At 37.7% G+C, this 72089-nt stretch overlaps 5 protein-coding genes and 1 long non-coding RNA gene across 7 annotated transcripts in view; 4 read left to right on the forward strand and 2 right to left on the reverse strand.

Annotated features, from left to right (window-relative positions):
• Positions 1 to 3274: 3274 nt before the first annotated feature.
• On the reverse strand, positions 3275 to 17863 carry pxylp1 (2-phosphoxylose phosphatase 1). 2 transcript variants are annotated; one of them, XM_026934594.3, is made up of 6 exons: positions 17741 to 17863; positions 16058 to 16199; positions 10499 to 10660; positions 10185 to 10311; positions 7593 to 7732; positions 3275 to 6819 (listed from the first exon to the last, which is right to left on the reverse strand). In XM_026934594.3, exons 2-6 carry the CDS (start codon positions 16134 to 16136, stop codon positions 5840 to 5842), a joined length of 1488 nt encoding a protein of 495 aa, XP_026790395.2. In that variant the 5' UTR covers positions 16137 to 16199; positions 17741 to 17863; the 3' UTR covers positions 3275 to 5839. The 2 variants fall into 2 exon arrangements, with proteins under 2 accessions (XP_026790395.2, XP_026790397.2); XM_026934596.3 differs by lacking the exons at positions 16058 to 16199; positions 17741 to 17863 and adding an exon at positions 12356 to 12621.
• An 8693-nt stretch (positions 17864 to 26556) lies between these two features.
• LOC113539046 (solute carrier family 25 member 36-A) lies at positions 26557 to 50143 on the forward strand. The gene is made up of 7 exons (XM_026934597.3): positions 26557 to 27397; positions 35604 to 35768; positions 38941 to 39018; positions 43908 to 44008; positions 45857 to 45923; positions 46060 to 46349; positions 48093 to 50143. The coding sequence occupies exons 1-7, from the start codon at positions 27357 to 27359 to the stop codon at positions 48284 to 48286; spliced, it is 936 nt and encodes a 311-aa protein (XP_026790398.1). The 5' UTR covers positions 26557 to 27356; the 3' UTR covers positions 48287 to 50143.
• A 693-nt stretch (positions 50144 to 50836) lies between these two features.
• On the forward strand, positions 50837 to 57511 carry LOC113539044 (tripartite motif-containing protein 16). The gene is made up of 7 exons (XM_026934593.3): positions 50837 to 51638; positions 52139 to 52770; positions 53515 to 53610; positions 53959 to 54192; positions 54275 to 54428; positions 55196 to 55255; positions 55376 to 57511. Exons 2-7 carry the CDS (start codon positions 52198 to 52200, stop codon positions 55912 to 55914), a joined length of 1656 nt encoding a protein of 551 aa, XP_026790394.3. The 5' UTR covers positions 50837 to 51638; positions 52139 to 52197; the 3' UTR covers positions 55915 to 57511.
• A 2189-nt stretch (positions 57512 to 59700) lies between these two features.
• LOC113539043 (tripartite motif-containing protein 16) lies at positions 59701 to 69606 on the forward strand. Its single transcript, XM_026934592.3, has 7 exons — positions 59701 to 60023; positions 61548 to 62183; positions 64512 to 64607; positions 65138 to 65371; positions 65465 to 65612; positions 67102 to 67161; positions 68247 to 69606. The coding sequence occupies exons 2-7, from the start codon at positions 61593 to 61595 to the stop codon at positions 68771 to 68773; spliced, it is 1656 nt and encodes a 551-aa protein (XP_026790393.3). The 5' UTR covers positions 59701 to 60023; positions 61548 to 61592; the 3' UTR covers positions 68774 to 69606.
• A 1973-nt stretch (positions 69607 to 71579) lies between these two features.
• The window catches only part of spsb4b (splA/ryanodine receptor domain and SOCS box containing 4b), a 16979-nt gene continuing 16469 nt past the window's right edge, over positions 71580 to 72089 (forward strand). The window contains exon 1 of the mRNA XM_026935058.3: positions 71580 to 71707. The gene's annotated coding sequence lies outside the window, so the exon portion shown is untranslated. The remainder of the gene's footprint in view (positions 71708 to 72089) is intronic.
• LOC128320021 (uncharacterized) overlaps positions 71716 to 72089 on the reverse strand; it is a 10954-nt gene continuing 10580 nt past the window's right edge. Inside the window, exon 3 of the long non-coding RNA XR_008303473.1 lies at positions 71716 to 72089. This exon is cut by the window's right edge and continues 1374 nt beyond it. This is a non-coding gene — a long non-coding RNA (uncharacterized LOC128320021).

Raw genomic sequence — 72089 nt, forward strand, 5'->3', positions numbered from 1 at the left:
CTGAATGTTTAATAAGGAATAAATATGTTGTTATAGGAAAATAATCAAGAACAATTTATAGTTGTTGATTATGCAAATCCCAATGTTTTATTTCTCTTATACCACAGCAATTTGTGAACAATTACATGCTTTAAATAATTATATTATAATAATAAAAATTGCACATCTTGCTTTTTATCAGTTTATAGTTACATTTGTTGCTGCTAACAAGCTAGTTCCTGTTACCACATGCTATTTTTTTCCTCTCTATTAAAGTTAATAAGACAAAAAATGTAGCTTGGCACATTACCAAGAAATGAGAAAGCACAAAGTCTTCAATCCTGAAGTCTCCCCTGTGGCAGAAAACAGTGACTGTAACAAAGCTCTGACACTGGAGACTCCTTGCAAAAATGTTAAATAAATCACCTTACAGAAAAAAAAATGTCTCCATATCAACAGTTAGACAATTTTCTTTGTTAAATACTAACACATTTTGAAACAGTTTAGACTTAAATTATGTTGAGCGTCTATCATACCAACCCCTGTGTAAATTGTTACTAGAAGCAATAACATTAGAATGAGCACACTACCCTCAGAGCTGCTGTTATAGAAAATTAATCGACACCTTCTGACCAATGAGAATTCAACGGCACTGCTATAATAAGCAATAACGTTTGTAAAACTTCATTTAGATTTTCCAGTGTAGTGCCTCTGCAGTCAACAAACCATCTATAGACCATTAACAACTTTATCGGATGATCATCATCAACCAGACTATCAACTCATTTTAAACAATATAAAATAAGTTTATGGTTGTCAATGATATTTACATAAAAATGTACTCAATGTTACTCAGTCACACACTGCTCATTGTGCAGCATCCATCGAACAGCGAAACATGGTTAGGGTCTCATTAATGGTCTACAAATATAAGAAGGTACTGTATATGGTTGAGTGTGAGAGAGTAAAACAGTGGATTGCTGTTATATTGAATTACTTTAAATGCTACTTAAGAGAAATGTTTCTGTCAGAGAAATACGAATGTGTGGTTGAAATTTGAATGTGCAGCAAACAATATGTGTTTAACTACAATAACTTTTATGTCATTACTGTTTGACTTACTCATAGCAGCCAGTAAAATAACTGAATTCTTCAAAAATGTAAACAAAATGCATGCAGGGCACTGCGCAGTATTATTATTAGTAACTAGGAATGTACTTTTTATGAGAAAAAAAATTTCAAAAACACAAATTTACAGAAAACACACTCAGGACCAGATGTATTTGAGGAGGCTCAGTGTATTTGAGGAGGCACTTGTGCAGTTATTTTGCATATGCACTCCTTCACAAACACACACATACTCATGGGCCAAAGTCAGAATGAGTGTGAGGCTCCTGGTTAAAGGAGTTTTGTCCCCACAATATCTTTCATCCCCGTGAGGTAAGATTGGTGTGTGAACAGTCCCCACGCTTCCCCTATGAGACAGACACACACACACACACATAGTCCGAGGCTACATGGTTCTAACAAAGGGAGCTACAGGGACCCACAAGCAGCCTGACAGCACTTCAGGAAATGACGTGGATGTTACATTTGGTATGTTTATGTGAGTGTTAGTCATTGTCACTCATACACATCAGTACAAAAACATGGATGGTCTTTAAGCTGCTCGTCATCATAAACACTTTGTTCTATCCATGTCTTCTCGCTTTTTTTCCCTTTTTCTGCAGAACCACGGCTCTCCCCAGAGACAGACGCCTGACCCATTTAAACAGAAAGCGAGAAAGGCAGAAAGAGAGAATAAGAGAGAGTGAGATACACACACACACACACAGTGTACACACACACACACACACACATGTTAATGATTAAAACTGAATTCCATCTGCTCCATCTTTGTATTTGGAAAAGACTGAAAAATGACCAGTGCGCATATCATTTGTTGAAAACACACACACATACGTACACTCACACACTCAGACAATATAAATGCTTTAATCATCCTCTATAGTGCACTCACACTCACACAAACTTTAATGAAGATCGATTTCTGCGTCTGACTCACTAAATGAATGATCTTTTCTTTGGCTCTTAAGCGAGGTTCATTAAAATCGTCTTATGCTGAGTGCTGGCCCTCTAGCTCTTTCACTCTTTCTCTCTCTGTCTCTCTCTCTCTCAACGCCTCTCTACTGACACACAAACACACACGCACACACACACAAAGGCTCCTGACACACATTTGGCCATCGTCAGCTTCAAATCTGCACTGATCTAGATCACACAATCTCCTGTTTAGGATATCCTAAGAAAAAGATTCCCAGTGGAGAACAATACCCCAGTGTGTGTCCTGTGTGTGTCCTGTGTGTTTTGACATGGACCTGGGCGAAATCTGCTGACTCTTCGTCATGACTTTTTAAATGAGTGCAGCATTGCTGCCACCTAGTGTCACTGATCTCAAAGTGGGGACCACAATGTACAACCAAGGGGTCTGTGATTATTTATTCGTTTATGTATTTCAGGTACATTATGGTATTGGACTTTCCAACTGTTATATCTATTTGGGTATTATAATTAGAATCCCAAATGACCGATTATTTAAATTAAATGAGTTGAATCTTGAGCTCAATAACTTAAAATCAGGTATAAGTAACATCAGCTGTATAATAATGAAAGAAAAAGACTGGAAATGTGAAAAATATGTTTTAAATGTATATGTATACAATTGTCAATGGTTTGGGTCCTCAGATTCCAGGACTTATTTAGCAGCATTATCTGTACCTGCCAAAATTAACAGTTCAGTGGTACTTATTACTGTACCTAATACCTCTTATACCACAGCACCGTTGAATTCTCAATTCTGATTGGTCAGAAGGTGTTAATTAACTTTCCGATTACAGCACCTCTGATCTTGTTTAATCTAAAGGATAAATGATAAATCTAAAATCTAAAGGAGTCTCCAGTATCATTGCATTGGAACAGTCATGGAGAGCTTGTCTTAGCCAGTCAGCATTGGAAAACTGCTGTTGTTGAGCAATAAAACACTTTAGGACACACTGTTTTTGGAAAACTAATCAACTTCAGGGTGGTTACAGTAACTCCACTTCACGTTGGGCCGCTTCACTTCACCTAGTCATTGACTATATTCCTATAAAAGCATGCACCCAAGTTTTTATTCCTTACATATTCCCCGTTTAATGTAATCTGTTTTGTTAGTGTTGATTGTGTACCTATTACTTTCTACATATACATACATATGATATATTGTCAAGAAATCACAACACAGGAAAACACAAAATCCATTTGGAATGTGACTTTATTGCAAAATGTGCTTTGATATTAAGGAATGTGCTAGAACACGATAATATTAATAATAAAAATAGCAATCACAATACAAAATCCTTCAACATTCCCTACACCAGACTTTTAATCCTCCTGGTTTTCTCCATTTTAAGAAAACGGATGTGACATTATTCCATGTTAAGTGTATGAAAATAATTTTGCAATTATTTAAACAAAGTTAAACACAAATCTACTGTATAACCTTGAATCTCAGTGTATCTAAAAATCCTCGTCACTGCATGAAGATGGAAATAAAGTGGCTGTGTGCGCCAAAATCTCCAAACTTACAAACTTTTAAAAACCGCACATCGTACAAAAACTAGTCTGCAGACATAACGGATAAACGTTTATCATCAAAATCTTTCCTACATATGAATCAGTGTGATTGTCCTCAGGACTGTGCTGGTAATCAGTGCTTGATTTGCAAGTGTTGTTAAAATGCTTTTAAATGAAAGCTGACAGGCTGCATATCAAACCTCATTGTGTTCTTTCAAACGCAGACGCACAGTAAATCAAAGTGCTACTGTCCAGTACTTACTCAGTTCACTGTCACAAATACACTCTAAGATTTTTCAACCCTGGGCTTATTGTTTCATTCATACAAGATGATTTTTTTATGTACTGTAAGTCAGTTAAATCTAATGTATCGCTGAAAAACATCCTGACCGACCCTAAATATAGATTTGGGATAATTTATTGCTTGACGTCTGTGCTAGCTTTAACCTTCGCTCACTCTGACATTTTGTTTAAGACAAATTTTGTGGCTTTCAGATGATTTTTGAAGTCGGTGTGGGCAGCTTAACTGCAGATATGCAGATTCATAGAACAGGAATAAAATAATGTGCAAAACTGGAAAGCAGGCTTGATGCATTTTCCATATCACTTCTTCAAGACAGAATGAGAACGTCAGTATCATTTAAATAAATTAAGCAGCAGTACAAGTGACCCCAAGATAAATACAGATTTCCATGATAGCATGGTTTATGCTGAGCAGGTTGCCATTATATCCAAATTAGCTTGAAGAACAAACCTGATTTGGTGTGTAAATACAAGGTTGGGCAGCAAATGTTTCATTCATTGCCATCTGTCCTTGATAGATATGTGCCAATAATAAACTATACAAGATGGTGATATGTTGCACGCACAATATTGCTATTATTCAGCACAAAGCTGTCCAGGTTTCAAATGCATTTCTTTCTCTGAGAATCCCAGAATCACTTGATTATGTTCACTAGACGAGGGTGAACATGAAAGTTTAAGAAAAAAGATGGAGAACATTATAAAACAGTATTGTGATAATGTCAGAAATCCTTTCTGCATAGTTTTCATCATATTTTTCCTTCTCTGTATATTACAGTCTACAGTTCCTGTACAGATCATGTCCACACTGAGTGGACATTTGTGTGAATGTGGATCACAGGATAGTAGTAGAGGCCCACTCAAAATGAACATGAGACAACTAAATATCACAAAAGTGTGAAATATGCATCACACCTCTTTTACAACTCCTTACAACTAACCTATTGGGAATTTTCACTATCATCCTAAAAAAAAAAAAAGAAAAAAAAAGGCTCTGCAGTAATGGTGAGTTTGTCACACTTCTTCTACTCAAACACATGGGTTTAACCAATTCTTTTAAAACGGCATCAACATCTGTGAATACAGCACAAGTTCACATGCAAATTCTAGTGCTGAACCGTCCACGAACACGACAAATGACAATGATCATGAACTGATCAACCCCTGAGCAGCACTTCACCATGCGTTCACTTTCAGATTCTTATTTTATTACTTCCTATTGAATTAATCAGAGATTTGATTACTGGCTCCATTAAACAAACGCACTCTTTCCTTTAGCTCTGTGTTTATGTAGCCACTTTCACTCTTTATGCTCTGACAGAACAGATGACAGATGCTCAGCTGTCATTTTTTATGACCTTGATGCCAGTGTCAGGAAAAAAGTGGCACACCATTGGAGTGCACCAACGTCAGTCTCCATGTGCTGATGCATTCTACTTGAAATCTTTTCTGAAAAGCACCGTCTGTTGTACAGATCTTAGAACCTTTACTGGCTCCCCCAGACAAATCAAACAATGCTAAATGGAAACTATTTTTCCAAGATTATAGAAATGCAAGTGTTCATTTTAAAATGTCGATAAAAAAATTGCGTTTCGTGTGAACAGCCTTAAGACTTTTGTTGAGAGAAATTGCTGAAGTTGTTGAGGGTGGTTTGGCTGCAGATATGACACTGTATACAGCAGCGATAACTCTACAAATGTGCAAATCAGATGGATCCCCAAGACACTGTGCATCACGTCACATACAAGTGAACTTGTGAGACCAATTTAAAATGTTCTAGACCGCATTTTTAGCACAGCATTAACTGTTAGTGCTATTCAAAAGAAAACACAATCAAACTACTAAATAACTAACAGATAATAAAAACACAAATGAAAAAAAAAAAACAAACATAAATTCAGCTCTTTCTATCTGTCTTACTCTCTGTCCATCTGTCTCACTATTAAAAGTTTTGATGGCAGGCTTGATGGTAGCTGGTGGCGTTCACAATACTGAACATGTCCCTTTTTACAAAGGACAAGAAATTACCCAGAGGGCACAGCGGCTGAGTGGAGTGGCGGTCATGGTCACGGCAGAAGGCAGTTTCAAAGGTCAAGTCCTCTCCGTTATAGAGCACACGCACGTAAGCATTCGCCACACCTCCCCGCATTCCCTTCCCCTTTGTATCTGGACTCTTCCACAGCTCAAACACTAAGCGAGCAGCAAAACGTGGAAACCCTGCCCCCTCCAGGCCCAGGGCACTTAGCACTGGCGCCATGGTGATGTCATGAGCTGAGGCCAGTGCGAAGACGGGCTCGCTGTTGCCACGAGCAGCCTTCTCCATGCGTACCGCTGTCTGGTTCAGGAAAGGATGTGCTGCAAGCACAGCAAAACGCCGGTAAAGCCCCGTCTCCTTCCGCTCCCGCTCATCATCTCTCTGCTGCTGACGAATCACAGCAAAATGCTGCAGTGTTATACACGCCCCCTTCTCGGATGCAGGAAATGAATGTGGGCTGGCACAGGGAAATGGCAGGCCGTGGCAAAAGTGGCACAGCAGCGCGTCTATCGGGTTGGCTGCCCGCATTGTGCGTGTGGCCACACCCAGTGCCTTTGCCATGGTGACATAGGTGTGCTCAAGTTCGGCATTAGAGGCGCGAAGACGGTATTGACGACGCTGCTCCTCATCCAGAAAGTGATTCCGTGCTGGACACTCACACCATGAGCCACAGAACATAGTGCTCCTCTGATGCCGTACCATCACTTTTGACCAATCAAAATTGGGCAGGAAACCATAGAGCAGAGCCATGCCGCTCTGCAAGGTGCGGCTCTTAGCAGTTGTCTCCACCCACAGCTGCTGTGACGACCAATCAGGAGGAAGCAGCTTGTGGTGCTTGAGGTAAGCCTGGCGCAGAAGCTCGCCATTTTTTAAATGCTGGACCACACCTGAGATAGAGAGAGGAGATATATACAAAAAAGATACAGACAGAGTAGAGGTAAACAAAATGATAAACAGAAAGCAAGAGAGTGTGAAGAGAAGGTCAGATAACAAGGAGAGAGAGAGAGAGAGAGAGAGAGAGAGAGAGAGAGGGAAAGAGATGTTGATGATGATGTTGTCTTGTGTGGCACACAATCTTTCACCACCACAAAGAAGGTGACCTACAGTCTGTCAACCATCTTGTAGTACTGTCGGAATTCTTCACTGAAAATCTCATATAATCTCATATAATAAAGGTTAAATCCTGAATCCTTAAAGATGTTTCAGTTTATCCCTCTGGTTTCCCTTTGAATGAAGGTTTCAGATAAAACCCATTTAGGAAGTGAGCAATGCTTAACTATCCAAAGAACACACAAAGACAAACCTTTTTTTCCTAAGAGTGTGTATGCAGTCCACTATAAAAATGCAAATATAAGAAAAAATGTCAAGTGCTGTACAAGTGTCCAAGTGTAAGTATCCACTGCAGGAAGAGAAAACATGTGTGTTGGCATCTGCTGACAAACTATTCAAGTGGACACAAATCATACATTTGCACCTCAGGTCTCTTTGTAAAATAGACATGACTTACATTGGACCAAAAAATTAAAAGTTATTCACAATGGACGTCTGTGACATAGGTTATTAGAGATGTAACTCAGGATGTTTGTGTGTGTGTGTGTGTGTGTGTGTGTGTGTGTGTGTGTGTGTGTGTGTGTGTGTAGGCTGTGCTGTGATTGGCTACCTGTCTGCGTGAGCTCGCCCAGCTCACAGGTGCTGTGATTGGGTACTCGGGCCAGTGAGCCCAGTGATGCATCCCAGTGACCACGCCCACCCTGGGCCATGTGACTGATGAAGGAGGCCAGCAGAGGGTGTGAGGGCTTTCTGAAAAAAAGCAGGAAAAAATAGTGTGAGAATGGGAATGAGAGGGGAAAAAGCTGTAATAGGTTGTCTTCACCACTAGGGGGCATTAAAGCAATATACTGTACATGATGTAAACTCCTGGCACTGGATTAACAAAGTTCAAGTGTGTGTGGGTGTTTCAAGTAAGCTTGTTAGGGATGGAGAGAGCAAAAGCAAAAAAGAGGGTTAGAGAGAGAGACACTGAAAAAGACAAAGATTGTGAGGATTAAATTAAATTAAAAATTATGATTTATGAAGATTAGAATAAATCTGTACCAGCATGGGTATATTATGGGATTAGATTAATAACTCTTCATAGTTCATCTGGCTTCTGAGGACCGTGATTGGTCAGGACACCAGATTGAAACCATGGAAACAAATACTTTCATATTAAAGAGAACGTGTGCAACAAAGCAGTGCGGAGGAGGTGAGAGAATATTACAGTTACAGAGAATGAACTCTAATCTCTGTCACACGAACACACACACACACACTTCCAGTCACAGTTTGTTAGTTTCAGTTCTGCAGCTTTTGAAACTGAGAGAAACACTCAGTGATTATTGCAGTGTCTTAATACATAAGACAAATACAACGGTATTTAATACTATTCAATTTTTTTGTAATGTTTACATATTCAAAGGCAAAAAAATCTACATTCAAATAATTTCATATTCACATTATTTACCTGACATATGAATATATATATTCACCTGACATATACATTCCTAAACTTTCTGACTACCCTTGTGTTGCTTGATGTACAAAACAGCTCTGAAGAAATGGATATCATTTACGGTATATTTTTATTAAAGAGCAAAGTATGTGTCTAAAACCTGATATTACATACAAGTAGTAATTTCACTAATTTCAGTTAACAGGTATTCACTGGAGTCACACTTTTTCTGTAGCTGAATCTCATACTGGTTTATTGAATGTATACTGCACGACATATTGTTTTCAATGCCATTATTTTACATCCTATGTAGGCTTACATACAGTATAGTAAACAGGAAGTTATTTGTGGTTCGGCCTAACTGTGCTACAGCGAGGCTGAAAAATATTCCAATATAAAGAAGAGTTGAATAGACACCCTAGCCAGAAGAAGAAGAAGAAGAAGAAGAAGAGGGTAGAGATAATAATAATGAAAGGTAGAATAGCAATAGGGTGCCCACGCACCTTCAGTGCTTGGCCCCCTAAAAACTCCCAGAAAAACAGGTTTGTGATAAAATTCTGACTGACATTAGTTTTGGATGATCGACTATATTCGAGATATAGTACGGCAAATACGGTTATCATTTCATACTTGTCCAAAATGTTTATAAGGTGTCAACATCACCAGCACATTAAACACACACACACACACACACACACACACGATAATCAAACCTAAACCACATTACACAGACCAAAGAGAAAAGTCTTCTAAAGCAAAGTGAACATTTGATGTGTAAGCTTAAACAAAGCAGCTGCAAGCAAGCAGCTTTTTCTCACTTAGGCATGAAGTGATTTTAATCATTAAACTAACCAGGTGGAAGCTCAGGAGAGAAACAAAAAACAGGGTGGAGAATAGAGTGCAGGTGTAAAAATGAGTGAAAATTAGGAGCTTTACGACACCCTGAAACTGAGATGTCATTATAAGTTTACTATTATTACTATTACTATTATTATTATTATTATTATTATTATAAGAATAAGAATAATAAAAATCTAGTTATTTGGGTACACTAGCTAGTTAGCCGGTACGACTAGACATGCGGCATAACTATTATTATTATTGTTATGGTTACACTGAGCATGAGCCACTTTTTTCATCTCATATCAGCACAAAAAGCACCGGGCAGCACTTTCTCTATACAAAGTAATACAGCCCAAATCTCTAACAACAGGACATCATGCCTGCTGAGTCAATAACACATGTCTGCATCTTTAACTGAACTTCACTGAGATTCCTTTCAGCCACTTTATCTGTCTGTGCTCTCTGTCTCATTCACTGGAAGAATGTTAAACGAGAGGCAGATAACAGGAAAAGAAGAGAGAGAGGTTGGCACTCTATGGTCATATTATGCTGGTGTACAGGCTTCTATCTATGTATACACCAGAAACAAACTAACAAGATATTGTTTCAAACACATATTTGGACTGACAAAATAACTGAGTGAGCTTTGGCTGAAAAAAACATGGAAACACATCTATTCCAGGTCTTTCCTGTTACTACTCCTGGATGCTTTTCCATCATTAATGGTGCCTTATATCTGCGCATATGTGTAAGAATGATGATGAGGCCAGGCGGTTTTTGGGAATGTCTTTCTACTGAGTGAAATCTGAAACTTTCTAATGAGGTGAAAGTTTGCTGTGAGGGCACAATGTGCAAGTCTGACAGTTTCCCCTTTTGGTGTAAAGTGGGCACAGCTAATCTTGTCTATGAGGAACTTGCCTGTGCGGTGACAGTGTGCAGTCAATGGCTGGTCTCTTGGTCTGAGGGATGGTGTAGAGTGGGTAACGGTCGCCATGGCGAATCATCACCTGCACAAACAGCAGCTTGTAGTCTGCCGGACTGTGACCTACACACAAGAAGACACACACATGATAATCAAAGTATGTGTGCAAGTGTGCTTATCATCCTGTCTGAACTCACAATGATGGGCTGAGCTGCAGTTTCGCATATATGCTCTATATATTTATTTGCGTGTGTGTGTGTGTGTGTGTGTGTGTGTGTGTGTGTATGTGTGGGAGGCGTGTATATCTCACCCTCACGTGTGTGTTCTGTGTGATTGGGCAAGTTGCAGTATCGGTACGCATCACTGATCGGGTCAAGCTCTGGTGGCTCTGTATGGACCACTGGGTTTACCCTCTTCCTGTTTTTACTGAGCGTCCCATCTTCTGCCACAGGATCGGTTGATATCAGTTGCACTGGTAGAGAGAGAAAAACAGAGGGCAGAGAAAGAGAGCGAGAGAGAGAGAGAGAGAGAGAGAGAGAGAGAGAGTCAATTTAAATCTGCAGCACACACATCCAAAAAACATAGCCTTAGACAGACTGAAGTCTCAGTGTCCTGAGCTAACATTGCAGCTTTGTGTGAAGAACACTTTAGCATGCCACTCGTTTCTCACACACCCTTTATACTCTCATGCCTTCTTTTTTTAAGACTGTAACCCTTTCTTTCCAAGACCATTTGTACATTGTGTTCTTATTTTAAACTGATGCTGAATCTGGATAGGCATGTTGAATGAAGTTGCTTGTTTACAAAATGAACCCTATGACCTATCGTTTATTTGCTCCGTAACACATTCCACCACACCCATTCACTTTCAAGCCGAGCCAACACCCATGAGTTGACTCATTGTAGATTATAGAGCCAATCAATGCGACTTGTCGCTTTAGCTAATTTGCATAAAAATCTGAAAATCTTTCATAGATCTGTTATGAGTTGCTGTTGTTAGAATTACTCAAAATGGCACACTGCCATCAGAAATGACTGCTCACCTGCTGCTTTATCGTTTGAGAATATAATCGTATGTATTACTTTGCTTAGGAAAACTGCTAGAATATTTTAAAACAAACTTTCTAAGAAGATCACATTTATCCTTCAATAGTTGATGAGAAATATGTAGAAGCACCACTTTCTCTGATTGTCTGTAGGCTCATTCCTAACAGAATAATATTACTTATATTGCTGTATATAATAAACTATTTCAGATTTCCTTATACTAGCAGCAAAACCTTATTAATTAGTAAGGTCTAGACTGTGTTGTTATTTTAAGTGTTTACGCATTTTTATTGTTTGCATTTATTTTTAAATATTCTTTAGTGGCATCAATAATTTTGCCACATACAGTGCTGTACAAACATATTTTTACTACTTTACTTATTACTATAAGAATAATCAAGAAAGAAAGAAAGAAAGAAAATTTCAAATTAAAGCATACAATATTTCTCTAACAAAATGAATACTTTGGAAAATGAATGCTAGAAAATATATGTATATAAAAAAATTTATATAAATCATTTCAGAATACCTAAAACTTTTAGCACAATGCTGTATGTTCTGGAAGGGAAATGCTATTTCTAAATGCTATTTAATAATAGCATGGAGGGGATGCTATTATTTTAAAAAAGAGAGAGACAAATTCTTAAGAGAACAATTTTTTTGTTCTGCCAGTTGTTTGAGTGGAAATTTGAAATCATTAAAAAAATACTATAAATAATAATTGTGGAGTTGATTGTATCGTCTGTCTAACTCCCATTTCCTCCAAAGCACACGCAAAAAAACTGAAATACGCCGACTTCATTTTTAAATTCCTGGCTCCTGTTTCCCAAAAGAAAGTTTCCTACAGTCAGAGTGGACGGAGAAACAGCACGGCATTACACTGAAAGACTAAATAGCTAACAGCCAAGAGTCTGAAAGAATTCAACAGTTGTGCAAATATAGTTCACGTTTCTCATCAATGCAATTCATAGCAAGTATTCCAGACTGAACAAGCCAGACAAAAACACACAAAAAAACCCAACACAACAAAACTATCCAGTTAAACATTGTCTCATGCAGATGTTGAAACCACAGACACACATTAACGCATCACTTTAACATCACATCAGTTCAAACTTACCAACAAACAGGAGAAGTACGAGACGTGTCTGGAAATAGGCCGGCATTTTGGAAGTGCGTTTCTGTGTGTGAGTGTTTTAGTGAGAACATCTGCAAAGCATCTGAATGTGTTTCTGTGTGTGTGTGTGTGTATGTGTGTGTGTTTCCACTTCTCACTGAAGTCTATTCAGAATCAAGCCCTTTTCCTTTGTTCCCACCTGGTTACACACTCTGACCAATCCCGTTACACACACAGAGCCCATAGCAGGTCCCACAGTGCAGGGGCCAGACAAAGAGCTCTTTGTAGCCTGTAGCCTTACCACTGCCTACAAGTAAGTATAGAGGAAAGGAAAGAGATGGAGAAACGGTGACTCCCTCCAGCTACAGGAACCCCTGAAGCTTGTTTTTATACCCTGATTTTTTGTGAGTGTAAGCTCTTATATTACCCTGCAGCATAAAAATTTGATCTTCAAATGGCTGCCTCGTTAGAAAGGAATGCCGATTCCAATCAACTCAGGGCTATATATACACACAATATACAAATACTAAAAACAGGAACATTAAATATGAACTCAGTTTGTGATCTCACATTGAACTTAATATGGTCTGATATGAAAATATTCAAGGATGACAATGTGGTACCAGGTTTAAGCTAACTTAGGTAATGTCAGTGATTGAAGTCACGGTGTTATGGTTCTATTTACTCTGTAATAAAATACAAATTGAAAGTCTGACACTTAAAGCCCATATGTGGCATATGTGGGCTATTTTACCACAGCTGCAGTGCATAAGATGGATTTGTGGGATATAATGAGGATATGGGGTGTTTTCCAAACAACGTGCATGTTCAAGTGTTCTACACAAAGTATTTTTGATGTTGAGCTTATTTTACTCAGCTTAATGTCCAAGATAATTATGTTCATTTGTTAATTCTACTGTCATATTTCATTTATTTACTTATTTGATTTGCCATGTATTGATTTATTATTACTAGAATTGTTCTAGCTTAATTCATTAAGTGGTCATTACTCATTTGTGATCTGGTTTTGATTGGTCTTGCTGCTGCACAGATCTGGCAACCCTGCTCACTACCCACTCATTACTGTGTAGTGGCACGTATAAGCGAGCTCAAAGACAGAGCGACAGAATTTCAAATGAAATTCCGTCCTACATTCAGCCTGCTTTCAGCTCCTGTTTGTAAAGAATGAATAAGTAATGAGCTCACTGTGACTGAGAGAGAGAGAGAGAGAGAAAGATGCAAGAACAAAGGTAACAGAGGGACTCAAGAGAGAAAATATAAGATAAAGGGATGAAAATTCCAATAAACAAAACCACAAATATAGGGAATGTGACGTATCCTGATGTGTTCAAGGCTAACGTAATAAAACCATCAATCAGGAAAATGTCAGAAAATAGTGCCCTCCATAATCTTTCTGTAACAGCTCAAGGACAAACAACCTGTGCTGTTACATGTGCTTTTGTGCTACAACTTTTTATTATCATTTATTGCCATTTCACTGTTATAACAGATATTAGAGATCATATGGAGGCTTAATACTGGAGATTCAGTCAGGGAAAGAATACATGGACTCATCAAGTTAACTAACACACATGTAAACAACCACCCAAGCACACAGTATTCTTACGCCTAATCACGCTTACGCCTAATCACTTCCTAATCGCTATTTGTTTCAACCACAACTGACTCAATGAAGGACTGACTGATCTTTCACTCACCAAAATGCATCCTTACTTCTAAATGTAGACAAAATGTAGCAATATGATAACTAGTAAGCCAAAGCAACTATAAGAAGAAATAATGAAGAAATATACACACATTGACAGTAAAGGTTTTAAACTTCCCTCGGCTGGCTGTCCGGTCCCTTTCAGGGGTCTGGAGCGTTTACTTTGAAAAAATTAGTGTGTTCAAAGTGGGCCATCAAACTCACCTGAATACCCGAGCTAGGAATAATGGAAACGGACTCCGGTTTTATTTTGTGGGTTTTTGGAACCAGGGCCATGATTAAGAGGGACGGCCAGGGGCATTCATATTGTGCCACTAGAGGTGACATTCTTGAACCAGGGAAAGTAAAAGCATTTACCAAGAATGTTCTCATTAATCAAGAACGAAAGTCAGAGGTTTGACGATCAGATACCATCGAGCGTGGGGGAAACCACAAGTTTTTGTTTTATTACAGTTTTATACCACAGCGCTGTTGAATGATAAATTTATATTAATGTGCTCATTCTAATATGTTATTGTTTCTATTGATTCAATCACAGGGACTTATATGGCAGACGCTCCACATAATCTGAGGCTAATAACATTCAGATTAAGTGTTGTTATTTAAAAAAGAAAAATCACCGATATGGTGAAGCTTTCTGTACGGAATAGTTTATATAAGATTTACAGAAGGTGTCCATGCTTTGTAACAGTTTTCCACCAAGGAAAGGTCTTTAGGACAGAGAACATTGCAGTTTCTGGTTTCCTCTGTAGCATGACAAGCTGCATCTTATTCACTTCAAGAGAGAAAAACCGGAGAGGCTGATGAAGGGAATGAGTGTTTATAGCTGATATAACAACATAAGTGGTAACACGCACTAACTTGTTTTGCAGATGTTCCCCAACATTAAATGCAGCTATAAATAGCTGAAGACATGACATGTTGATCATTAACTGTAAATGTGAAAAAAAGGCAATAGTTGGCAAACTGCTGCAGCATAAAAAGAACATAACACTAGGATGTGCTGTTACAGGAGAATAATCCACTTCGGGGGAGTAACAGTAACTCCACTTCATATCTGGCCGATTCACTGATTATTTTCCTATAACAGTACACCCTCAAGAGTATTTCTGGCTTAATCACTATTATTGATAACATACTGATATATCACTGATATATCACTTAAATACACAAAGCTAAAGCTTTGTGGATCATATTATCTGCTCGCTTTCCGATCCTTATGCAACTTTAAATGAGTGCATTATTAAAGGAAGGCATACTTGTAGGGTAAAGCTGTAAATCTTATAGATCAATAATTCTATTGACACAAAGACAGTGCTAGTACTAACTGTAAAGCATATGGATAATAAACCTGAATAATAAATAAAGCAGGTTTGTAAATAATTTTTATTATCTACACCTTTGCCAGCAAGCTATTTTTTAAATATTTATTGCATGTTTTTTTTCCCTAAAACACCAAGATATAATTTCTTGACGTATTCCCAAATTATGATTGGAAGCAGTTAATTTGATGTTAATATTTTGTTAATATTGTGAAATGTTCCTAATTTTTATATAGATATTCATTTTTGCAATGAATATCTATATAAGATATTATGTATTTATAATATCTTATGGTGCTAAATAATTGATTTTTTTAGACATTAAATAAAAGTACAGTAAAAACAATGCAACATTGCTGTTTTGCTGGCAGTTTCTTAGCAAGTCTACACACTGTGATCCTTATTGTGTATTGCAGAAATGGCTTCGAGTACCATGATATGATATTTTTGTCATATCACCCACCCTTATGTCAAATGAACACACAGTCTAAGAGAAATTATTCCCACTGGACATACACTCACACACCCACCAACCCATGGAAACTGCTCTAAACGTCTACAGCATATAAAGACTAAATGACTGTCAGACAGGATGTTGGTCGACACAACCACAAACCACACACCCACACACCCACAAACACACCCACACATACTTACAGTACTGAATGCTGAAGCTTAGCACAGCTAGCACCACACCAACCACCAGCAGCAGGATGAAGCGGTTCCGTGCCAGCATTGTGTTGTGATTGGTCCAGACACTGGTCCATCAGCCATCCATGCACCGCCCACTTTTTGCCACCTGAACACAAAAGAATGATCAATTACATAAAATTCAGCCCTTTAAATATACAATGAACACGGGTAGTCGACTACACACACACACACACACACACACACACACACACACACACACACACCTACCTCAGTAGGTTAACTTCCTACAGGGAGGTGAATGTGCAACATAACACTCACCCATACTTTCTTCAGCCCGTGTGTACAACTACAGAGAGAGGGCCTGTGAAGAACATTCTCTCGCTCTGACTCACATACACGCAACAACCGACCAGCCATTATCACCATCCTGCACTAGAAACATGTCATTATGCTTAAACAGAGACACGATGGTCACAGGAATCACAGCTTCAATCCAAACTCTTCGCTCATTCTTTCCAGAGCCAGTCACTTGTTCATGTTTCAGAGTTTTAAAACAGGCAGTTTTGCACTGTAGTTAGAAAGTTAATGCAGCTAGCATGAGGGAGGTTTATAACCACCAGCTGATGAAAAGTGCATGTCTAAATCATCACACACTCTCCTCAAACCATTCTATGGTTCAAGTATTATCATTTGTATATACATAGATTAAAATAGTAGAGTATGTGTGTGTTAAAATTATAGCAAACAATAAAATAAAATATGGCACAACCCCAGCTCTGCCTAGAGGCAAGCAATGAAGAGGCCAAGAATAACCCTGAAGAAGCTGGAGACATCCACAGCTCAGACGGGAGAAGCTGTTCACAGGACAAGCATAGCCTGTACACTTCAGAAAACTGGTTATTACAGCAGAGTCATATGAAGTCCTGTTTGAAAACACTCAGCACGCATGTTGGATACTCAGCAGCAACCTGGTCTGATGAGCGCAAAACTAAACCAAACAAAGTGCTGCACTTGGCAGAAACCTATCACTGCACATCAGCACAGTGAAGCATGCTGGCGGTAGCATCATGTTGCATGTTACCCGTGGCGTCTTGCCTGCTTCTATGACTAATGACTGATCACTGACTGGTGGATGGCCTCCTTTAGGCAGAGTCGTGGTCTATACAGGTCAATATTAAAGTTCAATACTGAGAATAGAATACTTTAGATTTCAGACTGTTTTAAAGTTGAAGACCTTTGTGTGATTTCTGTTAAATACACTTTCCCATCACTATTGTTCATTATTGCTATATATATTTAAAAAATATATTAAAAGAGTGGTCTCTGACTTTTGCACTTTTGTACATAATACACAACACTTTACCAAAGCTTTATCAAAACACTGATACACTGCAAAACACTGTAATACACAACATAATACTTTACCCACATAGTGACACACACATACACACACAAACACACACAAACACACACAAAACACAAAATACAAAGCCCAGCCCAAACAGTGATGCACTAAACAACACACAGACACAACACGGAGCACATCTGCACAGTATAAACAGCTGCCTGCTTGCACAAATGCACGCGCATGAGTCAGTGTCCACGTTTACAGTCTCAATATCACAAAAAAAGTCACAGTGATATTACAGTCAGCAGGGAAAATACATTCAAAAAATCCAACTTTACCTGCAGATAAACACACTCAGCTCTGCAGACTGCAGAGAACATCAAACCGGAATTAACACCACATAAGCCATAAGAGCAGCTGGAGCTCAGGGTTGCCAGATTGGTAATATATCACTCTCCGCTCTCACTCACGTGCACGTTTCCCAGTGCCAAAATAACAGTTAATGAGTCAGTATGTAAGTACATAAGGAAGTAGGTAAGTGGGTAAGAAAGTGAAGTAAGTAAGCATGTAATTAAGTGTGTAAGTAGGTAAAGTAGGTAAGTACTTAAGTACACAAGTATGTGAGTGAGTAAATGACTAGGTATGTAAGTATGCAAGTAAGTACATAAACATATACATTCAGTATAACCATATTTTATATAAATAATTTAACCATATTTAACAAAATAATAAAAATGCATATTGAATTTTAATCAAATGAGTAAATAAATAAATAAATTTAGCAATAGGTTACAAATACAAATAAAAATTATCAATACACAATAAATCTATTTAATTAAAAAAAATACAAATAGATAGATAGATAGATAGATAGATAGATAGATATTTGTTCAAATAAATTCTTAGGATGTGCCTTATAATATTTTTATTAGATCTGTTATTTTTTTTTTTATACATTTAATGTGTTTTTATTACTTTGTTTATCTTTAAACCTTTGCTTTATTTTGTCTGTTTTTAGTGAGGCTGTAATAAAGATGTGTATCAAAATATATAACTTCTGAACACTAGATTCAGAAGTTACCTGAAGTCAAAACACAGTAATTACTGAGTAGATACTGGCTTCTTAAAACATGATTACACTATTATAAGTCTATCAGAATAGATCATTCAATTCATAAATGGAAGACAGAAATCCATTCCAGACGCAGCAATCCCTTACCACAGGTTATATATGGAGATAATTATATTTCTGAGCTTTTTGGGTCAGGAACCACACCAAAGATACCACAGAATAAACAGCACAGAACAGATGCCAAAAAAACAGAAGCCACCACTTAAAGAAAAAAAAAAAAAAACACTCAGAAAATTATAAACTCCAACTGGAAGAACGACAAGGATTGAGTATGTTGAACTAAAAACATGAGTGTGGAATATAAATACAATATTTTCGCAATTGCTCAGTTTAGAAAGGAATAAAAACATATTAGAAGAGGTGGAGAGGTGGAGGGTGTTTGTTGTGTTGAAATTTTGAGATAACAGGAATTTAATTAGGTGGCTTTAAAATTTTGAGAAAGATTACCAAAAAAAACCCTACATAGTGCTTACCTTGCACTTTTGATTTTTTTTCATTATTATTATTATTATTATTATTATTATTATTATTATTTTGACAAACTCTTATTTTGAATCCGCCAGCACGTACATGGTCTAGTGTCATTCAGCACAATCTGGCAACATGTCTGGGTTCCACTCCTTCTTCTGTTTCTTCTATTTGTGGCGAATCAAAGCTAGACGCTCATACTGCCCCCTAGTGGAAAATTCGGTGAAACAGCTGAAATAAAATTCCTGGTTTTCTAATAATACACTTAGCGTCTGGTTAATATAATTTAGATATATAGGTTTTAAGTGAAAACAATCATTTGATGACGTGTTGAATAAAAATTGACAGCTGGTTACAAACATTTGAACAATATAAATATATAGTTGAGTCTGTCTACACAAACACACACACACACACATACACACACACAGAGTGTATCAGGTGCTTCAGAAGCACCATATTTGCACAGCTGATAAATGAACATATGTTTTAATCTCCTTATTTACTTTGTTTGCAGTCAGATCAGATGAAGTGACAGAGCAGGGCCATTTTCATGCTTATTTTTAGGTGATATTTTTAGACCAGTGTCAAATAAATGTGTCCTTTATGTTTGTTTGTTTTGGGCAAAAATGTGGATCATCAGCAAAAAAAAAAAATCTCCCCCTGTGGCCCAGTTACTGTTTACTCTCCAGGTTCACCACAAAAACATGGGCTGTGGATGCAAACCAAGGACTGAAACAAAGGGTGAAAGGTAAAAAGAGTTTGCAGTCAGAGGATATAACAACAGTTTTAAATAATAAAATAATAACTTTTATTGATGCAAAGATACGAAATAGAGAAACTGACCAATGTACAATTGAATTGTTAATAATATAAATTATTTTTATGGTCCAAGAACAACAGACAAAAAGTAGCCACATGTAGAAATTGCTTGGCGGTGTCTAATTCTGATTTCTGTACACATTTTCCAGGTAGCATTGCTAAAAGTGTACCATTTTAGACTTTTTAAGTCTTCTTAAGACATTTTAAGACTTTTTTTAAGAACTTTTTTATACAAAATCAAATTTCAATGGACTAAATTTATGTTCATTAAAATTCCCATTAAAAATAATAATATTTAATGCACATTATTCTTGCAAAAACAAAAAACAATAAAATGTATAGGAAACATCATGTCTAGTATAATGTCTAGTATACAGCAATATTTATTTATTTATTGATTTATTGATTTATTCATCATTGACCCATATTCACTCATTCACCAGTTTTATTACATACACCTTCCATATACACTCATCATCCACGTTAATAGGAACACCTCTACACCTGTACATTCATGCTGTTTTACGGTAGTGACTGAAAAATGTTTTTCCCATCCTCAGCTGTCCAGGTGCCGGTGAGCCTGTGCCCACTGTAGCTTTAGGTTCCTGTTCTTGGCTGACAGGAGTGGAACCAGATGTGGTCTTCTGCTGTTGTAGCCCATCCACCTGAAGGTTGTGCATTTTGAGATGCTTTTCTGCTCACCACGGTTGTAAAGAGCGATTATTTGAATTGACCTCTCTCCACAACAAGGCATTTCTGACACACACTGGATGGTTGTTTTGTTTTCCGCACTATTCTGTGTAAACTCTAGAGTCTGTTGTGCGTTATGTTCTACACATTAGTGTCATACATTGGTGTCTTAACTCTAGGGAAGAACGAAAGAAACAAATTATGGACACCAAACATGTCTTGGCTGATCGAGTACATTTATGATGATGGGAACTTTGTGTAAACAATTTTATTATGAGGTAACTGGGAGAGACATACGGCAGGGAGTGTGTGTATTTTAATATTTCAGTACGTTTGTATTTTTAATAGTATTTTTTTTTTTTTTTGCCATTTATAAAACAGACACTGCCAGCATAAAATATTTTGACATTTCATGCTGAAATTTGTTATTGTGTGTGTGTGTGTGTGTGTGTGTTTGTGAGAGAGATGAGCAATGGTGGTATCCTCATTCTTTCCATATTCAGAAGCAGAACACAGTGTGTGAGGCGTTTAGTGTGTGATTACTAGGTGTGAGAGTTTTGGGTGATGTGTTAAGCCAGACAGTGGAATAATTATATTCATCCAGACTGAAAGATACGCAGATAAACATGAGTCACTACTAAGACTGAACTGCCTCAGCATGCCATACACACACCAGAGGCACATAAGACTTCAGAAATAAGAACTGATTTTCACAGAGAATATGTGGTTGTTGATGCAGAAACACTCAGTGTGTTTATGTTTATGTCTCATGATGCTCACCTCGACATACACATAAACACACAGAGCTGGACGTGACCTGACGGTTCTGTAGATTGCTTTGTTAGTGTTGGTGTTCTTATTATCATGAGTCATAATTCTACCTCATATAGATAGATATATAGATAGATAGATAGATAGATAGATATAGTTTGGCTGTTTCATGGTTAGTGTTTTGTAGCTGTAGAAAGGTAAAATCGAGCTGCATCGAAATGCAAATGCAAATTACGAATTGAATTTAAATCTATTGCAAAGCCTACTGTACATCAGCCAGTGCAGGCTTGAGGGTTGTGGATTGAGTTCCCAGTACTGCAAGAAAAACAAAAAGTTTAACGTAGATAGAAGCTATTGCCAAATAAACATATATGAATATACTGTATATTGATCAGTAATTAGTATGAAGTGTTTTGTAACATAGTCTATAGCTATTTTGTAACCATTTGTAACATATAGCAACAGTACAAGATGAAGAAATAATTCATATAGCAAGCACACAGTAATGCTTCTGCCTGATGATCTACTTCTGCTTGGAGTTTCTGCACTTGTGACTCACTTCCTGCACTTGTGGATTGTTCCACATGGACACCCACTTTGCAAGATTTGCACTTACCAAAAATAGTTTATGCCCAAGTCTCACCCTCGCTTCAGTGTATAAGATGATATGGATTGTGTAGTTTTGTACCTAAGAGCTGCTGCTGTAATAATAAAGACAGTCCTGTGCTCATCCCAGGACTCATTCACAATCTGCTCATCCTGAACATCCTTTCAAAACACTTAGTACTGTTTGTCTTTACTTGATTTATAATCCCACTATCAATTTTTCTATGAAATTGCTTCTATCACTATTTAGCTCATATTTGTCCTTATGCCAAATTCGTACCTAAGCTTTTATTTTATTTTATTTTATTTTCAATTCTGCTGTCTCATTTCAGGTTTATTATGCAAAATCAAAATGCAACGTTGATATAAAAACATGTGGTTGGAAACCCTATTGTTATCACTGGGGTTTTGGAAATATACCTTCAGGTTCAGAGTTTTCTGTGTGAAATGTCAAATTTAGTGTGTAAACAGCTAGAGGGAGGAAAAGAAAACTAGTCTGTCTTGATTTTTCCACCAGCCCTCAAGCTGTGCAGCTCAGTGCACATTAAAAAGGAAAGCAGACATATTTGTCTACCTGTTTCACCCTCTCTGCTAAACAGAGGTGAGCCAGACTGAGGATCACATGATCAGAGAGGGTCTATAGAGAAAATAAAGTCAATAATAGAGGTTTTTGGATTTCAGAGATGTATGAATGCTTATTCTGACAGCAGGGGACTCGGGGCACAAGGCAGGGGACACCCTGGACTGGGTGCCAACCCATTGCAGGGCATAATCACACACAATTTGGAAATGCCAATCAGCCTGCAACACATGTCTTTGGACTGGAGGAGGAAACCCCCAAAACACGGGGAGAACATTTAAACTCCATGCACACAGGGCAGAGCTGGACTCGAACCCCCAACACCGGAGGTACAATCCAACAGTGCTAACCACGCCGTCCTGCGCACCTTTATATTCTAACTTATGCAACTGTTTTCCAAGAGTTGGGCTGCAAAACATATTTGCATGTGTGTGTGTGTGTGTGTGTGTGTGTGTGTGTGTGTGTGTGTGTGTGTGTATGTGTGTGTGTGCCTGTGTGAACCTAATTAATTAATTCATTCATGAGAAACATTGAACAGTTATAAATGTTTACAACCACATAGAAAGAGTAGGTGGGTGAAAATCACAAGAAAATTCATGTCAAAGAAAGAAAGAAAGAAAGAAAGAAAGAAAGAAATGAAACACAAATGCAGAAATGCACACAGTATTAAATGTAGTATCAATGGTGTCATACATCAATAATAGTGAATTCATTAATCATTAATCTTAAGGAAAAGGTGGATGTCATTTTTACAGAGAAGGAAGAACCACGTCCCTTTTTAACCAGGGAATGGCATTTTCTCGATCCCCCCTAAAACTGACCCCTGGTTATCAGGATATGCAAATATTGTCACAGTAGGGCATTGTGTTGTCCAGGACAGAGTGTGCTTGAGGATAGAAACTGACCCTCAGTTTACTAATATGTCAGGACATTTCAGCACGCAACACTGTAATAGGTAATAAAAATAGATAATAAAAATCAACGACATGGCCTAACATCAAGCAGTATTACTGTTACCACCCCAAAGTTGATTATTTTCCATTAACACGATGTCCGGCAATGTTTCATTCCTTTTATACCACAGCAATTTTCCAGTGATTGTTTTTATTTCTTAGAATTATATGTCATACTTTTAAATCATGTATAGCTACTATATTTTGTGGAAAATCTGCAAAACAAGATGTTTCTGTTATTACATACAGCTATAAACAGTTGTTCCCTCACTAACCTTTGTTTTCTCTCTCTCTTAGTTAATAAGTTAATACGATAAAAAAAAAAAAAGTAGTCTTGAAGCTGCTCTACTATCAGAGCTGTTGTTATAGAAAATTAATCAACACCTTCTGACAATCAGATTTGAGAATTTAACAGTGCAATCTAAAATAACAATACTGTATTGATTATGACTCATGCAGTATCAGGTTCACTGGTCAAAGAAACATCCTGTTGTGGTGTGATTTTGGGCAAAACATCCTGTAGAACATCCCATTGTGTTCTGATTTTGGGTAGAACGTCCTGTGGTGTGATTTTTGGTAGAACATCTCATCGTGCCCTAATATTGGGTAGAACATCCTATAGAACATCCCATTGTGTCCTGATTTTGGGTAGAATATCCCATTGTGTCCTGATTTTGGGCAGAACATCCTGTGGTGTGAGTTTGGTTAGACCATCCCATTGTGTCCTGATTTTTGGTTAGAACATCCTGTGTCCTGATTTTGGGTAGAACGTCCTGTGGTGTGATTTTTGGTAGAACATCCTGTGTCCTGATTTTGGGTAGAACGTCCTGTGGTGTGAGTTTGGAAGGAACGTCCTAGTGTGGTGTGAATTTGGGTGGAACATCCTTGTTTGGTATGATTTTGGGTGGAACCTCCTGGTGTGGCATAAACTTGTTGCTACCTGAGATCTATCTGCTAAAGAAATTGTGCATACACATACACACACACACACACACACACACACACACCACATAATCCTGTAGCATGTTGTAGTTTATGTAAGGAATAAATTGTTTTGGGTTGTGCTGTTCTAGGAAAAATGATCACCGGCAGGGTGTTGTGAAGCAGAGTTACTGTTACCACCCCAAAGTTGATTATTTTCCAATAACAGGTTCTTCTGAAGTATTTTATTCCTTTTATATGACAACAATTTTCCACTCACAACGTTCATTTATTAAATAATGATACATCATCATTTTAAACTGTTTATAGTTCTATTTAAACATCTGTGAGATAAGATCATTTTTATCACTTACGTTATAGCAGAAATAAACAGTCTTTCCCTCATCAGTCTCTCTTTTGTCTGTTTCTTGAAGTTAATAAGACAAAAAGATACAACTGCACTACTGTCAGAGCTACTGTTATAGAAAATTAATCAACAGCTTCTTACTAATCAGATTTGAGAATATAAAAGCACTGTTCTACCATTTAAAATAATTGTACTGTACTGATAATTTTAATCCAAGGATGTCTTTAAAGATCTACTTTTGTAATCCATACACCTGGCATATTGGTGTTTGCTTCAAACCCTTTGGACAACACCCTCTCCTTCACCTCACCGTTTTAGGGTCGGAAATTTAATGTTTATTTACTGTGTTCATTTGTCTGGTTCCTCTCAAGGTTTCTTGTTGTGAGTTTTTTGTCTGGCTTGGTCATAGAGCCATTTTTATAATTGAATTCAACAGGGAGTTGTGCCACAAACAGGAGTGTATCTGTGTGGGATGGAGAGGTTGTTCTTGCTTATTTATCCAAAAGTGAACTATTTTCCTAAATACACTTGTTACATTTGCTTCCTGTAAAGCAACTGATGACTTGACCAGATGTCAAGTAAACAAATGGGTTAAGTGTAGGATTCTCCAATGACGGACTGCAAATGAAACACCAAGAACATGTTGGGAAGCACTGAGAAAACATCACAACGTCACTGAGAGAAAACCTACACTATATGGGCAAAAGTATTTGTACACCTGACATCACACTCATATGTGCTTGTTGAACTCTTCTGGGAAAGCTTTCCACTAGATTTAAAGCGTGGCTGTAGGGATTTGTGATCATTCAGCCACAAGAGCATTAGTGAGGTCAGGCACTAAATTCAGGCGAGAAGGTGTGAGGCACCATCATCCCAAAGGTGTTCAGTGGGGTTGAGGTCTGGGTTCTGTGCAGGCCATTTGGGTTCTTCAACACCGGTCTTGGCAAACCATGTCTTCCTGGAGCTCACTTTGCGCACAGGGGCATTGTCATGCTGAAACAGGTTCAGGCTTCTTAGTTCCAGTGAAATTGTAATACTACAACATATAAAGACACTCTATACAATCGTGTGCTTCCTACTTTGTGGCAGCAGGTTGGGGAAGAACCACATATGGGTGTGATGATCAAGTGTGTACATACCTTTGGCCATATAGTGTATGTTGATTTGAACTGACTGACATGATTCAAGAATGGTTTTCAAGAACTGATTCAAGAACTGCTTTTTTTTTTTTGTGCCATTAGTTCAATTCAATTCAATTCAATTTTACTTGTATAGTGCTTTTAACAGTGGATGTTGTCACAAAGCGGACAAATGGCAGAAATAAATAGATTCAAATTAAATTAAACCAAAATAAATTGTAAATATGTGAATTTATCCCTAATGAGCAAACCAGAGGTGACGTGGCAAGGAAAAACTCCCGTTATGTGCTGTGCTTTTCAGATAGTTAGTTAGTTAGTTTATTTATTTATTGGTTTATTTAGTGGTTTATTTAACAGGGACAGTGCACATTAATAAACATTACTGTAAATGCACCAGAGTTTTTCATCTGTAGTCTGCAGAATGTTAAGAGTCACCCTAAAAACAAAATATATAACTAAAATTGAAATTACAAAATTATTAAAATTAAATTATAAACATGCAAAAAAAAAAAAAAAACATTCAAAACACTCTTCAAAGCACTACTGAAACATGCAGAACAGAAGCACAGACATAAAAAGCATGCACACTAAATTAAATATAGTATAAAACCAGCTAACACAGCAGGAGCAAAACCACACATTTCCTCTTCACTGTATCAGTCTCTCTCTGGACTTTGGACTGCTAATCCTATCTGTGTGCTGTGCTTTGTGGAGTCACATCTGTATTTATTCTGTATTGATTTGTCGGCATGCATGGGACAAAAGAGATGTTATTTATAGTCTAGAAACAGTTAGGGTTATCAGGTTTGTTTACGACCCTAGCCACGTTCGAGCTAAAGCTGGAAAACTTAACCTTTTTCACCGTTTCAGGCTAGCTGTGTTCACGCGCAGCACGCATAGCACGTGAAAGAGACGTGCAGAGACGCTGCGACCAATCAGAAGCTCTGTTTTTGCTTCCCCCTGATTGGTCCATGAAACAGCAAAGTGTCACCACAACAACGGCTGGATTTTAAAATAGATATTGCTCCCTATTTTCGTGCACTAGAGGACACTAGTCAACACTGTAAGAGCGTCTCGTACACCCTATGTAGGGCACTTTTATGTTTGTTCAATTTGGTATACATCCTACTAACGAAGAGTGAGTTTGGGTAAAGTCCCTGGTTTGGGGGAAGAGCTGGAAATGTGGAAAGGAGGATCTAAGTTTGTGTGTTACGTATTTATTTGCTAAACGTTATGTAGCTGCAGACTCGGTGTTTATGTTGTGAAAAAGGGGAAAACTGGATATTTTTTGTCCGAGAGCAGGTATGTAGAGTAAGCACGTTTGGCTAGTTAGCTAAGTGAGCTAGCGAGTTTGCATGTCGCGGTTTTGTTCTGCTGCGTGAGCTCCACGCGGCGCTGCTGAAGTTCAGCCAGAGGATCAAGGTCAAGCCACTTCCTCCGCAGTCCCGGTGATCTGCTCAGCTCTCCCCGCTTCCAGCTACCTGCAGTGCGGAATATGTGTGAGGATGAGCCGGAGAGACACCCTGGTTCATCTGTTTGCTGGAGGGTGAGTGGCGTGGCGTGGCATGCTCATAGTGTAGACCTCATACCTGTAGGGTCATCTCTTATACACCACTTCATCATCATCATCATAATAATCTATCTATCTAGCTACCTCTCTTTCTGTCTGTCTGTCTGTCTCTCTCTCTCTCTGTCTCTCTCTCTCTATCTACCTGTCTGTCTATCTATCTGTCTGTCTGTCTATCTATCTCTCTTTCTGTCTATCTGTCTGCCTCTCTCTCTCTCTCTACCTCTGTCTATCTGTCTGTCTATCTATCTATCTATCTATCTATCTATGTTTCTATCTGTCTATCTATGTACCTATCTATCTATTTGGCTGTCTGTATTCAACATGTGTTTATAGAACACACACACACACACACACACACTCCCTGTGACTTGCACTGTAGTGACACCTATTTTAAAAATTTTCTTTCCATAATCAGTGTGAGAATGTAATTGTGATATCTGTGATAAAGAATGAAAACTTTAGCATTTGCAGACATTAACACAATTGATTTGTAAGAAATTAATGAAAACAATGAAATAGTATATTTTAAAAAATATACGTCAATACTTGCCATGATTACGAATGACTTTTGCCATTCTTTATCTTGAAAAATTTCTTTCGGATTTTTTTTAGGAACTAAAAGTAAACATGCATAAAATCTAAAATATATATATATATATATATATATATATATATATATATAAAATATAATATCTAAAATTATATAAGGCCATTTTTAGTACGTGTGAAATGAAAATAAATATATATTTTCCAGATGTAATTTTGTACTACATTTATTTGTATTCCAGACTCGGCTCTTGGTGTATATTTTTTATTTCTTTATAGTTATTTTTTTACTCAGCATCCTTGCATTTTAAGTGAGATCCTATTTACCTAACATCTGTGTTGTTAATACACTTGAGTACAAAAGTTTTGTAGAGCATACTGTAAAAGAAAAACAATTATCGAATTAAATTGTTATCGAATTAAATTAAACTGTTGCCTAACTATTGCCTTTCTAACGTCTTCTGACCTTTCCTATCCTCTGAACAGTGTTTGCAGAGTTGTGACGTTATTATAACTCCTCTAGATTTGCTTGACCGTTCTTGATTTTGTCGTATGCTTTGGACTGCCGTCTTGTTGCAGGAGCAGGATAGACCTACATTTCTTTTTTTTTTTTTTTTTTTTTCTAACTAGATTATGAAATAGAGGCACACATTTATTTTTTTCATCTGGAATCCATGGGGAACTGCTGTCCTAAAATAACATACTTGGTTAATTAAATGTCCTAGATTTCAGAAGTATGTGTTGTTTTTTATTTTTATTTATATTTTTATTGGTCGTAGTCTGAGTCAGACAGAGCTGCAATTTGAAGTAAATGTAAATAATAGCATGGCATAATAATAATAATAATAGTAACAACAGCAACAATAATACAGTTTTACAGTGCTTTACATATAAAAGCTTTCATTTCATTTCACGTGCTTTGAGCTTACAAGCAAGTAGTTGTGTTTATGACAATACCGAAAAAAAACCCACCTCTGTCACTTCTTTAAAAATAGCAGCTGGTCTTAATTATTAATTATAATTAATATATAATGTTTTGGCAATGAGCTGTGGTGTTCTTCATCTCATGTGCGAGGTGTTTCAGAGCTGTATGCCAGTTTAACACTACACTGTTATGTACTTTGCTCTGTTTCCTCACTACTTCCACATTGTGCATACAAACCTATTTGTTCAACTAGTAAAAAGTAAAGTGTCAGGTAAAGGCTGAGGTTAAGACGTTGGACTTCTGATCAGAAGGTCGTGAGTTCAAATCCTAGCACCGACAAGTTGTCACTGCTGGGCCCTTGAGCAAGGCCCTTAACCCTCAACTGCTCAGTTGTATAAATGAGATAAATGTAAGTCGCTCTGGATAAGAGCGTCTGCCAAATGCCGTAAATGTAAGTAAAAAAAAAATAAAAATTGTTACAAAAGTCAGTATGGAAGAAACGGATGGAAAAAAACGTAACACCAGTAACTGCTGTATCATAAAGCTACTGAACCTACCTGTCCACTGAACAGCTATGAATAAGAAACTCAGCGTCCCTGGTGACAGGGCTACTGATTTATCCTCCCTTCTTCTGGTTATATTACATATAACATATTTAAATCCTGTGGCACGGGATAGGCTACGGACCCAGAGCAACTCTGGCCAATTACTGAAGACGAATCAGTGAATAAAATTATGATAGTAAATAATAAAATAAACATGTCCCGTGAGGGATTTATTTATTTATTTATTAACTGAAAGGGTTTCCTGGCTGTAGAATGTTTGAGGAACCCTGACTTAGACGACTTATTGTATAGGTTGTTATATGCCGGTTATCTATAGGATAACTGACCACTATACGATTCATATTGACAGCTCACTGTTGTGCAGGACTTGAGCTGTTAACCTTACAATTAATATTAAAGTTTTCCTGTGAGTAAGAATGATGTCATGCACACTTCGATAAATTACAGAACAGATTATAAAATCCTAAATATTGACCTTCTAGACTGCTCATGAGAAAATCTGCGCACTGCATTGCGTCGTCCGTGCGTGCTAACAGCCATAGGCAGAATATAATTAGGATCTGGTTCCCCAGGTCAGTCCAGTCAGGACATGATATGTGGCATGTGATTGTACTATGAGGAACTGGATGCAGTTACTGGCAACTCCTGTGTGAACTAGAGTATATAGCAGTAAAGAGTCTGGCTGCATCCGAAATCGCGTACTGTGACAGTATGTACTGTATTTGATTCAGTACTTACTGCTCGGCCGTTGATACAGTACGTACTGATCAGTATATATGTGTAGCGTGAATACAATCTGGACGTACTACATCCACCATGTTGGTGTTGTCATGTGACCTACAACGTCATAATAACCACAAAAACTTAAAGAGCCTGCCAGATTAGAGCACCTGCAAACGATTTTATACAATACTTACGGTTTTCATCAGTGTTTTGACGACATTTGGAAGTACAGCACAGTGGCAAGTACAGTTTAAGCTCAAGGAACAACATTTAATACCTATAGCACTTACACTTAAAAAGAGCCGACGCACTGCCTTCCGCCATTTTTGATTCTGACAGCTCTTCCGCGCCAGTCCCGTTGCCTTATGGGATAGCGCAGTGTCCATTGGTTCTATACTGCAGAATCTCGGCAGAAGTAGTAGGTCATCCAGGTATTTCTCACCTACTGTTTTATAAATACTGAGAATTCGGACATACTACTCCTTTGGAGTAGTGGTTTTCGCCTACTGTATATTAGGGTAGTAGGGATATTCAGACGCAGCTTCTGTGTTCTACAGAATGGGTTTGATTCTTTCTTCCTGAAACATCCATGCCAATAATCACTATTGCTCAAAGCTTGGCAAAGCGTTTTGTTGAGCTTTTATAAGAGATGGGCATTTCAGACAAGGTTAATATTCAAAAAGCATTATTTGAATAATGCTTAGTATTTGAACAGCTACCTAATTGCACTCAAAATTGCAGGCTGCAAAACATTAAGCTTTGATCCACTGCACCATCACATTAAACATTTAAACTTCATTTCACAACATCTGTGTGAGGTGGAGAGATAACTTACGGCATGTTTAACTAGCTAACTGTCTCCTCCTGTAATACCATACTGTTGGTTTGCTGCATACAGACAATGAGCAACAAAATCACTTCACACTAGCTAAAGATTTATACTTGCTGATACACGTACACACACCCAAGATTGCTGCATGTACCCTGTGGTCATTTGGCACCTCCTCAGAAATTAATGCGACGCCTCCGTGTGGTGCAGTAACAGCGTAAATAGTGGAGGCTGTATACTACCATGTGACACTGTGCTCCCAACTGCATAAACAATCTAATGCTGGGTCTCAAATCGCATACTTATATATTATTCTAGACTGTTATTGAGTAAATACACAACAGTTTTCTTATTACAGTGAGGGTTTGAATTTTAAAAACCTCTTTAAACCTAATGAAAGGTCTGAGTTCCACTCCTCTGGATTTTGCATATTTTTGAATGTACGGTAAGGATTTTTGATTTGAGATGCAAATCATGTCGATGGCAGAAAGTCTTAAAGAGAAATTGTGCTCGTCAATTTGTTTAATGTTGCTGTGCGTGAAATTGCTAAACTTTGCAAGTTGACTTGGTAACCGGATGGACAGAGATGTTTTGGCTCTGATGTATCATCTAGTGGACGGCGCTTTTAATCCTCCAGATGTACATAAGATACACAAGCGAGTGTGTGAACAATGCGCTAGTGTAGCAACTGCATGCACGCACGTACGTTTGGTGAAAATTAAGCCACCATTTTCTTACAGAGAGAGAGAGAGAGAGAGAGAAAACAGTCATGCTTTATATTTTGTGCTTTGCTGCTGGGATTAAAGTTTAAAATAAATTAAATTAAAACTCTCTTCGTTTTTCAGCACTGAATCATTTACCTTTTATTCTTTCTCTGACTGGACTAAAAATACCGCACGGTGACATGTTTGCAGTGAGACAGATGACAGCGAAGTTGGCCGAATTACGGCTTGTCTTAATTTTTCCGAGTAACTGAAAAAAAAAAACTTTCAAACAGGTTTCAGACTCACAGCTAATCCACAGTGAGCAAAGAGCAAAAGGCACACAACATGCAGGCAGTCAGATACATACTCCTGGATGTTGCTCTTTCCTTCAACCATCTAGACACACAGCTCTTGTGATTATTGTTAAATAATACTCCAAAATGCCTAATGTAAGGTTGTTGAATATAGGGCTGGGAGATATCTAGAGGTAACTGGTTCCATTGTCCTGCTTTTTTTACAAACACCAGTAGTCCACACTCAGGTGATATCACATGGCGTGCTGTGATCGCTCGTGACTGGTGGAAATTGATTACCCTGTTAGACTGATGCATGTGTTTTAGCTGGTGTTCAATCTGAGGTTACTGTTTACAAATGGAAATTAATGTCCTGTCTTATAGCAGTCATCTACATTGTATATTGCTATATATGGAACTTGCTAGCTAGTGTTAGCTAGTAAACTACCTAGATAATTTTTTGATTTAATAAAGTGTATGATTAGATACAGTATTATGATAACATAGTGGGGTTTTTTAGACTTGCGCATGTGAATCCTGAAGGTATGAGTCATTGCTGGTTTAAAAAAAAAATAAATAATAAAAAATTGCAAACAGCATGACCAAGGACGACATTGTGTGTATTTTCCAACTATAAAAATTTCCAAAGAAATATTTGGGCTGCAAATAAACGGGGGGTAGCGAGTGTAGCAACTGTAGCTATGTTATGCATTATGCAAATGCAAAAAAAACAAACCAAAAAAAAAAAAAAAAACGCTGAATCATGTAGACCTGGAGGGGTGTGTATAGGTGTGCGTGTGTGTACGTGCATGTCAGATATTCAGTGTTCATTTGTAGTCTTGATGTGAATTTGAAGTCTGTCATTAGGGAAATGAGCATTCATATGAACAGGTTTTATTTTGTGTTGTATTGCTCGATGGTGAGGACCTAAATACCAGCACTGAACATTCCACATTCATAACATTTAACCTATGTACTAGTACATGAATATGACTATGAATAGATGGTATTTTAAAACAGCTGAGAGACTGTTGGAGATTTACAAGACACTATGCTCTACAGTGCACTACAAGAAACTGAGAAAAATTCATGTAAAATAAAAATAAGCTGAGGAAGAGGAACAGAAGCAGGGTTGCGATAAATCACGATAAATCTTTCAGCAAAAGTTCAATTGTGTTTATGGGACAGGACAATGAATGTACAAAAATGCATATATCTTGTGTGTGCACTAAAGAGCAGTATAGTTTAAATGAAAACATTGATGTCACAAGTGAAATATCTGTATTAATACGAATTTGAATATTGATTATTGCTCTAAACACAGATTAATCCCAGAACAAGCCTGTTTAAAAGAACTCATTTTTCCTGACTCAGCTTGTGAATCAAATCCATTCATATTTCAAACACTACACTTCTCCACTTCTCAATAAGTTAGCACAGTAGTCATTATAAATACAATACTCGTCACTGATCATACAAGAACCACTCAGTAAACAGCAGTGCTAATGGACTACAACCATGTTTTCTCCACGTCCTCTTATCCAGAAGGTCACAGAAGTGTTTAGTACAAAATTTCAAGAGAAGAAATGCAAGAAAAGGAAGCCAGTGTTACCCTGTTCATTTAGCATAGGGTTTAAGCCATTGCAGTTTACATCATGCTTTTACAAGGGAATCTGATTATACTGATTGTATTTCTCTGCAAAGACTTCACTGTAAACAGAATAGAATAAATAGAATCGAATAAATAACTGTCCCTGAAATCACAATAGGTGTTTCAGAGAAGTTTGTACCTGTCCCTCAGTGTTATCATTCTCATCGTTAATTTTATAGTTCATCACTTCCGGGAAAACAATCAAAAATATCTGATGATCCATATTTGGTCAAAACTTTGCCATGGTCCAGTTAAATGCACTCTAGAGTGTATAAGTCCTGCCCCTGAAGGCGGGCTTGTTCTACAGTAGCAGCGGGTTAGCAGTAAACATGGTTCATCGTGAGTTTTTGGCTGTTCCTGCATGTTATTCATTAAAAATGGCCGGAATGGCTGAAGAGGGAGGAATTTGTTTGGGGTCGTGATTAGGTGACACTTCTGTGAGGTGTTTTCAGATTAGAGCTCTTCTGGAAAATGTCTCTTCCTCAGACTGCCAGACTGATCGAGAACACAATTCTGTCTTTATACACCACCTGAGCTTGTCCATGAATAAGTGTCAATAATAAAACCTTAATTCTCCATACTTTGCTAGCTTGCTAAGCTGCTGTCAGGTTTGTATAAATTTAGAAGGAGTGCGATGTATCTCGAATGCCAAATGGCTGTTGTGTAACTCAGTCAAGCACTTCAAAATGCCATCATTCTGACTTCCTATTTCAGAAGGTAATACGTCAAAGTACGGAATCAAGCCACAGCTAAGAAGCTATTTCATGTGGACTTTAAATACCTACATAACACCGATTACATGTGTCACATGGATACTGTGGAGAATCAGTGAGATTACACTATAAAGGCAAATCAAAGATTCACTGTTTCCCTTTTCACATTTGAATTTTGCTGTCTTTATAGCATGGTGCTCTCTTTGATAAATTGCACATATCTTATTAGAGAGTGCACATGTAAATAAAGTATGTATTATTACATACAGAAAACAATCACATGCATAGTTTGGGAAATACATTTTAATTTTCCAGTTTGTATTATCATTTGTATAGAGATAACTACTAAGCATCCAAATCTCCATGTAAATGGAATGTCAATGCCACTACATCAAACGACAAATGCAAATGTTATTACTGAATTTGAAATTTCCATTTGGAGCTAAAAGTTACGTAGAGGATTGTGAATTAAATTTCAAATTCAAATATAAGAATTTTATTATGCTCGTTTTATTTGAAATGAAGCATTTTAACATTTAGCAAGCGAATAAAATAGTCTGAGGGGATGCTATGTACTCAGGTTTTTTTTTTTTTTTTTTTTTTTTTTTTTTTTTTTTTCCTCTCTTCCTTTTTCTTTTTTTTTTTTTTTTAAACCAAATAAGGGGTGTGTCACTGCAGTTAGACAATTAACCAGCACCGGAACAGCCTTAGGAGCCAGCAGCAGCTCCAACTATTCACGCTTAGGCAGATAATAAACAATACATTGCAGTAGACTGAAGGATATGTGTGAGGAAGACTCGCAAGGAAGACTCTAAACCACATCTCCCAAATATTTCTTTGGGTATTGCTTCACTTACTTATGCATAGATGCAAGAGTTATAACAGCACACTACATCCCTGAGGAAGTGAAAGTTAACCAGCAACTGATCAGAACAAGTTGAGGCAAACGTAATATCCAGCTGAAGGTATTAGTCATAATGTGGGACAAAAGAACATTCAATGCTTCTTAAGTTTGACTTTATCTGGTTGGAGAACTTCAACTTTCTGCCTGTGTAGCAATATGTGTTCAGTGCACTATAGGGGTTATCTGGAGGTAGCTAGCGATGACTTAATAAACAAAGTGGAGCTGAATAAATGTAAAACAGATTATTTTCCTATTCTGAAACAGCCATAATAAGTTGTATTTTTGTCTCTCTCTCTCTCTCTCTCTCTCTCTCTCTCTCTGTGTGTAGGTGTGGTGGTACGGTGGGAGCCATTTTGACGTGTCCGTTGGAGGTGGTAAAGACGAGGCTGCAGTCTTCCTCCATAACATTCTACATCTCCGGCGTTCAGCTCAGCACAGTGAATGGAGCCACCATGACCCGAGTGACTACACCCGGACCCTTGCACTGCCTGAAGTTTGTACTTTATCACTTCCTTCAGTGTGTACACTTACTAACCAGAACCCATTCTAATGCTGTTCAGGAAAATACCATTCATCCATACTTGGGTCCAAATTTCGAAATTCAGCTACTAAGTGTACCCAATAATCAACGATATGCACTTGATATTAACTCAGTCCATCAACTGGCAGACCACATTCAGGATGCAGACTCAAAAAAGAATTTCACTGGAATTAATAAAGTACTCGAAAAATACGGTAGCAGAGCTGAAATTATTGATTTGGTGAAGCGTTGGCATTTTTGTAAGGACTTTCCAGGGCTTTTTAACAATCAAGTCTGTACTTTAAGTTTACTTGTTGAAGCTGTTCCTTTAGGTTTCCTCCTTGGGAAAGTCCTCAGGACAAAAGAGTCGGCGCTTTTGTGGTTTCATGGAAAGCTGGATTTTTTTTCTTTTTTTTATCATATCAACTTCATGTTAGAGAAAATATGAGAGGATGGTGAGGGAACAAGTGTTTCTAGCTGGTATAAGACAAACACTTTGGGACTTGCTGTTATTGGAAAATAATCAACTTCAGGATGGTAACAGTTACTCTGCATTACATCACCCCAATGTGCATTATTTTTCTTAGAACAGCATGTACCAACGTGCTTTATGCCTCACATAACTGAAAGGCAAGGGAAGCATTGCTACAGGATTTTTTTGGTGTGTGAGTGCACATATTGTTTTAACTATGAGGTGGTAACAAGTTTAAAAAATCACACCATACCAGGATGTTCTACCAAAAATCACTCCACACCAGAACGTTAGACCTAAAATCTCACCACACCAGAACGTTAGACCTAAACTCACTCCACACCAGAATGTTAGACCTAAACTCACTCCACACCAGGCTGTCGGACCCAAAATCACATCCCACCAGGAGGTTAGACCCAAAATGACACCATGGTAGGATGTTCTACTCAAAATCACTCCACATCAGGATGTTCTGCCCACAATCACACCACACTAGGACATTCCCCAACCCCTTCCCTAAAACACCCCCACACACACAGTAAATAAATCCTTCCACTGCCACTGTAGTGTAGTGTACAGAATCTAATGTTGTTTAAAAAAAGTACATTTGCAAGCAGCTACTTTATCATACGAGTCTTTCAGACTGCATTTTGCCTGTGACATGAGAAGGAAAGTGTGTGTGCAAAGCCTGCCAGGTTCACACTCATGCTTGCTGTGGTGGCTTTGACTCTCAGCCTGCTTGGCTGAGATATCACTACCAAAACACGACTCTGGACATGAATCCAGAGTTCACGAGAGAGATTTTGCTTCAGCAAAGCTATGTTGTGTCAGATGGCCTGCTCTTATGGTTTGTTAAAAATTTTGTTTATATCGACTCAGATTACACTTTGCTGTTATTTACATTCCATATTTAATCCTACCTCCTCACTCTGTCATTCTTTGTTTTTGTATGAAAGTCGGTTCTGTTCTTGGTCCCACTCATACACTCCCCCTGTTCCAGCCAATCGCTGCGCTCGTTTTCTTCAACCCTTCGTTTTCTGCAGCTCACTTCAGGATCCCAGGAGAGCCAAGCTGTTTGGCACTCCACTTCTGCCTTTCTTTTTTTCATGCCCAAGTCTGACAGATGTATTTGCACTGCTGTCAACTTTAGGGAACAATAAACAATACTGAGGATAGGTTATCATATTGCAGTATTATGCAAGACAGTTGAATGGAATTATGTTTGCAGTGTCAGGTATGACTAGTAACGAAGTCAACGCAACTGTTTGCTGTTGTTTAACTTTGTGTTGTCCTAAATTTTGGATAGCTCACATGCACTGTGAGGGAGTTGCAGAGAAAAGCTCAAAGCCAAAACAGCCCGTGATATGCTTACAGGATTTTTGGCTCCATAAAATGTTCAGTCCCAAAGGGTGTGAGCTTGTATGCTTATCGCTGGTCCAAATTGCTGGTAATAAAAAAAAAAAATCTGGTGTTTTTCTCCTTCTGAGCATCGATCATAAGGAGATTGTGCAGAATATCAAGTTCATTAAAAAGGTTACTGTGTTGCAGTATTTATAATGTAACACAGTAACAACGTACACAGTTCCAATTCAATACAATACGATACAGTGGTGTCTTGATACGATGCACTTTTAATACAGTGTATTGTGTGAGTATGCGTGCTTTAGGTTTGCATCTTCAGTTGATTAAAACATTCAACCTGATGAAAGTGCAATAATTGAAACAAATATAATTTTGGATAGTGAAACAAAAGCTGTGCATGAGAATTCAATAAAATTAAACCTAATTAAACATTAGCGCTCAAATATTAGCATAGCCTTTTTCTTTCAAGCTAATATGCTAGTGCATTAGCTTGCGGGGGAAAAAAAATTTGCGTTTTTCAAACCACTCTAGACTCTCCTGGCTCAAGATAAAGAGGAAGCTAATTTTCAGAGGACAGAGTATTGGCTTGAATAAGTTTAAAAAGTCTGTTACACCTCACATAATATAAGCAGTATTTTATAACATAATAACATAATGTCATTTTATAGAAGTTGTCCATATTGTTTGTACGTAACCCATTTTATGAAGCAGTCTGTTGAATGTTTTCGCATTATTGTTACACCTCTGCTGTAAACCTAAAGAAGCGTTTATTATTGCTAGACTTGTTCGTTTTTTTCATCCTGGAAACCTGTGAGGTGAATGGTGACATTATGTCCTTGAAGCCATTAAATATTAAGCACTCGGTATTCAGCACAAGATGATTTTGTCCTGGCAGATAAAGATCTCTGGTGTGTCTGTGCATGCGAGTAATGATACTCGATCAGCTCCACCCTGTCATTCTGTTGTGGTGTATTTATGAATCTTCTGGAATTAACTGGGTTAAGGAGCTACTACTCTCTCAGAAAAAAAGCTTCTTCTGGGGATCTTTATGGGTTTGTTGGATAATTAAGGGAACTTTTCTGATTGAGAGACACTTTGTTTATATAGAACCTTTAAATTTTCTCCCAGAAGGAGAACTGAAGAACTTGTATGGGTTTTCTAAATTTTCGAAGAGTACAGTTGAATTTGATCTTCTTTACCCAAAAAAAAAAAAAAAATCACAAATATAGTTAAAGACAGACTCTCACGTGTTTCAGATATGTTTCTTACAGTGACTCTCTCTCTCTCTCTCTCTCTCTCTCTCTCTCTCAGGATGATATTGGAGAAGGAAGGCCCTCGTTCTTTGTTCCGAGGTCTTGGACCCAATCTAGTAGGAGTTGCCCCGTCTAGGTAATTTTCCCACAGCTTGTCAACACAAGCACTCTTTTGAAAACTCTTTGACTTGTAAAAATAAATTAGTCATAATTTGACGCAGCAACACATTTTATAGCACTTACATCAACCTTTGGGTTTAGCTGTGTGTCTCTCTGTTCATCCTACAACTATCTCACACTTGGTCAGTGGAAACTTAGTATCAGTGTCAGCTTTGAAAAAGAGCATCTGCTAATGAATAAATGTAAATGTTTTTCACAGCAGTAGGTAACGTTACAGTGATTATGAATTTGTGAAATACAAATTATCAGATTATGCATAAGACTTTTTAATTTTACAGCCAGTGTAACTAGCTGAAGTTAAGTTTAATCATTTAAAATACTGCCCTTGGCTTCCAGACTCTTGGGACAAGCCCTGTGGCCAATGCCTCGACTATGACGTGTGTTTTCTCCTCCCATTGCTCATAAAAGATTATATTCGAGTCTGACTTGCATCTTTATTTTCACTCAGGTATGAATTACTGTGAGCTGAAGGCATGGTGTGATTTTTATAGAGTTATATGAGGCATTTGCTCATTCTGAAAAATTTCACTGTGTGCGTGTACAAAAACTACTTACCTAAAATGACATACTCTACTTTTACTTTCAGCCTTATTCTCCAATATGAATCCAGTTCATAGATTATCTGTAATCAACAATCTTCATGTATACACCTAAATCAGAAGAACTGCCTGAGGGCAATCTGAATGAATGAGATTTTAATAATCTATTAAATGAAAGGGACAGAAACTCTCCTGTGAGGAAAGAGAATTAATATTGCAAAATGTAAAAAGATTTCGGAATAACTTAGGGTGGATCCAGGAGTGAGGAGCAGAGAAGCATTCGACTAGCATTTCACAGCAGAATAATATGAGCTGTGAATACTTCTTTGCTGAGAATCATGTCATTTGAGGTGATATACTGCTTATGTAAGTGCAAGCAAGGCATTGAAACTCTGCTAAGATCCTGAATTAGCTACTCGTAGCACTCACATGCGTGTTATTATTAATTTGCATGCAGATAAATTTGGTTCAGAGTATGAGTACTGTCAATGTGAGTAAAGGGTTCACAGATTGCTGGGGGTAATAAGCCATATATGTGTGTGAAATGAGTTGTAAAACAGTGTTTTTGTTCAAATGAAGGAGTGATGTCACAGCACCGGGTTGAGGACAGCTCTATTTTTGGTAACAGAGCACAGACTGAACAGTAATACACTGTCTTGTGCTGAACATCACACACAGCCACCAGTGTTTATGGCTGAAGATCACTGTGGTGCATTTAGAAACTGCCTGTATTTATAATGTCACACACACACACACACGCACACACATTATGGCATGCCTCTTCAGGGATATTGGTCCTGCTATTTCTCTTGAGTTGTTAGACAATCACTCTGGTCTCACTGTTGGTTAATAAGGCTAAAGGTCATCAGAGATGAAGCTGTTGGAAGATGTGCACATGGTTCAAGTGTTAAAGGTCAAGATTAGATCCCCAAGGTAAATTTAGCTTAACGTTTCAGAAGAAGTTGTGTCTTTGATCCAAGTGATCAGCTAATTATTAATCGCTTTATGGCCTGGTAGGGTATGTTCAGGAGGAAGACTCCTACCTCTTCAGAAGCTCCAGGTTTCCAGTTCTGTGACTTTGCAGACTACTCCCAGCTTCTACATGTGGAAAAATGCATTATGGGTGTTCTATTCTCTGTAAGGCAGGGGTTCACAAACTTTTATAGATCCCTTTATCTGTGAAATAAATACCACAGAGCACCTCAGTACAGAGTTAGGCTATTTAATGAACATTATTTTAATATGTGCAATAATAATTTATCTATTTTTTTTAGAGCCATAGAGCTTTTAATTCCTGAACTTTGCACTAACAGAACACATTAGATCCACATAGTTATTATTTATAGGTTTCTGAGCTTTGGATTAATTCAGTTCTACTTCATTTATATATGGATTTTAACAGTCAGTGTTTCCACAAAGAACCTTTACAGAATATAGATTTAGATTCCTAATGAGCAAACAAGAGGCATTCAATTCAAGTGACTATTCACATATAATAATGGGTTGTGATTTTCACTGCTGTAAAAACATTTAAAATATCACCGCACCCTCTTTGTTCATTTAGACAGTAATACTAGTGCATTGTAGGATTTTATGAGTGCACTGATTTCCTCCACAACACCTTTGGACATGGCTACAAAATGTCAATAAGATTTGTCAGATACAGAGAGTCTCTCTTGCACTGCAATTTCTGTCTTTATCTTTCCAACTGTCTGTAAATGTCACTCACATCACACCTTGAAAATCCAGTTATGTTGGCTGACATTACACTTGTGAAAAGTTTCTGATTATTTTAGTAATGTTCAACATGGCCTGGTGTTTAAATGGCCATCCAGTGCAAACATGTATTTGTTAAATTAGCACATTAGCTAAGTAAGGAATAATTGACTCCAGTCTGTTGAATTATTAGAAAAGTAATGCACCCCGCTTTGCGTCGTGGCCACATTACCACCTCGGGTGTGCATTATTTTTCTAATATTTCAACAGACCGGCATCAATTATTCCGCTCATACCACAGTTACCACACCCCAAGACATTGTTCAGCTGTTTTATTTCAAAACATTTGTCAGGTTTTTGTCCTTAAAACGCCCTTGTGTGTAGTGCTGGGCAATTTTCACAATTAATTTGGTTAATTCGATTTAATTTTTTAATGCGATGTTCAAAATCACTTCACCAAGGACTGAGCAAAGAAAGGTTCAAATATCATGTCAGAGATATGGAATTGGCACAGGTTTGAAAAGTCAGATGAACAAGTTTATGTAAAATATAATGCTGCATAACATCCCAAGTGGTAATTCGCCAGTTGGAATAACATCATTTGCGACCTCAGCACGTTCGACAGACGAAATGGGAAAATTGACGCCCCTGTGTTCATATTTTGTTAGCAACAAGCTAGGCAGCTAACTCAGATGAGTGATGTATATTTTCTTCCTCAAACAGTGAACTGTATAGTCAGTGTTTTAGATTTAACGAACGAATATGTCTGTATGTTGACTAATCTAAATACTTGTATATACAGTATAACTCATTTAAACACAGACTTGTAGAGCATCGTTGATCACTGCCTGATCATTGCCTGTTCATTTTCTGATCATTGCTTGATCATTATCTACTAATTTCCTGATCAATATCTATTCATTGCCTAATCATTTCCTGATCATTATTCTAATAATTTCCTGATCAATACATATTCATTATATAATCATTTCGTGATCATTACATATTCATTTCCTGATCATTATCTAATCATTTCCTGATCATTATCTAATCATTTCCTGATCATTATCTAATCATTATCTAATCATTTCCTGATCATTATCTAATCATTATCTAATCATTTCCTGATCATTATCTAATCATTATCTAATCATTACCTGACCATGACCCAATCATTGCCTGATCATTTACTAATCATTTCCTAGTCATTATCTGATCATTACCTGGAAAAACAGTGCTTTACAGTGCATGGTGTCTCTAGGACTGGGACAGAGAGATGCTGATTTAAACGGTTCAGAAGACCAAATGGTTATTTGCTGACTCACATTTTCCTGAAGCTGACATGGCAGTATGTGTACACTGGTGCATTAAGAGCTGTCAGGAAAACAAGTATAGAGATGACACGAACCAAGGTTCAGCCTAAACCAGACGCAAGTCCACTGGAGGAGAACAAATTGTGTTCGTCTGTGCTTTAATGAAGAAGTGTGTTCTCATCAGTGTCCTGTTAAATGATAGATAGGTGTTTGTTCATCATCGACTCTCTTTGGTTTCTTTCCAGCTGACTTATGACCTGGTGGGAGAAGCAGGGAGGCATTAAGACGGAGGCTATTAATGCACATGTGGCAGAAGAGCCTGTGTTAACTGAGACATTAGTGTGTTTGTTTAGTGATGCGATGTTTGGGCTAAGTGCTGTGTAGGGTGGTGACTCTGACAGCGTGCATGTACATCTTGCTACTGTGTGTGTGCAATGTTTTGCCAACTTCTCAGTGATCTCAAGATAATCGATAATAATGGCAATTATTTTGCAAAGAATTGAAATCAGGCAGTTTAGGAATAAAAATATAGTTTTATCATTTTAACTTGATAATCTGGAATTTGGAAAAGTCGACAGTGAGGTAGCTGTGTGATCATACACTGTGACTAATCGTGACAGTAAACACAACACCACAACAACACAAATGGTTACATTAATCAAAATCCACAACTAGTGGATTAAATATACACATCATTTTCATTAAGGAAACATTCAGTAATACCCTGCAAACTAGTTTAACTTCTCTAACATGTATTTTAATCAATAGCTTTTAATAACTTTAATCAATAACTATACTATGTCTAGTAAACAAATAGATTAACGTCGTGTTGAGTACTGTTAGTGTTAGTTGAGATCACAAATATGACAGTCGATTATGTAAGGAGTAAAAGACGATTATAGGTTGTGCTATTACAGGAAAATAATCAACAGCAGGCTGCTGTGATGGCTCATCGTGGTTTACTCCTCTTGTACCACAGCAATTTGCTAGCAGTTTTTTTTTTTTTTAATTAAATAATAACACTTATGTTATAGCAGCTATAACCAGCTATAAAAGACTTTCCTGTCCTGAGGTGACACTGGAGACTCCTTCAAAAAATATTAATGTCTCTCACAGTAAACTTCACCATATCAACAGTACAACACCCACAGAAGGCTGAAAATCTACATTATTAAAATGCAGTGCTATCTCAGGGCACTCAGATAAACCAAGCTCTGAGTGTGTGTTCATGATTTATTTGTGCGCGCACTAACGTCCTTCTCCTTTTATGTTTCCAGGGCGATTTACTTTGCGGCGTACTCCACTACTAAGGAGCGAATGAACAGCATGCTGGAGCCCGACTCCATACAGGTGCACATGGTGTCTGCTGGCATGGCCGGTAAATCTCTCACCTTCAATCTCTCACCAGTCATTTCACACATTTACACACAGCACAGACCTCATCAGTAATGGAAGCCTCTAGTTTAGTGTTGTGACAGCACTGCATCATTTATTACCCACTCGACTCACTAAATGTCATCGTTTGTTTCAGTCACAAGACTTAAAGGAAAAATCCACTTTGAACAACTTTCATATTCATCTCTATAATTAACGTTCTCCTCAGTGGCATCTAAGAATTAGTTTGTAATTCAATTCTGAGTTTACTTTTTTTTTTCTCTCCTCCAGTTTAAGCATTGACATGTTGGTCCAGTAGGTGTTAACTCTCATTTAATCTCTATCTAAAGAGAGTGATGCAGCAGTGCTTTAGTCTTCCAGTCCTCCTTCTCTGTGTACTCAGCTCAAACAGATCATCTGCTAAAGCTTCAGCTTTCATGCTAATACCTCAAACGTCATTGCGCTGGTCGTCTCTTAGACCACTAACTAAGAAAGATGAGTCTCTCCTGTAATTCGGTGTAACTGTGTTGTCTAGCTGCATTGCATTCTGGGACTTTGAGTCCAACACTGGAAAATGGTGAGTGAGAAAAGAAGCTCTCGTGTTTTTATTTTTTGGCACGAATAGCGCATCCTGATATTTAGTACTTGTGTTTGAGATCGATGAAATTTTTTTCTCCCATTAAATGCTCTTGTTTCGCATCAGAGAGGCTGACGTCTACTAACTTCTCACGGGAATAACGAAAATACAGCACCAACCAACAAATTAGCACCACAAGCACTGAACACAGCACAAATATTTCAATAAAATGGAAAGCAGGAAACTTAGATAAAGATCTGCATTCTCAGCAGGGAAACAGAAATTGTGATTTTATATAAACATCTCTTTTCACATCTCTTTTTCTGGTTGTTGTGACTCAGAAGCTTTTTTGTTGTTGTTGTTGTTGTTGTTAAAAAAAGATGAGAGCGCAACTTTACTTCCTTCCCCAAATCTGTTGTATCTGTTGAGTTTGCAGGCATACAACAGTTTTGTACTCCCTAACTCTTGTATGGTATTACAGTTTTATTACAGGAGTCATTCAGGAAGCAGTTATTCATTTTCTGGAAATAATAAATTATTAGTGTGTTTCTAAACCTTATTTTTCATTGCCATTCAGCTATAATTCTTAATTTATTCACAGCTACAGCACATTTTTAAATGCACCTAGTTTTCATATAATGGTTAAGTTTTTAATCTGAGCTTACAGTGGCTTACAAAATGGTTTCTAGATATTTGTTTGTTTGTTTGTTTGTTTAGGCTTCTTACAGTCCATAATTTCACTGGGGGTGGAAAAGTGAAACCCTGATATTTCATGAGGCTATAATCATATTTCATTTTACCACTTTTCACTTATTTGCCTCACTTAAAATATGTTCTATCTATCTATCTATCTATATTTTGAAGAAACAAATACACTATCACCTAATTACATTAGAGCTCTGATGCCTTGCCCTGAGTGTTGGGAGCAGGAACTTTAGTTATACCTAGAAAAAAAAAGTTTTGATTTTCTGAGTAGGGAAAAGAGGAAGGATCAGATTGCCAACTGCAAAATGACATGTATGCCTCAAAACACTCTTACGATTACATGATTACTGTTAAATGATAGTCAGAAGTGGCTCGACAGTTGAATATTTAAAAATATGGACTCCGTATTTAATGGTCCTGTTTACGTGCATTCTGTGTCTGGATATCTGCAAACAGATTTCACCCTTTTACACATTAATAGTGTCTGATCACAATTAAAATTTGCTTTTGTACTTCAGTAAAAATTTAGCTTGTTCTGTGAATCTGAAATCTGATCTCGTTTGCATTCAGGATTCACGGCCATCACTGCAACCAATCCAATCTGGCTAATCAAGACCCGCCTGCAGCTGGACGCCAGGTAAATGGTATTTTATAATATGGCGTATGATCATGTGCTCCACAGCTCTCATTATTCAAATCCTAACCTTCACTATTATACTTACAATTACTTAGAGAAAAGCGTTACATTTTTACTGGTCTCTTTCCTCTCTCAGGAGCCGTGGCGAGCGGCGGATGAGTGCGCTGCAGTGTGTGCGCCGAGTGTATCAGACAGATGGTCTGCGTGGGTTTTACCGCGGCATGTCCGCATCCTACGCCGGGATCTCGGAGACAGTCGTCCACTTTGTGATCTACGAGAGCATCAAACGGCGCCTCCTGGAGACCAGAGCAGCAACTCGCATGGACCAAGAGAAGGAGACTACACGAGACGCATCCGACTTCATGTACATGATGATGGCAGCCGCCACCTCCAAAACCTGTGCCACCTGTATAGCTTACCCTCACGGTGAGGAGAGCTGTCTGGCCTTTTTCTACACACACACACACACACACACACACACACACACACACACACACACACACACGGACTGTGAATATGTATGACTGTAATGAAACTGGGTGACAGTGTACCATGATGACATAGTCTGGAAAAGTCCTAACATTATTACCGGTATAGGTGACGTGGTCACCATGCATTCTTGAAGTGGTCGACTTAAAGAGCATAACACACAAGGAAGTGTGATTTGGATGTAGGCACGAGCCGAAGGCGCACTTTAAACCGGTCAGATTGTGTAACTCAAATTATATGTTGCATAAAAGAATAGGATTTTTTTTTTTTTTTAAAGGGCAAACACAACCACAAAATCACAAAATAGTGTGATGGCCATGGCCAATCTTTTTAATTAACAAATCCTTTAAATTTATTACAGCAACCAGATTATGACCAAAATAATGAAATAATGACAGATCAAAGTATCAAACTGTTGCCCTGCCACTGCGGTATTCACTGGATATGACATTTATAGGATTAAACCAACATCTTTAACTCAATCTCACCAAAAATTTGAGAAAGACTCAAGTCAAATGTCACATGTAGCACGCTGGTATGAACTTGCCAAGGAAATGAATGGTCATCAGAGTTGCCAACATTTTATCATTTTTATCACCTTGCCACTGCGATACAGTGAGCCACCTGAAAAGTACGCTTTTCACTGAAGGGGACACAAGATGTGAATGACGCATCTGTTCCTGAATGACTTTTGCGTCAAGCTGAGTTTATCTAGGTGAACTTTGACCTGTAAATTCACAAACCTTGGTCTTGTGAGCCAGTAGAACCAAATGTGGTGAAAAGTATTGTGGTCTCTTTGGTTGCAAAAAAATAAATAAATAAATAAATAAAAATGGAGGATCTTATTATTAATGTTGTATTTGCCTTATTCTGGAAGTGGCAAGTCAGTGCTTGGAATTACGTAATTTTTGACACCCATGCTTTCAAACTACCAAGTGGAGAAAAAAAAACATGGATGCTTCCATGTTTGTCTTTTGTTAGCAACAAGCTAGCCAGCTGACTGTGATGAGTGATTTATATTTACCTTCTAAAAACAGTGAACTATATAGTCAGTGTTATAGATTTAACAAGCTAATATGTTGATTGAGCTAAAGCAAATACTAATATATACAGCATAACTCATGTAAAGGTTAGAAGTGCTGCTTTGTTTATTGATCATGCTGTGAGCAGCCATTTTGATTTAACGTGACTTGCTGAACTCAGGGTTGAGGAGACCGTTTGTGGGGGCTAGTCTGGTGTATTTGAGTAAAACTCTGAATTTCCGAACTCTGACTAGGAAAAAAAGTGTCACACCAGACTTTTGCCACTTTTTTTTTTTCTTACTTTTGCCACTTTTTTTTTTTCTAGCCATTTCATCTACTGATGTATGCTAGTTGTTTGTGGTAAAATTCTGTTTGTTTTTTTTTTTTTCTCTGTGCATGCTAGGATTTTGATGGCACCTCTGGGTTTTGTGTCATTTTGTCACTTAGTGTGAACACAGAACACTAATAGAATAGAATAGTGTGATAATATAACCCTAATTATTTAAGTTAATTATCTAAAGTGAAGTGTAAGAACTTAATAGCTACTGATATTCACTGTGTCCATTTAGTCAGATAAGGCTCAAATGAGGCTCGAATGATTCTAAAGTTGCAGCTTTATTTTTTAATTGCTAAGCTTTATTTTGTTTCTCTTGTGCAGAGGTTGTCCGGACCCGGCTGAGAGAGGAAGGCACCAAGTACCGCTCGTTCCTGCAGACGGTGAGCATGGTGTTCAGGGAGGAGGGGTTCAAAGCGCTGTACCGCGGCCTCACTACCCACCTAGTGCGCCAGATCCCCAACACGGCCATCATGATGGCCACCTACGAGCTCGTCGTCTACCTTCTCGACCGCTAACCTCAGCCCCCTGACCTTTGACCCTACAACCTGACCTTCTCCACCTGCGAGCGGGAAAAAAAGCTTGGATTTGGAAAAGCTGCTGCTCATAGTGCCAATAGAAACTCGTACATGAACACATGCAAAAGTCAAGAGGAAATCCAAGACATTTGAGAGTGTGTATAGGAAGGAGATGAAGATTTTAAAAAAACGGCCTTGGGGAATGCACCAGTATGGTGGGAGTTTTCAAAAAGAGACAAATGAAAGAGATAAAATGTTTTTCCTGTGGAGTGTTTCCTCATTTTTCCTAGGCTTATGTAAAGCAGCTTCCAAATGAGTCTTGTGTAAGAATTAACACATTCAAAGATGCCTGAAGAAACACATTGCATCTCTGTTTTAACAGTGCTCATTTACCTTTAACGAAAATCATCACGTTTTGGTGATTATTGTGTTTTTCTTCACATTGACAAGAAAGCAGGAGGGTTACTCTTATGCGAAATAACAGACTTCAAAAGTAGGGGATGGTCAAAAGTATGCGGCATAGTGCCAAATGCCACGTTCTGATTTGTCTGTGTTCAGACTCGGGGCTATTTGGTCAAGGTGAAATTAAGATGCACTTAGATGCCGTACGGAAACAGGAGTGCTCCTGTTCCCGCCCTGCAGCAGTGAGGGGAGTTTAAACAGGATTATATGTGTGAATATGGTGTGTACATATCTATATGTTTGTATATTCTGGGTTGTGTTTTTTTTTTTTCTTCATCTTTTTTTTTTCTTTTTGATTAAATAGCTGCTTTTGCTTAATATATTATTAACACATGAATGTACATTCAAATGTGACCAAAGTAAGAACGTTTAACTTGGTCTTACTAAAGACGTTACTGAAGATGCACATTCGCCAAGTTGATTATCTATTCACCTGTTTGACTGTTATGTGGGAGGAAAATATTTCCAAAAAGGTGTATCAACAACAAACGTTACAGTGTCTATGCACATTTTGTGGTGCGAATACCGGAGACTATAAAGGAATCATTCGGCCCATGTGCCCCAAATTCACTCAGTCAGCCAAGATACAGTGAGTGCCTGATGTTTTGTATTTTGTACTATTTTGTACTAGACCTACAAGGTTAATGTAGCTAACAAGTTATAGCTTATAGTTTAGCATTGTGAAATTCGAGAGTTCCTAAGCTGTCACACACTTGCCTGACAAATATAGTGTTGGGCCTAGTAATGCAATTTGTGCATAAATAGTTTACTAAAACAGTTTATTATAAACTGAATCAGTTCTAACTAAGAATTAACGTTCTACCTGTGAGCCACGCCTCCTGCATAAATCTGTGTGAAGCACAACCTAATTTTGTGCTAAGAAAGAAAGTGATGCCGGCTTCAGCACGGACCGCCGACTCTTTTAGCTGTCAGAAACCACATAAGTAAGACTGTTTAAGATTACTTAAAGGAACCTGGTGTAAATTGCTGGCATTACCACCATAGCTACAGTGCAAAATTAAAGCAAATTGTTGTCAAACAATTCCTGGCTGATCGACTAAACTTGGGCTAAGAGCTTTCAAGTGTTGTGGAGGATGGTGAGATACTGAATTTTGGGGAGATATTAGGATACATCTAGTTATTTCAAAACACTTTTTTTTTTTTTTTTTTAATCACAGTGCAATCCGATTTCATTTCGTCCTTTAATGTTGTTGCTGTATTTTTATTAATGCATTTTCATTTTTGTGTCACTCCAAACTCTCCCCACCTGAGAGTCCAGTGTTCATCTCACTCAGTGTTGTGTTTACATCTACAGTCCGTATATCACATATCCTGATTGCTCGCCAGCTGAGAAATGTTCACAAACAATCACAATAAAGACATATGCATCGGTTAGTGTGTTTCAGTTCCTTTACTTGGGTGTCCTTGGCGTGTTTAGTATAGATACATCAACATGACCACCAGTGAGGAGAACCTGAAGAGAAATCTGCCGTTTATAGCACACTGTTGGCCTCGGAGTACAAAGTCTTGTTTCTTGTGAAAAAGAACCTGGGCATAACTTGGTTTTTCAGGATGGTTGCCAGATAGACACGAGGGAGTCATTAGGGTTTAGCTAAACAATCAGACATCAATGAGAGATAAGCAGCTTCATTGTGTTCATTGTGTCTGGTCCCTTTTCACAGATGGATGGATTAGAAGGGGTTGGTAAATTGTGCATTGTTTACAGTCAGTATAGTATATTAGGAAATGTGCCTATGGTAGTATACCTGATAAAATGACATTTCAATTAAAAAAAAAGATACAAACTGTATCCCCCTTCTCTTCAGTCCAAGTCTGTTCTGCGCTGTGGACATTTTACAGGCAGAAATCTCTATTGGGGGGACCTTACTAAGAATTTTGTTACCTTACTGAAGATTCAGTCCTGTGCTCCAGTTACTCTGTGGGTGGAGTTTTTTTTTTTTTTTTTTTTCCATGTGTCCTCATGGGTTTCCTCAGGGTTCTTCAGTTTCTTCCCAAGCTGGTAGGTAGATTGTCTACTTTAAATTAACCCTATTGTGTGTGTGTGCGTGTGTCCTCTGATGGACTAGTGTCCCATGCAGACTATAAAACTAGCAATGCCACTGGTGTTCCAAACCTGTAATATGACTCCAGTGACATTTGTGATCAAAATTGAAGATTTCAAAATGACTGACGTGAGTGAAAATGCTATCTTGCAAATTATTTATGCAATTTTAAAAGTAAATGAAAGTGTAACAGAGCTTCTACAAAGTGCAACATCAGTGACAAAGGTTATTGCTATCTAAAGTATGAAATAACAAATTTATGAAAAGCAGGAAGAATGTATTAACTCACTGTTCAAAGTTCTGAATCACCACTCATCACACTGCCACAGGAAATACTTCAAATGAATATGACCCAATACATTAAAAATGCATTTAATTAATTTTATAATACTAAATGATTGTGGTTGTGGGACAGCCAATTTCCAAGTAAACAAAGTATTTTCAAAAATAAAAACACATAATTCATATAACTGACATAATTATTTACTTTAACAACACTTCCCTTAAAACATAAAAAAACGTTTACCTCAAGAACCCATTGGACACACATTACCACTATTGAGATAATAATTCCTACAAAGAGTTATTGGGGGGTATGGGGAGAGTTTACATGAGGTTACTGGCCACAAACATTTTGGAACACATGCTCTAAAGGTGTCTAGCGATTTTTTTTGGTGTAAGCATTGGGCGTAATGGATAATCTGGCACACAGCCAGAAACGCACCCATCTACATAACACACCCATAATGTTGGTGCTGCTGTGGTTTGGAGAAACGAAACTCTAGCTTCTGGTTTCATTTTCTCCCGAACGCCGTGCCTCAAAGAAGGTAAGACTAGTTATGGTTAGTAATAAAAATATATCACTAATTACAACTGTGATATTGAATAGTTAGTATAATTAATTTGCATATATGGGTAAATAACAGATCCAGCTCGCATTAGACAGTTTCTGACAGATCCAAAAATCTAACCTCAGTATGTATAATGATAAAGTATTCCTTAAACCCATGAGTTTGGCTCGAAATGAAAAGAGAAACTCAGTTAAGACTTTTGCATTTGCTATTTGTACAGACATGTTATTGATACAAATGTTATTCATCAGGGAGAGTTGGCTAGTGAGTGCGAAATGGTAAGACCAAACTGGGGAGAAAGTATAAGAACTAAAAAATAAAGTAACATTTAGTTTCACAAAAAAATTAATTACAAAGATGTTCTTTTGGTATCACTGTTTCAGACAGTGCCACCTTTTTCACTTTCCATATACAAGTGTGTGTGTTTTCAGTTTTATTCTATTTTCTTTCCTTCTCTCTCTGTCTTCTCCATCCAGAGACCTGATAATATTCATCCAGCCTTATGAATGTGACCAGAATATGAAATATATGAAAAATGGCTGAAGCTGAAAAATCTTACTATGAAGAGCAGTTTACCTGCTCAGTGTGTCTGGATGTCCTGAGGGATCCAGTGACTATTCCCTGTGGACACAGTTACTGCATGAGCTGTATTAATAATGTCTGGTCTGGGTTGGATCTGAACGCTGTGTACAGCTGCCCTCAGTGCAGGGAGACGTTTTCTCCAAGGCCTGCCCTGAAGAAGAACACACTTTTGGCTCAAGTGATGGAGAAAATGAAGAACGCTTCAGATCAGGCTAGCTCGACATGTGTAAAGTTGGAATGTGATTCCTGCATTGGATACAAAAATACAGCCGACAAGTTCTGTCTGCAGTGTTTAGCTGCCTTCTGTGAGCTTCACGTCCAGCCTCACTATGAATCTCCTGCATTCACGAAACACAAACTAGTCCCAGCATCTGCGCAGGTACAGAAGAACATCTGCTCTCGTCACGGCAAACTGCTGGATATTTACTGTTGTGAAGACCAACAGTGTATCTGTTACCTCTGCATGCTTGAGAGTCATAATAATCACAAGACATTGTCTGTGCAATCTGAGAGAATCAAAAATCAGGTAAGTGCTGCTTGACTTGATATCCCACATAAACTCTTCACCATATTGTATATTAGGTTTTCAGTCTCTGTCATAGGGATCCCAAGAACTATACCTTTAAGGTTTCAGGACTCTAACACACCTGATAGTGACTCATTAGCCCCCTTTCCAATGATGTATAACTGAACTTACACTCTTGAACTTGTTTCCAAGGTTTCTGGTCCCTTTCAGGAGGGACTTGATTTTAATCAGGACCCCAAGTCTCAGAACAAGCCCTCTTTAATGCACTCCCAGAAAATAGATACTAAACTGTACCACTTCTTGTTTTTGGGGAAGTAACATCAGGTGTACTCCTTTTGTACCTTTAATTTGTATCTTTCATCTGGAAACATAGGTATACAGTAGTGTACATCCCCCAACACCAAACCACCCCCCACCTGCCAATTCACACCCACAATCCAGCTCTCCAATACCTTACAATAGCTGCCAACCAGGGAGGGTGAAGGCTAACACAGGCTCCCTCTGAGACACGTGAAGCCACCCAGCTGCATCTTTTCAAACTGCTGCTCATGCAGCATCACAGGGCAGCGTAACACACTTGGAGGAAAGCTTTATCTGCCCTCGTCTGCATACATAAAGTCACAGAAACCTATGATTGACTAGGTTGAATTTTGCTCCTTTGGCATTGTCAGGATCTTATCTAAGATACTTCATTGCTGATGCTCTTGAAGCTTTATGTAAGTGAATGTGGACTGACTTTTTCAGGATGACTTGGAAAGGACAAAGATAGAGTGCCAACAGATGATTGTTCAAAGAGAAGAAGGCTTAACAGAGCTAAACAGAGTCGTGACGTCTATTATGGTAAGAACTGACTGAAGTTGCACTACTACAACTGCTTTGAATGTTTTGGGAGCTCTATTCTCTAAAGACTAGGCATGCATTAGGGAAAAAGTTGGGAATAGATCGACCCTGAAGCAATCTGGCCACTGAAAATCCAATACCACAGGCTCAGCTCTTTGTTATTACTAGTGTACAGTTATATATAAAAGTTAGCAAATTTCATTATAGTGATAATGAGTCTAAGATGGAATTGCACTACATCAAATCCTGCTGTGGCATGTTAATTCTTTGTGTACCAGAAGGGCTCTATGGGCTGGAGATCAGGATAAAGGCTATGAAACCTTTACCACTGTAACTGTGTTCTTTCAGTGTTTTACGCAGACAGCAGAAGAGGACAGTGAGAGGATTTTTACCGAGCTGATCGCCTCCATGAACAGAAGATGCTCTGAAGTCAAAGAGCTGATCAGAGCTCAAAAAAATGCTGAACTGAGTCAAGCTGAAGAACTTCGCCAACGCCTGGATCATGAACTTGCAGAGCTGAGGGCAAGAATGGCTGAAATAGAACAGCTTTTAGCTACAAACGATCACATCGATTTCATCAAGGTAACATTCTGCACTGTTTGGCTAAACACCCAGACTCCTGGCCATTTTCTGTCTCTCTAAGTATCATTCCTTTATTCTACAGAAATGCAAGTCTGTCGGTGCCTTGCCCACTTTTATAGACCTGCCTTCTATAACATGCCAACTTCGTGAGTCTTCTGAACACGTTTCCATGTCTGTGCTCAAGGAACACCTAGACGATGTCTGTCAACAAGAAGTAGCAAGAATAGCAAGAGAAGGTTTGTAGGATTTCAAGAGCCAAATATCAGTAAATACTAGATAAGCAATGTTTCAATCTAATTTGATCAATTCTTTCAATATCCAGCACTGAACACACACCCAAACATTATCATGCTTGTTAAATATGCCAACATCCAACATAGCAATATCAGATAACATTGGATAAAGTGGAGGCAAAGAACGCCAGGATGCTTCAGCAGCTTCTAATCAGTGATTATAAAATGGAGGCATTTTATATATATATATATTTTATATATATATATATACATATTATATAAAATGTTAAAACTTGTCTTCTTCTTTTATCTTCTTTTATACTTCAAAGTCTCTAGACAGTAACTAAAATTTCTAAATTGATTCAGCATACATTACATCTTTTAATTTATTTTCATGTTTTTACATAATTTTACACAACTCACAACACCACTCTCTTAAAGGGCACTAGGGTGGTACCCTCATCTTTTGTACCATTAATGTGTATCATTCCTCAGGTAACATAGATATAGTGTACCTTCCTTTAGGTTAAACAGTAATTTTTACGGTTCAGTTATGCACATTAAATGTTTTTAAATGTATGTTTCCACATGATAAATACATACAAAGGTACAAAAGCTAAAGGTGTACGCTCGAGGTTATCACCAGAGAAACAGTACAGGGTACCATTTATTACCATTATTTGTTAGTTGTTATAAAAATGCATGCATAGTCTAGGTGCATGGTTTAACAATGTTCTTGTGTTGTTGTTCCTGGCTTTTTTTTTTTTTAGTTATGAACATCCATGCTATGGAGCCTTCAGAGCCAGAAACCAGAAAGGACTTTTTGCGCTGTGAGTCAAAAGCAATGCTCAGCTATGACATAATAACAGCAGTTAAGAAATATCACCTTTTAGATCGAGAACAAGACTATGAGTAATAACGTATGCTTTTGCTTATGAATTTCCCATCAGATTTTTGTGATCTTCACATGGATCCAAACACCGTCCACAGAAACCTTCGTCTCTCTGAAGGGGACAAAAAAGTGACCCGGGTTCTGGAAGCTCATCCATATCCTGATCATCCTGAGAGATTTGAGGGCTTTCCATATGTCTTATGTAAAGAGGATCTTTATGGTCGTTGTTACTGGGAAGCTGATTGCAGGGGAAATGATTGGTCCATAGCAGTGTCATACAAAGGCATCTTGCGTAAAGGAGGCAATGAGGAGTGTAGGTTTGGGTTTAATGCTCAGTCCTGGAGATTGACTATCAGTCAGGTGAAATGTCGTTTTAGACACAACAAAAATGCAGTTCGTATTCATCAGGCTGACTCAACAACCATCGGCGTATATTTGGACCACAGTGCTGGAACTCTTTCCTTCTATAGTGTCTCTGATCGTATGACCCTCCTCTATAAAGTCCAGGCAACATTCACTGAGCCAGTCTATGCAGGATTTAGGCCTGGGCCAGATTCAGTTGTCAGCATTCTGCCAGTGAACAAAGAGAAAGAGTAAAACCACTCAAATTTCACATTACTTATGAAACTTAAGAAGAAAGAGATAAGTGGGATAAGTGATTCATTTGTTCATCTTCAGTAAACGCTCTCTCCTGGTCAGGTCACGGGTATGAGGCGAGAATACACCCTGGATGGGACACCAGTCCATTGCAAGGCACCACACACATTAACACACAATTTAGGGTAGTAAGTCCACCTACTGGCATGGTTTTAGGAGTTGGGTGGAAACAAGAGAACCAGGAGGAAACATACAGAAAAAAAAAAAAGTCATGTAAAAAAGGGCATTCTTGTTTGGACGTGAATCAACAGATTGATTAAAATATTCTAATTACAATTTAACACATTTTCTAGACCATGAACTTTATAAATATGTCATTTATGTGTCATTTGAAGGCTTGGATTACAATTTAAATGTAATAGTTTTGGTGGAAAATCTAATGTACACAATTTTGCCCTTACACCAAATGTAATCAGCTAGGACATGCTTGTTGCTCTTCTTTCCTTTTGCACTATGAGACTAATTTGTCTGACAAATAATTGATTAATAATTGATTTTTGTAAATATATACCCAATTTACATATGAAGCCAAATTTGAAATCTTAAAAAAAATTAATTAGCTAAACAATCTAATCACATTTTAATAAAATGATTTTGCCAAATACCATGGGGAGTTTATATTTATTAATTTAAGTTTAAAGTTCAATATTTCTACTGTTGGATGGTATGGCCCAGGTGGAGGGATGATACCAAACTGCAACAAGGAAAACAGTGATTCAGGTTGTCCAAGATGGCAGCTTTCACAATATTACAGCAAACAAGAACATGATGACATTTTGTTTATGTTTACTGATTACAGTAAGTCACGCTAAACCACATCAAGTCTGTGTGAGATCAGTGAAGAACTGGGATGTAAAAAAAGTTCAGGGTTATTGTCACTATGCTATGAAGTATCTAATACAATATTACCAGTTATCTAGCATGTAATAAATTTGAGCACAATATGACCACCAGGTGGCAGCATTAGTGTAGCATCAATACAAGCTGAATAAACTCAGTTAATGGCTGTGCTAAAACTAGGGGGCATCGTGTGGTGGCATTTTGTTAGGGTTAATAAGGGTTGCCACTTGCCAGATTTAAAAGCTTCCACAAAATCACTATGGCTTATACCCACTACCAGGCCTGGGCCAGGACACCATTTCAGAAGGCCTCCCAAATAAAACTGTAATTAAATTATACAAGGCATTTTTCTTTTTCTTTTCCAACTTAGTAGATATAAACCCAAAAATAATCTCCACATTAACAACATTAATTCTAAGGCACATCAACTCATATAGCAGTTGAAGTATGAGGACTGACACAAGACACTACGGCTACTAAATGTGTTGCTGGAAATATAGTAAAAGTTGCACTTGTACTCATATTACAAATACAAGCTAAGAAATGTGGAAAGGAAGCAAGGAGGTACAGTTCAAGAAATGAGAAGCACTCTGCGTCTCCTTGTTTCATATCCTTGCTTCTTAGCTCCTATTTGTGTACTATCAGAAATAAAGGTACCAAAGGGTACTTTTCCTTGTTGCTGGGGTGGTACCATCAAGAGTACATACTTCATACCTTTAGTATGTATCTTTTACCTGGGAAGGTGCAGATGGTGTAGCATTATTCAACTTTTAGAGTAAAGTGCTACTTAACAGTAGGAAAGATGTACTCTTGATGGTACCACCCCAGTGCCAAGAAAAAGTACAGTACCTTGGTACCTTTATTTCTGAGAGCATCATCATGGTCATTTGAATTGAATGGGTTTAAATGAATGGGTTTAAATGACCCTTGACTGGTCGTTTGAATTGAATAGGTTTAATCCAAACCTCAGTAACTCAAAAACAAGTAGTCTATAAATAATGTCAACTCACACAAGTGTGTTTTGTTGACGGTCTGTTGGTAAAAGGTTCAGGAATAAAAAGGTCTATGTCTGCAATTAATAAATGTCCAAAATAAGCCTAGTACTGTGCACATTTAAATAACGAGTCTAACATTTTAGTAGTTGGATTATGTTCATAAAATATATCTGGACTACAAATGTGTTGTGCATACTAACATGAGTAAATTGTATGGTAGTGTCATTATATAGTAAACTCAGTGTAAGAAAAGATAAACAGAACAATTATCTCCTTCAGTCTTCAGTCAGAGTTCCTGAACATTATACAGGAAGATAAATGGGAATGTGACACGTGGGCAGGAAGTTGGTTTCACATTTTCAAATATCTGTCTTCAATATATTTCAAACGGTGGGCTCAAAAAAGTTAAAACAAGTCAATTATTGTTATTCAATCAGCTAGAAACTATTATTTTCTGGAATGTTAAGTGTCCTTAAGGTAGTCAATGTAATGAGTAGTACACTAATTAAATTATATGTATATCACAATGTAATTAACATATATGTATGGATTTGTTTTGTTTGTTTTTGTGTCAAATTTATATTTAAAAGATGGGTCATTTGTATATATTGTATGTGCATCTATTGCAAAATTATTACTCTGATTTATAGAAGAGTTAAAGTACAGAAACTGATTTTGCTACGAATGTAAACAAAGAAATAGCAGTAACAGGTTGTCATAGACAGATTGTTTTTTAATGAATTTTTATTTGGAAAATATGTAATAGCTTCTAAATGTTCAAGACTATTGTTTCAAAACAAGTAGTGCCATTTTATGCACCTTCTGTAAAATATACTGCATATCGCATTTTAGTGGATTGATGAAATTTGATAAAAATTTTAATGAATTTTTAATTGGAAAATATTAAATAGCTTATTAACAGTTAAACATATTCATTCAAATCAACTTGTACAATATTATGCACCTTCTCAAGAGTATACCATACCTCTCGCTTTGTGATTTTAATCAATTCTAATTATTTTTTATTACGCTTAATTAATTTTTAAATTGTAATTAATTTTTAGTTGGAAAAAAAAAATCAATAGCTTCTGAATGGTCAGGATGATTGTTTCAAAACAATTTGTGCAATATTATGCACCTGTTCAAGAATAGACTAGACTCTTTACTTTAGTGTACTTAACTGTTACTCAGTTTGAATGAAATCTTATTTTTCTAAATGGTTGATTTAACTGATCTATATATATATATAAATATATATATATATATATATATATATATATATATATATATATATATATATATATATATATATTTTTTTTTTTTTTTTTGCACTTTCTCTCAAATACTATATATGACACTCTTTACTTTGGCAGTTAACTGTTACCAAATTGTTTTGAATTTTTAATATGAAATAAAATTCAATAGCTTCTAAATAGTGGAATGTATTGATCTTTTGCAATATTATGCACCTTCTCTAAAATGTACTACATTCATTACTTTGGCAAGTTTAAATTTTACCGATTTTAATGAATTCTTATTATTAAAAACTAAAAATCAAGAACTTCTAAAGAGTTGGATGTATTGATCCAAAACAACCTGGAAAGTATTCTGCACCTTCTCTAGAATGTCCTGCACTCTTTACTTTGACAAGTTTAACCATTACCAAATTTTAATACATTTTTGCTTTGTTTTCATTACAGACATAAAGTTAAATAGAGTGCAGAAGGCATGTATTGTTTCTGAGCTACTGTTTTAATTCTAATTATTTTCAGCTGCAGAATTCAGCTAATCAGTGTCTGTTTAAGCAGAAGTGACTTGCATTTCATCGCTGCCATTCTGTTGAATTCAGGCAGTTACTGCCTTTTTTTTCACGTTTTTGTTTTCATGCTGCACTTTATCGACGGTCCCTAACGATTCAGTGCTGCAGGTACAGGGACTCGGAGGAAATGTGAGTGAAAAAAAAATGTTCTGCTCGTTCCGAATCAGGACTATGTGGACTTGAATAAACAGTTGTAGATGCCTCTCATTTTGATGACAAATTCATATCATGTAGTCTTACAATAGTTTCCGTTCCATTCCTTCGATATTGACCGGAAATTCCCGGATGTTTAACACAAACCCAACACGGAAGCTGCTGCTTTCTGGAAAAACCAAACTATAATGTAGTTTCCTTAAGGAAATTCAATCCTGAACGCCGTGCAGTTCTCAGACAAGGTAAGACTAATTTTGATTGTTATTGACTAATTACAGTCGTTCACTTGAGTCGCAGATACACCTGATCATCACACACACATGTGCTCTTTCCAAATCCCTGGGCTTTAACATGGAGAGTGTCTCCTCTTAGCTCTTATAATAAGCTCCACTCTTCTGGAAAGGCTTTCCACTAGATTTTGGAGCTTGGCTGTGGGAATCTGTGATCATTCAACCACAAGAGCATTAGTGCAGGCAGGCTCTGATGTCATGTGTGGAGGCCTGGTGTTCCAGTTCATTCGAAAGGTGTTCAATGGGGTTGAGGTCAGGGCTCTGTGCAGGACACTCACGTTCTTCCATATAAGACTTGACAAATCATGTTTGTGTAATATTGTGTGGGTCCGCCTTGTGCCGCCAGAACAGCTCTGACTTGTCAACGCATGAACTCCACAAGACCTCTGAAGGTGTGCTGTGGTATCTGGCACCAAGATGTTAGCAGCAGATCCTTTACGTCCTATAAATTGTGAGTTGGGGCCTCCATGGATCGGACTTGTTTGTCCAGCACATCTCACAGATGCTCGATCGGATTGAGATCTGGGGAATTTGGAGGCCAAGTCAACACCTTGAACTCTTTGGCATGTTCCTCAAAACATTCCTGTTCAATTTTTGCAGTGTGGCAGGAGCATTATCCTGCTGGAAGAGGCCACTGCCTTTAGGGAATACCGTTGCCATGAAGCAGTGTACTTGGTCTGCAACAATGTTTAAGTAGGTAGTATGTGTTAAAGTAACATCCACATGAATGCCAGGACCCAAGGTTTCCCAGCAACACATTGCCCAGAGTATCACACTGCCTTCGCCAGCTTGCCTTCTTCCCATAGTGCATCCTGGTGCCATCTCATCCCCAAGTAAGCGACGCACACACACACGGTTGTCCACATGATGTAAATGAAAACGCGATTCATCAGACCAGGCCACCTTGTTCCATTGCTCCATGGTCCTGTTCTGATGCTCACATGCCCATTGTAGGCACTTTCAGTGGTGGACAGGGGTCAGCATGGGCATTCTGACCGGTCTGCAGCTACACAGGTCCATACGCAGCAAGCTGTGATGTTCTGACACCTTTCTATCATAGCCAGCATTAACTTTTGCAGCAATTTGTGCTAGAGTAACTCTTCAGTGGGATTGGACCATACGGGCTAGCCTTCACTAGCCCACGCATATCAACTAAAATATCCCACCCCTTGTCCACTTGTCAGTGGTTTTAATGTTACACATATATACACAGTGGGGTCCAAAAGTCTGAGAGCACTAGTGAAAATGTTTCTATTTTGCATTCCTTTCTAATTTTCAATACAAAGTAATTGTCTATTGGGTGTCAGTGGTTAAAGGAGATTACAGGTAGCAAGCATTTGTGAAGATTATTAGGCATTCAGGTTATGTTAGAAATTAACTTATATATTAATTTGACAAGTAAACAGCATGACCCCCCCCCCATGCCTTCAATATACCAGATTGATACTTTTTTTTTTCTGTTGGTTTTCCTTTTAGCTGGAGACCTGATCAAATCCACCTGTTCTGCTTCAAATAAGAAAAATGGCTGAAGCTGAAAAATCTTACTATGAAGAGCAGTTTAGCTGCTCAGTGTGTCTGGACGTCCTGAAGGAGCCAGTGACTATTCCCTGTGGACACAGTTACTGCATGTGCTGTATTAATGACTTCTGGTCTGGGTTGGATCTGAACGCCGTGTACAGCTGCCCTCAGTGCAGGGAGACGTTTTCTCCAAGGCCTGCCCTGAAGAAGAACACACTTTTGGCTCAAGTGATGGAGAAAATGAAGAATGCTTCAGATCAGGCTACTACTTCTAATCAGGATACCTCACCGTGCATAAGACTGGAGTGTGACTTCTGCATAGGAGCCAAAAATGCAGCTGACAAGTTCTGTTTGCAGTGTTTAGCCTCCTACTGTGAGCTTCACCTAGAGCCTCACTACAGATCTCCTGTGTTCATGAAACACAAACTAGTCCCAGCATCTGCACAGGTACAGGAGAACATCTGCTCTCATCATGGCAAACTGCTGGATGTTTATTGTTGTGATGACCAACAGTGTATCTGTTACCTGTGCATGGTTGAGAGTCATAAAGACCACAAATCATCATCTGTGGAATCTGAGAGGATTAAAAATCAGGTAAGTGCTGCTTGACTTGATATCCCACAAACATATTATACAGTCAGGTCCATAAATATTGGGACAGTGACACAGTTTTGGTAATTTTGCCTCTGTACACCACCACAATGGATTTGAAATGAAGCAATCAAGATGTGACTGAAGTGTAGACTTTCAGCTTTAATTCAACAAAAATACTGCATTAACCGTTAAGGAATTACAGCCATTTTCAAAATAAATACCTCCATTTTCACAGGTAATGGGACAATTGACTGATAAGCAGTTTCATGGCCAGCTGTGGCCTGTTTCCTCCTTATATCATGATAAATTAAGGACATAAAAGGTCTGGAGCTGATTCCAAGTGTTGAATTTGCATTTGGTAGCTGTTCATGGGAACTCTCAATATGCCGTCCAAAGAGGTGTTGATGCAAGTGAAGGAGGCCATCATTAGGCTGAAAAACCAAAACAGACCTATCAGAGAGATAGCAGAAACTTTAGGAGGGCCAAATCAACAATTTGGTACATTCTTAAAAAGAAAGAATGCACTGGCGAGCTCAGCAACACCAAAAGGCCTGGGAGACCACAGAAAACAACTAAAGTGGATGATTGCAGAATTCTTTTCTTTTTGAAGAACAACCTCTTCACAACATCTAGCCAAGTCAGGAACTCTCTGGAGGAGGTAGGCCTATCATTGTCAAAGTCTACAATCAAGAGCCACCTTCATGAATGTAAATACAGACAGTTTACCTCAAGATGCAAACCTCTGGTAACACTCAAGAATACAAAGGCCAGATTAAACTTTGCTAAAAAGTCTCTAAAAAAAGCCTGACCAGTTCTGATGCAAGATTAACTTGTACCAGAATGATGTGAAGAGAAAAGTATGGAGAAGGAAAGGAAGGGCTCATGATCCAAAGCATACCACATCATCCGTCAAACATGTGGAGGCAGTGTTATGGCATGGGCATGTTTGGCTGCCAATGGAACTGGATCACTGGGGTTTATTGATAATGTGACTGTTGATAGAAGTAGCAGGATGAATTCTGAAGTGTACAGAGCTATACTTTCTGCTCAGATTCAGTCAAATGCTGCAAAACTGATAGGACAGCGCTTCACAGTACAGATGGATAACAACCCATAACATACTGTGAAAGCAGCCCAAGAGCTTGGAAATTAAATGTTCTTAAATGGCCGAGTCAGTCACCTGACCTCAACCCAACTGAGCTGCTTTTCACTTACTGAAGACAAATCTGAAGGCAGAATGACCCACAAACAAGCAGCAACTGAAGATGGCTGCAGTAAAGACCTGGCAAATCATCTCAAGGGAGGAAACTCAGCATTTGGTGATGTCCATGGGGTCCAGACTTCAGGTAGTCATTGACTGCAAAGGATTTACCTCCAAGTAATAAAAATAATCCTAATATTTATGATTATATTAGTTTGTCCCATTACTTTTGAGCCTGTGAAAATGGAGGAACTCTGTAAAAAATGGCTGTAATTCCTAAACGGTTAATGCAATATTTTTGTTAAACCCCTTGAATTAAAGCTGAAAGTCTACGCTTCAGTCACATCTTGTGTCACTGTCCCAATATTTATGGACCTGACTGTATATTAGATTACCAAGCTCTGTAATAGGGATCCAAAGCACTACACATTTTAATTTTTAGGGCTCTAACCAGTTTTAATTTTAACTAATAGTTTATTTTATAGTCTTTTAACTTGAAAACATAATAATATTATTAAGATTTTAGTTTTAATTCTTCAATTGGAATGCCACATGGTTTTATAAATGCATGTTGCTATTAGAGGCTGGCTCACTAAAGCCTTTCTACTTATTTACTCCTGGATGGTCTTCCTGTACATATCTTTGTAACTAATCAAGCATGCAGCATCTCTTCATGCCTTCAGTCTTTTCAGGTTTCCCCATCTCACTCCACTGCTGCATTCCTTGTATTGTCTTCCTGAGAAGTGCCCATGTTAGAAAACCCTGACATCTAAAAATCCAGCTAAAAATGGACTGGCTTTGTCCCACGTGATAGCGCAAACAGCTTGGTACTGGCTGCCAAGTGGTGAAATGAACTTCTGCAGGCTGTCCAAATAGTCCATGCGGTCTTAAAGCTGCATCGGCACTGAATGAGATTGCTTCTGACCTTGCTGGTATCTTTAGACTCAGACGATTTGCACTAGCAACCTGTTTTTCAAGTTGACAACAAAGCACTTCTGTAGACTGCACTAATATTACAATATTAAATCTCTCAGGGACAGAGACAGGTGCATTAGAGCAGGAATAATATAGAAAAATGGATGCATTTTCTATATTCTTTTTAAATGAATGTGGACTTACTTTTCCAGGATGCCTTGGAAAAGACAAAGATAGCATGCCAGCATATGATTGCTCAAAGAGAAGAAGGCCTAATGGAGCTCACCAAGGCTGTGACGTCTATTAAGGTGAGTACTGACTGTAGTCACACTACTACACCTGCTTTTTTTAAAGTTTTGTCAGCAGTATTCTATAAGAGTATAAAGATAGACAGCTGGTTGGATGGCGATCATGACCGAATCAGCTAGAAAGTTGAATGCAGATGCACACATGCAGTTTTTTTTTTTATTTCTAGTGTAATGTTGTTTAGAGATGTTATCAAATTAGTTTCTTTTGGCACTGTGCATGCCTCTTTTGCTATATCTTTCCCCCACAGTGCCTCTCAGTTCCAGCGAAGGGTGGGTGTAACCTCTGTGCCTTTCAGCCCAATAAAATGAGGCATGTCCTCATGAAAGAGACATGGCTTCCCACACAAAATATGATTGCACTGAGTTATTTTTCATTGAAGCAGCTGTGAATCAAACTGCATTAATCAGCTTCTTTAAAAGTAACTCTCACACATCAGATTTTCAGATTACTCCGTAGTAATATTTCTAATATAAACACTGTGTTAGCATGGGCATATGGAGGATTTACCTCTTTATCCCTGTCCTTGCAGTGTTTTGCTAAGGCTGCAGAGGAGGAGAGTGAGAGGATGTTCACTGAGCTGATCAATTCCGTGAAGAGAAGATGCTCAGAGGTGAAAACGCTGATCAGAGCTCAAGAGAAGGCTGAACTGAGTCGAGCCGAAGAACTTTGTCAGCGGCTGGATTGTGAGCTCGCAGAGCTGAGGGCAAGAATGGCCAAAATAGAACAGCTTTTATCTACAAACAATCACATCAAATTCATCAGGGTAACATACCGCACTGTTCGTCCAAACAAGCAGACTCTTGTCCAATTTCTGCTTCTGTAATACCATTCTTTTTGTTTTGTTTTTTTTCTGTAGGAACACGCTTCTGTCCGTGCCATGCCCATGTTTAAAGCCTTGCCTTCCATAACCTGTGTGGAAACTTCTGGGAACATCTCAATTTCTGACGTCAAAGAACACCTTGAGGATGTTTGTCAACAGGAAGTAGCAAGAATAGCAAGAGAAGGTTTGAAAAGTATTTCAGGAACTAAACACTGGTGTCCTTACATCGCCAACCATCTTTTACTGTAAAAGTGGAAAGCATTTTAAAGTGTCTACGGTAACAATATATATCATGTAAAAAACTGAGGTACATTGGATACCCAATAAAAAGATGCCTACAGTTGCCCCAAAAAGTATTTGGACACTTAATCCACACTTACAAATGTATGAATTTCACTGCGTTAGAAAACAACGTCACAGCCAGTGGTATTTATTTTAAAGAAAGATACCCCAAGCACAACTTTCAAGCAAACTATTCCCCCAAAAATAGATTGCTATGTATAAACGTATAAAAGGTATAGATATACTGGGCATAATGAGACAAAATAGTATTTGGACACTTAATACTGGCTTCATAAAAATCACAGTTACAGTGTTTTAGTATTTAGTTTGCCATCCTTTGTTTCGCAGAACTCCTTGTCAGTGTCTTGGTATGGAATCAACCAGTTTCTGTAACAGTTGTGGTGGAAGTTTCCAAGTTTCAACCAACAAAACATTCAGTTTATCCACACTCGATCATTGCCAATCAACAATTTCTTCTCCATTGAATCCCATAGATCATCTGTAGGGTTTAGCTGAGGGTTCTGGGCTGTATTCTTTCAAAAGGATGGCTGGTGCTTTGGAACGTTATCCTGCTGAAAAATCCACTTCTGTCACGTGAATAATTTCTTCACTGATATCAGCAATTTTGCATCCAGAATGCCTCTGTGCACTTCTGAGTTCATGATGCCGTCAATGAACACAAGCTCACCAACACCTCTGTACAAAAAAAAAAAAAAAACAGCCCCACTCCCCTCTGTGCTTTATAGTATTTTTAGTGCAGTTTGGTTGCAATTCTTCTCCTGGCTTTCTCCACACAAACTCTGTACCATCAAGTTCAATTCATCTGAGAGCACTAAGACGGTTCTCTAGAAGCTGCTGTCTTTCCGTGCATGTTCTTTTGCAAATTTCACTTTTGCTTTCTTATTCTTGAGGCTGATGAATGGTTTCTGCCACATTAATCTTCCTCTGTACCCATGCTCATTTCGAGTAGTTTGCACTCTAGTTGTATCTGGTAAGTCTTATTGATCACCGAGGCAATCCCTGCTGCTGTTTCTCATCTGTTTCTCTTGATTTTACTCACAATTATCCTGCCCAGTCTACTGGTGGTGGTTCTGGGTCTGCCTGTGTGTTGTCTATTTTCATTCACAAGTCCTTCATTTATGTACTTTTTTCAAGTTTTGCTGATCTGGCAAATAGATTGACCTTCTTTGTGGAAACAGATGATGCTAGAACTTTTCTCAAAATTTACTTCCCTCTTCTTTTGCAATTAGTTTTAACCAGGAGGTGCCATAGTAATTTATAGAGCATATATGTAGCTTTACCTTTAATTTTATACATTTATAAGTGTGGTTTAATGTCCAAATACTTGCCACTGTAGCTGCATATGTGTTTGTTGTGCTGTTTCTTTACAGTTATGAACATCCATGTTGTGGAGCCTTCAGAGCCGGAAACCAGAGAGGACTTTTTGCAATGTGAGTCATATGTAAACTTTACCTGTAACACATTAACACTGAAATAACTGTGCTTATCATTATAGAACAGAAACCCTGTAGGGTAGAATAAAATAATTTGCCATGTTGAAACTGTATTTTGCAGAGGAAGTAACTGGCTCCTAGCATTTCACACAGGCTCCGACCAGAAGAGGGAGATTTTAACCTTAAGCTTGATAGAAGTTAGATACCTTAGCTAATAATTCTTTATCTCTGAGAAAATCCATTGAGCATGATGAATGTGTAGAGCATATGTTGTAAATAATAAATACAAATTTAAGTATATGTAGTTTTATTCTCATTGGTTCCTGACTTTTCAGACACCCTGTAGATCAGGGGTCATCAGCTGGTGGACCATTGTCCAGATACGGAGCCAGTAAAGTATTTCAGCAGACCAAAGTACTGTAACAGAACTGATAAAGTATGGGCAAAAAGTGGGCTGAGGTTCAGTGAGCCTAAATATGAACCATTGCGGCTTCCGTAGTAGATCCTCTGTTGCGGCTTGTCCAATCACCTGCAATTTACTGTAAGTTATATAGCTGAAGGCAGCTCATCGGATCCGACGCTAGCTACAGTACTAGAGGTATTGCTTTAGACTTTTTATAGCTTTTTAATGTTATTTACCCTTTCTGGTCTGATTAGAGAACTGACAACATGGCTTGTTTTATTTTTTTTTTTTAAAGTCAATGATGGAAAAAGAATTTTTAAAGACAGAGAAGTATGCAATTATTGTCAAATACAAGTCAGATGTTTATGGCTCTAGTCAAAAGTGGTAATTTGAAGGGCCAATGTGAAGAGTCTTATTTATAGCCATGAACAAATCACAAATAGTAGCTGAGAGACTTTTAATTGTCAAGAACATAAACTTACCAATGACTGATATCACTGTCCATAAAGTCTGTATGTATAGGAAGTATCATAATGCATTACTAACTGTTATTATTAACATACTTTAATTGTTTTTCACATTAACCCCCATGGCTTTCTTGTGATATTATAAAAATGGTAAGAGCAACTATCATGGATAACTCATGGATGTGTGTTTGCGTTTATTAATCTTTAATCAGATTTCTGTGATCTTCATGTGGATCCAAACACCATCGACAATAGCCTTTCTCTGTCTGAGGGAGACAGAAAAGTGAGCCAGTCTCCTCCAGCCCATCCATATCCTGATCATCCTGAGAGATTTAACCATTTTGCAAATGTCTTATGTAAAGAGGATCTTTATGGTCGTTGTTACTGGGAAGCTGATTGCAGTGGAAATGATTGGTCTGTAGCAGTTTCATACAAAGGCATCATGCGTAAAGGAGACAGTAATGAGTGTAGACTTGGGTTTAATGCTAAATCCTGGAGATTATCCCGCTCTAACCAAAGATCCTATTTCAGACATAACCAAATTGTAATCAATCTTCGTCAGTTCAATTTGACAACTATCGGCGTGTACCTGAACCACAGTGCAGGAACTCTGTCTTTCTACAGTGTCTCTGACAAGATGACCCTCCTCCATAAAGTCCAGACAACATTCACTGAGCCAGTCTATGCAGGGTTTGGGGTTGGAGGTGGCTCAGTTGTCCGAATTCGGAAAAAATGCTGAAAACAATTTAGTTAATTAAAAATTACAACTTGCTAACTACAAGAATGCTAACTGAAATAAAAAAAACAACTTAAAACTAATTAAAAACTATACCTACATGAAAAACATCACTGACACCAAAAGCTACTATAGTAAAATGAAAAGCAGATTATTTACCATGTTTGTTTTTCTTTGCAATATTTATGTGACTTGGGTTCTAGTTCATGTCGCATCATGTGTGCAGGTTCTACTGTTTTACTCTCACATTCAGCAAAATAAAATCTATTCGAATTCTTATAATTTGTATTTACTTAATAATTAATTTATAATGAGACCATCTACATTTTACACATTCCAAGGTTGCTACGCAATGTTTATGGTGCATTCATTCATTTCTCTACAAAGATTAGACATGAACTTCAAAATCAGAGAAGGAATTTAATATTAGTTTTGATAAATAAGAAGCAATAGAGTATTACATTGAGCACAGTGGTAGCTGATTAACAAAAGGTGTGTTAAAATCACTCAGGAATTGAGTAAATACTTCGACAACTAATTTGTCATGTGTACTCATAATCATTATGTTATGAGCTACCAGTATTCTGATATTATATGTGCTGATGTTAACTGCTTTATCTAAACAAGGCTTATGATGATGATGGTGGTTTTATCAAAATGTTTTCTGGATATATTATGATCCATCAATTATTGAGGAAAGCAGTGTGAGAGAATGTGGCTATGCTGATGCTTAATTGCCTCATGTTTTATAGGGCATTCTTTTTATAGGGTGTTCTTTTTTTCTTTATGCTATTATTTATACCATTCTTTCTTTATGTATGTATGTGTGTATGTGTATATATATATATATATATATATATATATATATATATATATATATATATATATATATATATATATATATATATATATATATATATATTACTAGATTCCAGATGGTCATAAATGTGATTAGTTAATGGAATAGAATCATGTCAATGAGAAATCTGTTAAATCAAATATCAAAGCTTTTGTTGACTCAAATAATCCTTTTTTAAATCATATTATCTTCTAACATGATGTCTGGTTTACTGTGCATAAGTGTAGCTGATTGTAAGACTATACAGAGAATTGTATTAGATTTTACTGTAAGGCCTTTAACATATCTGAAGCTATATCCTGACTCATGAGTTATATTTAGTTATATGTAGTTAATATTTACATATTGCTGTGATTTCTTTAGTAATAAAAGTAAGTGATAAAAGTTTTTGTTAGATAATTCCTACTGTGTATGTAATCAAAACCTAAATTTCATTACAGTTGTCAAATGAACTCAATCTGAAATGTCTTGTGAACTCATTACTCTGGACTCCAATAAAACAATATGGTGAAGCAAAGCTCATTTTCTAGTGAGGTTCTTTTGTTATGAACTTTGGAATTTAATTTGTGTCTAAATTAAAGAAATCATATACAACTGTTGCACATACAGTGTGTTAGCCAGTGTGGGCCTCTGGTGTATGTGGATTGCTTATTTTGCTTTCTTATTTGAGCTGATGGTGTGACTGTCTGCAGAGCCCTTATGAGCAAGATGCACAGTAAAAGTGGCACCTATAGGTAGTTTACTTTGTGTACTTTGGAGCACTTCCACAAATCAGTAAATAAATATTGAAATGTAAAATAATGTAAAAAGTCCCACACTTGTGCATGCCACAAGGACTTTAATACAGACAAATGTGTCAAATACATATCCTTTTCACTTTAATTATGTATGAATACACAATATATACAGTATATATTTTATATACAGTGTGCATTTTAGGTATACTGCATTAGTATGTCAGTAGAGAAGAAAAATCAGTTACAGAGATTTTTAGTATTTTGTCAAGAAAATTGGTTTTACTTGTAAAATAAATAGTTAAAGTGCTGGGTTTTACTCATATGAATAAGAATAGGACTGAAATTAGGTCAGTGTCATAATTTCCAGCAGTTACGAGGCTTGATATTTGTGGCCCCATGTTACACTATATGCCCAAAAGTATGTGGACCCCTGAGCATCACACCCATTTGTGCTCTTTTGAACATCCATTTCAACTTCTGGGAATCTAGCTTTCCACTAGATTTTGGAGCGTGGTTGTGGGGATTTGTATCCATTCAGCCACAAGAGTATTAGTGAGGTCAGGCGCTGATGTTGGAAGAGGAGACCTGGGGTGCAGTCAGCGTTCCAGTTCATCCCAAAGGTGTTCAGTGGGGTTGAGGTCAGGACTCTGTGCAGGACACTCGAGTTCTTCCACTCCAACCTTGGCAAACCATGCCTTTATAAACCTCGCTTTGTACACAGGGGCATTGTCATGCTGGAACAGGTTTGGGCCCCTTACTTCCAGCGGAGCGAAATCTTAACGCTACAGAATACAAAGACATCCTATACAACTGTGTGCTTAAAACTTTGTTACAACAGTTTGGGGGAAGAATCACATATGGGTGCGAGTGTCAGATGTCCACAAACTTTTGATTATATAGTCTATCTAACAAGGTACAAAAAACTCAATTTTCTCAAGTGTAAAATCGAGCTGCACGTGAAGACTGCATAACACTGGCTAGCTCGGAGAGCGGGTGTTTATGGGAAGTGTAGTTTTCACACCGTGACCATACTACAATCCAAAATGGAAAACAGAAAATATTGTTTGGAACTAATAAAAAAAAAAACGACTCAGACTTTAAATTAGGGATAATCCAGAAGCCTATGAAAAAAATAAATAGCCCCCCTCTCCCGCCCAAAAAAAAAAAAAAAAAAAAAACATTAAATAAACAGACGAATCACTTCCGGCTCTACAGTGACGTCACTGCCTTGGCACTCTATAACAAAGCCGTGTTCGCTGCTTCCCTTTCGGACGCTTTTAAGGCGCAAAGCAAGTTTAAACAGCAGCTCTGGGATTTCACAGACTCACTCTGCTTGAACAGGTAGCCATTACAGCGGTGTGAGTGATTAAAATGTGTTTTGTGTCTTTGTGTAGTTTTCCTGCAAGAGAAAAGTTGTAATTCCCGAGGCGTGAGTAGCTCCAACGTGGCCAGTTTGTTTGTGTTTGTTTGTGTTTGTTTGTTGTTCTGTTAACGGAAATGGGAATGAAATCAGTTTATTGTGAGGTGTAGCGCCTTTCTGCAGGGTTTCTGTTGCAAATGTTAATGTTTGCTAACTTAATAGTTGTGTGTCAGTTTGTTTGCGTTGGTGTTGAACTCTGAAACACACTTGATCTATCTTACACCTCACTCTTACCAAACAGTCTTATGTTTGAGTAACAGAGTTAAAATAATCTTCAGGAAATGTGTTATGATGTCATCAACA

This window comes from Pangasianodon hypophthalmus, chromosome 14 (genome assembly GCF_027358585.1).
Source record: "Pangasianodon hypophthalmus isolate fPanHyp1 chromosome 14, fPanHyp1.pri, whole genome shotgun sequence".
Classification (NCBI taxonomy): domain Eukaryota; kingdom Metazoa; phylum Chordata; class Actinopteri; order Siluriformes; family Pangasiidae; genus Pangasianodon; species Pangasianodon hypophthalmus.

Bases quoted from the DNA above. Each gene is read 5' to 3' on its own strand.
- pxylp1 (XM_026934594.3), bottom strand. From the start codon at position 16,136: ATGCTGGCACGGAACCGCTTCATCCTGCTGCTGGTGGTTGGTGTGGTG. The intron at 10,661-16,057 runs GTAAGTATGTGT...TCTCTCTACCAG, and splicing joins AAGCTTCAGCATTCAGTACT to TGCAACTGATATCAACCGAT. The intron at 7,733-10,184 runs GCAAGTTCCTCA...GCTTTTTTTCAG, and splicing joins TGCACACTGTCACCGCACAG to AAAGCCCTCACACCCTCTGC.
- LOC113539046 (XM_026934597.3), top strand. From the start codon at position 27,357: ATGAGCCGGAGAGACACCCTGGTTCATCTGTTTGCTGGAGG. The intron at 27,398-35,603 runs GTGAGTGGCGTG...CTCTGTGTGTAG, and splicing joins GTTCATCTGTTTGCTGGAGG to GTGTGGTGGTACGGTGGGAG. The intron at 46,350-48,092 runs GTGAGGAGAGCT...TCTCTTGTGCAG, and splicing joins CTGTATAGCTTACCCTCACG to AGGTTGTCCGGACCCGGCTG.
- LOC113539044 (XM_026934593.3), top strand. From the start codon at position 52,198: ATGGCTGAAGCTGAAAAATCTTACTATGAAGAGCAGTTTACCTGCTCA. The intron at 54,429-55,195 runs GTTTGTAGGATT...TTTTTTTTTTAG, and splicing joins AGCAAGAATAGCAAGAGAAG to TTATGAACATCCATGCTATG. The intron at 55,256-55,375 runs GTGAGTCAAAAG...ATTTCCCATCAG, and splicing joins CAGAAAGGACTTTTTGCGCT to ATTTTTGTGATCTTCACATG.
- LOC113539043 (XM_026934592.3), top strand. From the start codon at position 61,593: ATGGCTGAAGCTGAAAAATCTTACTATGAAGAGCAGTTTAGCTGCTCA. The intron at 62,184-64,511 runs GTAAGTGCTGCT...TTACTTTTCCAG, and splicing joins CTGAGAGGATTAAAAATCAG to GATGCCTTGGAAAAGACAAA. The intron at 64,608-65,137 runs GTGAGTACTGAC...CTGTCCTTGCAG, and splicing joins AGGCTGTGACGTCTATTAAG to TGTTTTGCTAAGGCTGCAGA.